Consider the following 72089-nt stretch of genomic DNA (forward strand, 5'->3'; position numbering starts at 1 on the left):
GTTCTTTGTTCTCTCTTCTAGTTGGTGTGCCTGAGTCAAAATTTTAGAATATTGAAAATTTAATATTTCAAACCCAAACCACATTTAAAGATAATAATAACAACCAGCCAAAACAATATCGGTCCAGAGGTTTGCATGGTCCGGGGAACAGTTCTCTGAGTGGGCCACTTGGAGTGGGATTTGCCCACCCCCCTCCACTCCTTCTGCCTCATATACTGAAGATAGAGACAAAGAAACCAACTCAAATCTTTCCAAAGTGTATTTATAAATAGAGAATTTGTAATCAGAAAAACAATAACAATATATAATAGAAGTAACATGATTTTTCAGAACCAGTATCTTGTTCTAAAGCAATATATAAAAAAGAAGGTTAGCTATAAACCCTGGACCTCTTTTTCATTGATCTCCTATTTTAATTTGTTAAAATAAAATCCATGGCCTTTTGAGTCAAACTGTCTCTTTAATTTCAGATTTAAAGATAACAAATCTCTTTTTAAATGGAATATTGGCACACAGACACCACACAGTCTGGCTTATTGCAACTGTTCTCTGTTGGTGAAGTGGCACATTTGTAATCCCCACCATAGCAATCTTCACTATTTCACAGAACATCATTCAATTGTACATCCCTAGGTGGCAACAAGAATGGGCACTTGAGCTCAGCAGCAAAGCGTTTGTGGGGAAATCCTAGGTCAGAACCCCTAAAAGGGGAGACTAACTTGAGGATGCCCAAATAACCTGAGGTTTACCTTGGCCACCTCCCCTGGCTTTCTGACTGCCTGTGGGAAAAGCCTCTCTGGAAACTCTTTTGAGGTTATTGGGGGAATCCTAGGACAAACACACTGCTTGCTTTTGCAGGAGGACTTGCCCCATACCCTACCCAGCTAGGTGTCTCACAACCTAGCTGGACTAAAAAAGCTTCAAGAAAAACGGGACAGACTGACATTTGCATTTCTACTTCCACCTATTCTTATGCACGTGGAGCAAAATATGTAGGTATAGCCCTCTTTCTCACACCCCAACAGATCCTGCTGTCCTCGAAACCCATCTGGTAGCTGCAGTGACTACAATGAAGGGAGTTATCTGAAACCATGTTGGTACTGAGTTTAAAGGATTTTTCATGCCATGCATTTTGGGGAAGGACACAGATAATAGTCCAAACATGGTATAAGGCAATGCCCTTTCTGGGTCCTTGAAAAATCAGTCACGGAACAGAGGTGGTGGACAGGAGCTGACAAGAGCTGGCTTGTTAATGAGCACAGCATCCCCGGGGTGGGGGGTGGGGGAATCCATGAAATGATTGACAAGAGAAGATGGTAAATGAAGGGAGAAGTGGGGACAAGTGCTGCTCAACCCAAGCTGAACTCCAGGAGGTAAGTTTCTCCTCTAATTGGAGATTCTTTCTAAAGGTTCAGTATTGAAGTGGGTGTTTGACGTTGAAATGTGCAGACCCATTCTAATAACTGGAAGGGGAGAAGACTGAGGAAGGCAAAAGAAGAGGGAAGATTTCCGATTACTTCTCCAGGCTGCTGACAAGAACCTGCTGCTCGCAAACCAAAAATAACCAAGCGAAGGTTGAAGGTAGCAACGTAAAAGTGCAACTCAAATTATTTTACATTCTGAATCCTCTTCAATATCGAAGCGAGTGTGGCACAGCAATGGTTGATTATCTTAAGATTACAGAGGCTGACCGCCTTCTTTGTTTGCCCACTAACACCGCTCCTCCAATAATCTCAAGCACTTGGCTGATTAATAATTCAATTCCAGTTGCTGCTCCTTTTCCCATTGCAGAAGGCGGCAGGGATATTCCCCTTCTTCCCTCTGTATTACAAACCCCATTAGTGTGGCCGAGGCTAATAATAGCCGGGCTGCTTACCTTCTCCGGAGGGATCGAATCAGCGCATGTCCCCGCGCCGGCTGCCCCGGGGCCGCAGTGCCGCCGCGCCGGGTCTGTGCTTGGTCAGTTCGGCCGGCCCCCACCCCACCTGCCAGCTGCAGCAGCTGCTCCCGCCGCTCCCGCCGCCGAGCTCCGGCCGCAGGAAGTCATCCCCCGCGCCGGGCCGGATCGCCACATTCCGCGCCAGCCGCGGGGGGAGAGGGGCCTCTTCCTGCTGCGGGGACCGGCTCCTGGAAACTGCGCTCAAAGATCGCTACCCTTCCCGGTTGTAGGGTTATTTTCTAGGAATGCTTTTACAGAAGAAGCGTCGCCGGCTGGTGGACCGAGAGAGAAGAGCCAGAGTGACTTTCTCTGCAGAGCGCCTTACCTCTGAGCGCTCCCCTGTCACTCCCGCGGCATGTACAGCTCCATTCCGCTGTGTGGGTTTTCCACCCTCTTCATCTTCCTTATCTGTATTGTTCATTTCGCTGAATTTGAGAGTGGGATTAGCTTTGAAGATATCATTCAAACACTCCGAAAATATTTTAAATTGGCGACTAGTTTTTCCAAGCCCCTGTAGCAAGCTCCACTTTCCCTCAACACACACACACACACACATACACACACACACACACAGTTACTCGCACGTACACACCCAGCCAAACCACTCACAATTAGGAAAGCTGGGACCTCTCGCCCTCTTGCCTACGTAATGGAACAGGAAACTCCCAAAGGAGTGGGGAAGTAGGACCGGCTAGCGAAAGCACTCGAGGAAAGAGAGAGGGGTCGCCCCAAGATTTTGTTGCTGTTCAGTAGTGTCCTTAGTGGACAGATGTTCCCCCTCTAACCCCCTGGCCCCGCCCCAAGTGGAATGGCTGGTCTGGTGACCGCTGTAACATTTGGAAACAAAGAAGCTGAAGCCACATTAACAGGTGGCTGCATCTCTTTCTTTCCCGAAGGATTTATCAGAATTGGCTTTAGGAATAATATTAGCATATACGTATATAATAAACCCTTTCCTTCTCTCTTTAAATTGGCACCAGCTATTAACAGGTTTCTCTCTCTCTCTCATTTTCCTCCCTCCCTCCTTCCCTTCCTCCCTCTCCTAAGCTGACCAGATCATCAGTTTCCGGACTTAAGGGGGAAAAAAAGGCCAAGGATGTGCTCTCTTTACAGCTGAACCAGGGCTTATTTTCCCGGTGTTCAGCCATTCCCAAGTAGAGAGGCTTTTTGACCCTAGGGTTCTCTGTGAGTGAACTTCTCACATTCAGCTTGCTTTTGGAATTGCCCATCACTAGGTCCAGGCCAGTTTTATCCTTGGATTTGTCCAGCAACCTAAACAGTATAATTGCACAAGGCCAAGGCAGTACTTTTAATCTAGGAAGAGTTCCCAACTCTCTGTTTAGCAGTTCCAAAATTAGGAGGTAGTGTAGCAAACAGTTTCAACAAGGCTCAGTAAGAATTCTTGACCCTAGAATGCGGGCTTTTAAAAAGCTGGAACAACCTAATTCATCTCTCTGAGTTTCACTTTCATAAAATTAGACCTCACCAAAGAGCAGGGGATTCTTAATATGTATCAAAGTGTATGTGGAATCTGGATGGGAATATTACATCTTTAATTTCACTAACCTCTAGCTGCAATTTAGTATTTAGCATGTCCTTTAAATCTAAATGCAGACAACAAACCACAATAATATTAGGAGTACCTGTGACTATATCCCCAGCAGATACCACAGACAATTTCCTAAGGCAGTTTTTATAGATATCTCAAAGTATCACTACTCTGATGTTACAATCAAATCATCATTACCTTTTTTTGTTTTATCTAATAGACTATATCTATTTTAGAATGGTTTTAGATATACAGAAAAATTAAGGGGATAATACAGAGTTCTTATATATCTCATTCCCAATTTCCTCGATTATTGACACCGTACACCAGTGTGGTACCTTTTTTACAATTAATGAGCCAATATTAATACAATAATATTAACCAGAGTCTGTACTTTATTCAGATTTCCTTGGCTTTTGCCTAGTGTCCTTAATTCCATTTCAGGCTTCCATCCAGGACACCACATTACATTTAGTTATCAAGCCCCCTTAGGCTCCTCTGGGCTGTGGTAGTTTCTCAGGCTTTTCTTGTTTTTGATAACCTTGACAGTTTCTTTTTTAAATGTATTTATTTAATTTATTTATTTTTGGCTGTGTTGGGTGTTTGTTGCTACGCGCGGGCTTTCTCTAGTTGCGGAGAGCGGGGGTTACTCTTCGTTGCAGCGCGCCGGCCTCTCATTGCAGTGGCCTCTCTCATTGTGGAGCACGGGCTGTAGGCGCGTGGGCCTCCGTAGTTGCAGCATATGGACTCAGTATTTGTGGTTCACGGGCTTAGTTGCTCCCTGGCATGTGGGATCTTCCCAGGCCAGGGCTCGAACCCGTGTCCCCTGCATTGGCAGGCGGACTCTCAACCACTGCGCCACCAGGGAAGCCCCAACCTTGACGGTTTTGAGGAGCAGTGATCAAGTGTTTTGTAGCATACCTCACTAATGTAAACTGTCCAATGCTTTTCTCACGGTAAGACTGGGATTATGGTTTATTGGGAGGACAACCAGATAAAGTGCCTTTTTAATAACATCTTATCAAGGGTACATGCTATCAATGTGATTTGCCTGTTGATGTTGACCTTGATAACCTGGCTGAGGTCGTGTCTCAGATTTCTCCACTGTAAAGTTACTCCTCCACCCCTTCCACACTACACTTGTTGGAAGGAAGTCACTATGTGAAGCACAAACCCAAAAAGTGGAGAGTTATGATCCACCTCCTTGAGGACAGAGTATGTACATAAAGTATTTGGAATTCTTCCACACAGATTTGTCTATTTTCCCCTAAACATTAATTTATTCAATTATTGATATTTATTTATATCAGTATAGACTCATGGATATCTATTTTATCCTTTGGGTTATAATCCAATACTACTTTATTTTGTTGTTTGAATTGTTCCAGCTTTGGCCATTGGGAGCTTTTGCTTTTGGCACCTGTGCTCCTTTGACATACTCCCTTTGGGGTGTGTGAGTTTGTGTGTGTGTGTGTATCTGTGTGTATCTGTGTTTAGCATGCATGTTTGTGTGTGTGTTTAATACTTCCTGACTTTCTGGTACCACAAGATGCTCCAGGCTCATTTTGTGTATTTCCTGCCCCAGTCCTAGAATCAGTCATTTCTCTGAGGAGCCCTGATTCCTTTTATTGGAGAGTAGTAATAGAAACCAAGATCTGGGCTCTAGATGTGCTGTTGCTAATGGGCTATTATTTGATTAGGCTCTCTTAACTGAGAGAACAAAGAAATATATATGTATACTAACCCATGTATATACACATATCAGTAAATACTTCTATATATAACTATCTATATCTATATTGAGCTGAGTGTATACTGATGTCTGCAACTATAATGCATTAACGCTGAGATTAGTTTAGCCTTCTCCTCTTGTTTATCTGTAAATTCATACTTCAATATTGAGAAATGTGGCTACCACCATCCACCATCTATTTATTTAATTGTTCCAATTTCAGTACACATGTATCAGAGTTGTGAACCCATCTCCCCAACATCACTATTTTTAAGTATAGTAGTTAATAGAGTCTCTGTTATATCTTGTTATTTGATGAGTTTAAATACCCATTCGTTTCTATATCACAAATTTGGTTTTTAAAATATTCTAATGACTACATTTAAAACATAGTAACTAGTTTCTTTTGAGATTCTATGTATTATATTTTATGAATTTAAAAGTGTTATTTTAAGACTATTTAAATGGGCTACTCCATATTGTCAAAGGGATTCACAGTAAAAAGAAGGTTAGGACCCCAACCTCACAAAGATTATTGTCAGTTTATAATGAGATGATGTGAAATTGTCTGGTGCAAATGTTGGGAGCTCATGCTTGATAAGTGTTAGCTTTGTCCACTTGGGCAGGCTTCTTTCTCCTTTAAAGTTCTAAACACCTTGGAAGAGAGAACATGCTAAACCTTATGGTTAATAATTTATAATGTAGTGGAAGGATTTGCTAGGCATCAGTGTTGGAGGTAAAGGTCCATATAAGGTTGACGGAGGATGAGTGATTCCACTGCAGAAGTTTGTACTTGATATAAATTAATATAAGTGCAAGCAATGTATTTTAAGTTCATTCTAGAGGAGTAGTTCAGAATAGCTTCATAGAGGAGAAGACCTGAGCTATCTTGGGAGATGTTTAAACAGATGAGGAGTGGAGCCGGAGTTGAGAAGGCAAAGGCAGTGTAGCCTTAGAATGCAAATGTTCACAGACATGATCTTGTGGTTTATTCACCATCCTTACCAACCTAATAAGGACACCTGCTGGTAGCTGCATCATCATCATCATCACCATCAACATCATCACCATCATGTTAATAAAGAATGGATATATTTGCCAGGTAGTCAAACAAGCTCTTTGCATGTAGCACCTAGATGTTTTCTACGATCCACCTTATGAGTTCAATCATTGTAATTATTCTCATTTTTCACATACAAAAATGAAGACTTAGAGAGATTAAGTAATTTGTTCAAATCTTGGTGTGTGCCCTCTCAACTCCATGCTCTTTACCTCTGTGCTTAACAGGCTAGGATGATTTGCCCATATTAAGGGCTCAAATATTGGTTGATAAGTATAATAATCTCATAAAAGGAAAAGTGAAGTAATCTACTTTGATGTTTATGGTGCAGTTTGGTGAATGCACTGAAGTGCCAATAGATGAATAATAAAAGTTAGAAACACACAAAAATAGAGAAGAAAAATTCATATGTGTATGTCTGCTGGGAACAAAAAATCCTCCTGAATATCTAACTTCTTAGTAAATATCAGGATATCACATACGCATCATTAGGCAGCATCAATGGAGGATCCTCTGTACCCTGCAAGAGGGCACTGTTATAGATGCACAGAAAGAAAATTCATATTTCCTGTACATTATAAATAAGGACATACTATGATCACTCTTTAAGAATGAAGTAATTTGAGTTTTTAAATTTTCCTTATCAATTGGTGTATATGAATCATGTTAGGTGAAGAATTATTGGTTGATTGGACATTTTATGTTTTAATTCTTTACAGAAAACAGTAAACAAATCCTTTTAGGCTTAAAATATCACATTCAGCAAATGAGTTATTATACTGAAGAAAGTGATGAATTCAGTAAAGTGTCTGGAATCTAAAATAAGAAGTAATTGAAGGAACTGGGAATAGATGACATGAAGCAAGACCAGGAGAGAAGTAGGTGGTCGCTCTAAACTATTTTAGGAGTTGTCCTATGAAAAAGGGTTTAGACTGTCCCACACTGAAGATTTTAGACCAAGTAGACAGGTTTAGGTTGATAAAAGGATGAACATTTTGACAAGTAGAACCTTTCAACTATAAAATGGACCGACTGCATTTTAAACTCAAGAACTCCCTGTTACTGAAGTGCTTTAACAGAGGTTGAAGTTAAGCAGTTGGAAAAGTAAGAGCCTTTACAGTGAGAAAATTCTATGATTCTATGGTTTTCAACTCATAAATTTGTGTAGTTCATCCATTTTACTCATTGTATACACTTAAGTATATTGTTCCTTGAAATGGCCATTCAAAGTTGTTTCCTGTGCCACACACTATGAATGTTAGGGTTAGTCCTGTGTAAATCTTACCCCCATTGAATTAGTATTAACCCTAAGCAAGCAGCTTTCTTACATAAGGAAACAAAAAAAGAGGTTCAGAAATGTCCAAACTAAGTTTTTATAAAACTGTGTTATCAAATCTAATTTATCAAAAAACTTCAAACAGGGGCTTCCCTGGTGGCGCAGTGGTTGAGAGTCCACCTGCCGATGCAGGGGACACGGGTTCGTGACCTGGTCTGGGAAGATCCCACATGCCGTGGAGCGGCTGGGCCCGTGAGCCACGGCCGCTGAGCCTGCACCTCCAGAGCCTGTGCTCCACAACGGGAGAGGCCACAATGGTGAGAGGCCCATGTACCGCAAAAAAATAAAAATAAAAGGAAGATGCAGACCTGTATGCTTCAGGATTTTCTCACCAAAACCCCACACAATTTCTTTACTATTCCAGCCAAGTATGGCCTAGCCCTACCCTCATCCCTGTTTTTCTTGGTTTAGTAATAAAGAAAGAGATGGAAATAAAGAAGAGATATCAGGTAGAAAGATATAAAATAGTGGGGAAAATAATATAAGTGAAGTCAAGTACCACCATCATTTACTAGAAGTGAACTTTCAGCACCAGCATTAATATTTTTTCCTGTTATATCTGTAAATGATAATAACTAATATGTACATAACAATTTTCAATTTAAACAAATCTCATTTTTATAACTAACTACTTCGCAACAAGCAACATGCTAAGGCAACACCAATAGATGAAAAACGGTAGTCCCTGGCCCCAAGGAACGTTGTCCAGGAGAACACAGATATATGTAAACAACACAATCACAATACAGTGTAGCGAGTGCAACAATCAGGCATGCAGAAGTGCAAGGGTAGCAAAAAGGAGCATGTGATCACAACACTAAAAAGAAGACTGCACAAAAGACATAATATGTAAACTGAGGTTTGAAAAATGAAGTGGGTTTCCCAGGTGCCCCATAGGGAGAAAGGAATTCTTGGAGGAGGGAAAAGCATAAATGAAGACAGTGAATTGTTCATATAATCCAGAAGTGAAGTAGGCAATGGCAAGAGAAATGATTGGACACAGGCGTCATGAATACTTGCATGTCTGCATTTTAGCAAGTCCATTCTAAAGGAAACTTTGAGGATCAACTCGGGGGTGGGGGGCCGCAGGGGGCACAGAACTAGTCATTGCTGCCAGAAACACGGGAACCACTTTCTACCAACCCACCAAAATAACGACTTCAAAGGCAACATGGTATCACAGAAAAGGTTTGTTTTTTTGTTTGTTTGTTTTTAGTTCATTAGGTCTCACTTAAAATTCTGATTCCACAATGCACTTGCTTTGGGATCTTGAACAACACTCATAACCTCTGCAAGTTTCAGTGTAGTAAGTTTATGTGATTACCTTCATCTGTAATATCCCTGCGTTGCAATCTTAATGGAAACTCAAGTTCAGGTCAAAGACAAGTTTCTCTGTGACCTCTCCTCTGAATTGATTCAAAAGCTGTCTCTCCCGTCCTCATTTGGCTTCTCTTATGGAATCTCATAAAAACTTCTATGACCTCTTTTGTGTTTTTTTGTTGTTGTTGTTGTCTGTTTGTTTGTTTTTTAATTTAAGTATAGTTGATTTACAATGTTGTGTTACTTTCAGGTGTACAGCACAGTGATTCCTTTTTCACATTCTTTTCCCTTATAAGTTATTACAAAATATTGAGTAGAGTTCCCTGTGCCAATAAGGAGATCCTTGTTGTATCTATTCTATGCCTTATTTGAATGACCGTAGCACTCGTTGTCTGTATCATTTTTATGTCTCTGGTTGCTTTGTGACTGAAAATGAAAAATTTCTATTTGTTCATTTCCTGGCCCTTCCTTAAAAATGTGTTCATTTATGTATTTCATATTTATTGACTACATCTTAGACACCGTGTTAACTGCTGGTTCTAGATGTTAGTAAAATATAGACCTTCCTGCTCAAAAGGTCACAGTATTTGTGGGAAAACAAAAAAAATGAACTACCTATATCTCAAAGAGCTTTGTACTTCCCAAAGAGAACACACCTAGTAGGTACAATAAATACATGTATCATACATAAATGTATAAATAGTTAATGGGATTAAAAACTAGAGATAATTGCTTTTCGATTCTGAGGAAATGATGATTATATTTCACCAGGAGCTCAATACCACTCTGAGAATGAGGGCTTAACCCCCGTCCTGACTCACTGCATTGCTTTTCTGTATAAAAAATACACAAGTCTGTATATACGCTCTAGAAAAAGGCTTATCTGGCATGAATTTCAGAGAGCAAGAAGAAAACTTCAAGAAGTTCAGAGAAGCATCCAGCAGCTCAGATGATTGGCACTAATACAACTTGCTTGACAGGAAAATTGAGCTGTAAATCTCACAAAATTAGATGATCTTTGAAGAATTTCAAAACCTCCTGCTATTAATTGGAAATCCTAGAAGAACCGCTTCTTTTAAAGCATACTGATAATATGCTTTACAGCTTAATATTCAGAAGCCTATGTTTTGGCTAAGTGAGCTTCAGGAAAGAAGGAAACTTGTGGTTCCGTTCCATCTACTCTGCAAACTCTGGTCAAGACATCTACTTCTGTGCTCAGCCATCTTATCATCTGTAAAATGGAGGCAACTCTAAGAAAACATAGTTACAGAGATGTTGCACAGTTTCATGTGTCATTGTCTTCATTTGTTTCAGAAAACCAATAACATCTAAGCTACTACTGCAAAGAGTGCAATGTTACTTGGGGTCATCTGGTGCAGCTCTGTCAAAGTAAAGAAAAGGAAAGCGGCCTAGAATAACGATAATTTTCCCAAGAGGACACTATTATTTTATGGTAAATCTGGGACAAGAACCCTGATCTCTTTGATGCCATTCCATTGTTCTTTCGTTGGGTTCTGAACAACCCAGAGAAAGAAAGAGAAATAAAACTCCTATGTGCTGTGTCACTGGTACAGGTCGTGGCAAGATTGGAATTGGAGCACTACATATTAACAGGTATTTGGGGAATTCTTCAAACTAATTAAGATATATACCAGGTCCATAAAAAACAGTATGTTTTCTGAAGATGATTCTGTGGCATGAACAGAACTGGTAACTGAAGGTGTCTGTGTGCTGCAGTTCCAAACAGCATGGATGAATGGTTGTTTTCTGGCACCTTGAAGACTCCATCCCAACATACACATTAAAATAAAATTAACATTTCAACTGGGTCATAGTTAATTCTGCATGCTCTTGTAAGTCAGCAAAATATTCCATATATCATTTAAGTTGTCACTCCCTTTCTTTTTTTTTTTTTTTTTTGCCGTACGCGGGCCTCTCACTGTTGTGTCCTCTCCCGTTGCGGAGCAGAGGCTCTGGACGCGCAGGCTCAGCGGCCATGGCTCACGGGCCCAGCCACTCTGCGGCATGTGGGATCTTCCCGGTCCGCAGCACGAACCTGTGTCCCCTGCATCGGCAGGCGGACTCTCAACCACTGCGCCACCAGGGAAGCCCCGTATCTGATTTTCGTATTAGGACTCTTCTAATTTTTTATATACATTGGAAAATAACTGATGTCTTTCTAAGGTGTATATCTTTGATTATGTTTTCTATTTTCATAAAGCTTCTTGTATTCTCTACTCAAAACAGGAGTAAATAATGGCTGCATATAACTAATCATAATCAGCCATTTTGTCCAGATTTTTAGATGTGTTGGTATAAAGCTACCATAGTATTCTTTTGTAATTAAAAAAAATTCTCTCTGTTTTATAGGTAGTCCCATCTCTATCATATTTGCCAAATATTGCTTATTTTATTGGTGTTTGTAAAGAGCAAGCTTTTGGTTTTCTTTGTCACGTTTACTGCTTTTCTTCTCTATTTTTGACTTTTCTCTTGATTAATTTTGTCCTTCCACTCTTTGGGATTTACCTTGTTCTTTTTCTATGTCTACGGTCCATTTCCTGTAGCTTCAAGAGCCATTTTCCACAACTCAATGAGCTCTGCTGGCTGTGTCATGGCCACTTCATCATATGCCATTAAAACTTAATCTCATACACTGTGTGAAGACTCGGCGGTCTTATTTTGCTTTCAAAATTGTTCTATAGCCTTGGATCCTTCTTCTTCTCCTAAATTAGCACTATCATCAGGGAAAATTCTAGTGGGCCTAGAATTCTAGGCTTGCCTTTCCTGCAGTTTCATAATCAAAGAAAAAACATTTCCACCCTTTTTTTGATGTTGATCGAAAATTTAGCAACACTTCTTTGCACTGTATTCAAATCCCAAAATATGAGCAAGCCTTCATGCACACAGGCTCACTGAAATGTCATAACTTTAAACTATGTATGACCTTGAACAATGACCTTTCCAAATACTCCACACTCTTTCTAGGTGTTCAGACTTTTTCATTCCTACAACATCTTTTACATAGGGTCGATTTGTGTCCTAAGTTCTTCCTCACGCCCACTTCTGAGTATATATCCAGAGGAAATATCATCATAATTTGAAGAGATATCTGTACTCCCATGTTTATTGTAGCATTATGCACAAGAGCCAAGGTATGGAAACCACCTAAGTGTCCATAGTAGATTAATGGATAAAGGAAATATGGTATATATATAGAATAGAATATTATTCAACCTTAAAAAAGAAGAAAATCCTATCATTTAAGTCAACATGGATAAAACTGGAGGCCACGATGCTAAGTGAAATAAGACAAAAACAAATAGTGCATGATGTCACTTATATGTGGACTCTAGAAAAATAATGAAATAAATCAACTCTTCCCTCCCTGGACATTTTCCTCAGCAGAATCTAGCAGCCTCTACTATGAGTATTATCTTTTTTCTTTTTATTGTTTGTACCAGATCACAACCCCAGGGAACCTATGTATTTACCGATGTATATCTACATTATAGTTTACCATTGTTCTTTTCCTTTGTAATTCATTCCTTCCACTTCTGGCCTCAGAACCTCATTTTTACTTTGGAGAAGTCCTTGTGATTCAGGTAGGCTGTGTGTCTCCTTCCTAGGCTGTGTGACTTGGGGCTGGCTAGACACAGTGTTTCACATATACTCTATATGTCTTAAGTACTTATTTCTCTGTTTTCCATCATTTTCCCTCCAAATTTTTGTGTAGTTATTTTTTAATTGACATTTGTATTCCTTTCTTTTGTTTGACTAAGGTACTGTTCAACCAATCTTCTGAGTGCTTAATTTCAACTTTTTTAATTCTAGAAGTTTCTTTTGGTTGCATTTCACAGATAATTTTTGCTTAAATTGTACATGTTGCCCTTCTTTTAATACATTAATCATAATTTTAAATAATAGTTTCATTGAGATATATTTTACTTTCCATATTATTTAAAGTGTACAATTTAATGTGTTATGCATCTACCACCACAATCAATTTTAGAACTTTCATCCACCCCCCAAAAGAAAAAGAATCTATTATAGGTCACTCACTCCCCCATTTCTCCAAACCCTAGGCAGCCACTAATATACTTTGTCTTTACAGATTTGTCTAGTCTGGACATTGCATACAAATGGAATCATACAATTACTTAGCATGTTTTCAAGGTTCATCCATGTTGTAGCATGCATCAGTACTTGATGTCTTTTTATGGCTGAATAATAGTCCATGGTGTGGATATTACTATGTTTCATTTATCCATTCACAATAAATGGTCATTTGGTTATTTCCACTTTGGGGCTCTTATGAATAATGCTGCTGTGGTTGGATTTACGTGCAAGTTATGTATGCAGGTCTAGATTTGTTTTTTAAATTAACAGACTATTTCGGAGCAGTTTCTGGTTTACAGAAAAATTAAACAGAAAGGACAGAGTTCTCATAACTCCTTAGCTCTCTACCCAGTTTCCCCTATTATTAACATCTTACATTAGCGTAAGATGTTTGTTATAGTTAATGAACCCATATTGATACATTATTACTAACTAATATCCATGGTTTACATTAGACCTCACTCTTTGTTTTGTACATTATATGATTTTTGACAAATGTGCAATAACCTGTATCCACCATTACAGAACCATACACAGGAAGTCTCTTTGCCTTTAAAATTCCGCACTTCACCCATCCTTTTCTCCCTCCCCGCAACCTCTGGCAACCACTGATCTTTTGACTGTCTCCACACTTTTGCCTTTTCCTAAATTTCATATAGCTGCAATCATATAATATGCATGTAGCCTTTGCAGATTGGCTTTTTTTCACATAGCAATATACATTTAAGCTTCTTCCATGTCTTTTCATGGCTTCATAGCATTTTCTCTTTATTGCTCAATGTTGTTCCTTTGTACCAACATATACCATAGTTTGTTTATCCATTCACCTATTGAAAAACATCTTGGTTGATTTCAAGTTTTGGCAATTATGAAAGAAACTGTTATAAACATCCATGTGCAGGTTTTTATGTGGACATAACTTTTCAGTTCCTATGGGTAAATACCAAAGAGCATGATTACTAGATCACTGTATGGTAAAAGTATGTTTAGTTTTGTAAGAAACTGCCAAGTACCCTGCTAGCAGCAAATGAGAATTTCAGTTGTTCTGCATCATCAACAACTTTGGTATTTCATTATTTGGATTTTAGCTATTTGAATAGGTGTGTAGTGGTATCTCGTTATTCTAATTTAAAATTCCCTGATGACATGGAATGTGTAGCATCTTTTCATATGCTTATTTGCCATGTGTCTATTTTCTTTGTTTAATCATAGTTGTTTTGTTTTGTTTTTTAGCCAATGCCTACTAACTCTTGTCCTCCTGTGTCTATTTATATTGTCTTTTTTCTTTCTTTTTTTTTTTTGAGCTTTTGATCATTGAGTCTTTTTCCTGGTATGTCCAATTATTTTTTATATTAAAATTGGGCTTAACTTATTTTAGGAAACTATAAAGATACCTCCATATTCTGGATGTTGTTATCGTTCTCTTGAAAAGATTTCCTTTTGCCCATGGCAGACAGTTACCATAGGGACTGGAAACCTTAGTCCATTCTCAGTTTGAGCTCATTCAAAGCCTTTTTTTCCGTCTGTGTGAAGGGTGCTCTATTTCTGTCTTGTCCTTCCTCTACGGGTGTTGCCGTTTGGGATTACCATGTGAACGTTTGGATTCTCCCTATTCCCAACTACCCTTGTATTTGTTAGGCTTTAAATGTAATGGTTCCCCCAGCCCTGTGAGACTAAGGATACGTGTAACTTGTCATTCCATTAGTTGTTGCTTTTAGCCTCAGCTCTTGCCGTTTGGCTTCTGTGGTTACAGTCTTTTGAACTCCTTGGCTTTTCAGCTCCTAGGCTATAACATTTGAATCAGCAAATGCCCCAAGGAGAAAAGCTGCACCAAATGTCAAGCTTGCATCTGTGTTTCCCTTCTCTCCAGAACTTGGCCCACATGTCTTGGTGTCTCTCTAACATTCGGATGCTGGCGAACACATGTTTTCTTACTGTATCCAGGTTTTCTAAAATTTCTTTAGACTTCACCTGATCTTATGTTATTATTGAAGTATCATCTCAATTAGCCCTAGGAAGAAAATTTACAATTTTATGTTTTTTTTAATTTTCTATATTACCTCAGTTTCTGTAGAGACCTTTTACCTGATTGTTCAGTCTAGTTCCTGTGTTACCAGTAAGATGGAGATAGGTGGAGTCTAAGAATATTGGGGGGAAAATCACTGATGAATGATATGGCTCGTTCTTTTTGTTTTTCCTCTCCTTATTTACTCTGGCAGCCTACATTTGCCCTTCTTGATTTGACCCAGTTGCCCAGATAACCAACCCACTCTGGCAAAGACATGACTTTACTCTCATAAATGTCTGCATGTTAGGATAAGTTAGATGATGAACACCATGCCAAAGTTCTTTCTGTGACCAGTCAGAATGGCCATCATCAAAAAATCTACAAACAATAAATGCTGGAGAGGGTGTGGAGAAAAGGGAACCCTCTTGCACTGTTGGTGGGAATGTACATTGATACAGCCACTATTGAGTACAGTATGGAGGTTCCCTAAAAAACTAAAAATAGAACTACCGTACGACCCAGCAATCCCACTACTGGGCATATACCCTAATAAAACCATAATTCGAAAAGAGACATGTACCACCATGTTCATTGTGGCAGTATTTACAATCGCCAGGACATGGAAACAACCTAAGTGTCCATCGACAGATGAATGATAAAGAAGATGTGGCACATATATACAGTAGAATATTACTCAGCCATAAAAATAAATGAAATTGAGTTATTTGCAGTGAGGTGGATGGACCTAGAGACTGTCATACAGAATGAAGTAAGTCAGAAAGAGCAAAACAAATACCATATGCTAACACAGATATATGGAATCTGAAAAAAAATTCTTCTGAAGAACCTAGGGGCAGGACAGGAATAAAGACGCAGACGTAGAGAATGGACTTGAGGACACGGGGAGGGGGAAGGGTAAGGTGGGATGAAGTGACAGAGTGGCTTGGACATATATACACTCCCAAATGTAAAACACAAACTAGTGGGAGGCAGCCACATAGCACAGGGAGATCAGCTTGGTGCTTTGTGACCACCTAGAGGGGTGGGGTAGGGTGGGAGGGAGACACAAGAGGGAGGAGATATGGGGATATATGTACATGTATAGCTGATTCACTTTGTTATAAAGCAGAAACTAACACAGCATTGTAAAGCAATTCTACTCCAATAAAGATGTTAAAAAAACAAAAAGTTAGAGAGTAAAAAAATTCAAAAGAATTGGCCACACTCCTCCAATAGATTCTCTAACATTTAGCAGAACAGAATTCACACTGAATCTGGTTTATGAGTAAAAGACAAGTCAACTTTAAAGTGGATCAGAGATGACAACATTTCTTTTTCATGTGGCTGCTTTGGAGCCATATTTCTGCTGACCACTCAAAACCTTCCTCTTGAGTATTCTGTGATATATTAGAACCAGGAATAAGGGGTGTTAGTGCTGGTAGGGTCAGACAGTGGTCTGCGATTTAATTCACATATCCTTTCTGCACCAGACTCTTTAAGATCATTGAGTTATCCTAAGAATTTTGAAGCTGTAGAATTCACGACAGTACATTACAATATGCCAATATTACTATTCTCCTGCTCTGACATTCTCCACTGATGGACAGATGAAGGAGAAGGAAGGGCAGTCAGCAGTAACTGAGAGTAAATGAAACTGGAATATTATAATTCAGTATCATTTGAGTGACTGAATTGGCTGGCCCAGTGTTCTCCAGTTAAGGGTGAGGGAAGATTAATCCTGCACATGACACCACTACTGTATTTATACAAGTCTACTGGGACAGTTGTTTGCCTTGATTTGTTTTCTTCATTCATTTCAGTCAGACAGTTGTGTTGACTGATTTTCCTTTTTGATGTATGAAATGACTGTTTGACTGAATTTACCATTTACTTTACACTAGTGCACTGGAAAAATGATACATTCGTCAAATTGGATTGGCAGGTATGAAAATGTTTACCCCAGAACTAGACAGAAATATAATATTGCCTTCTACAGAAATGTAAGTCATATGCCCTGGATTTTGGGGAAATGTTCCAACTTTAACTATTTTGCCAAATTTCAAAAATGTAGGGTAACTGATCCCATAGTAAAAATAAGAAGATCTGTGAAGTCCAGATAAAAATAGTTTTGTGTGACTCTGACAATCACATAACACAAAAGAAAAAAGTATTATGAGATAAATTTTAGTGATTTTCATACTTATTAAGAGGTGTTTCTATGTTAAACTTTTGAGTCTTATTCTAGAAGTTCTTTAGGAACAAACACTTCAAATATATTCATAGAAAACCCTCTTTATTTATAATTCCATTCTTCCAATATTTATAGTTACTATGACAGGCCATTTCTCCACATCCCATCCCATGATTCTCTGCTCCTATTGAACATTTGGAAATTGGTGGCATGAGCAGGAAAGTGAAGCAGTTTTTGAGATTACTGAATAATGCTGATTTTATAAAGACTGCTTTCTTCCATTGTTGACAAACTTATTATGGTACCGATGGTTGGATACTACTCTTAGAGATGAAAAAGGTCTTAAGGAATCTTCCATATTCCATTCACCAATCTGTGTTCTTGTTCAAAGCAAAATTAATTCCTTTCAAAATTAACATATTAGCTTAATAATAATTTTTAGTCTAAAATAATCTATCTGGGAGAATGGGAATTTTTGGTGGGAAAAAGCGACAGAAGATGGGACGAAAAGAGAATTCATAGAAAGACAAAACAGCATTTTTTAAATGGTGGGTATGAACTTCTGTTTCCAACTATATCAGTTTACCTTAGGAAAACACACTAGAAAGGCCAGATAAATCATAAGCAACATTGGACTGTGAGCGTTAGAAAGCTACTGAGGTAGCCATGACCTAGAAAAGTAAAATAGAGAAAGAAACTCACTGAACTGAGAACAATATTCTGCACATGCTTTTCTAGCCCAGTCATTTAGAAACTACTGATGAAGAGCAAAAGGCTGAGAAACCAAATGCGGCTCCTAAGAGGTAGAAAAGCCAGTAGATCTTAGGACAATGTCATAGGACTAAGGAAACCAGAATTGGAATTGAGAAATAACAAGGCAGCTAGAATTTTAAGGACCAAAATCACAGAGAGAGTAAAGATTCAGAGAACAGAGCTGGATTCAGCAACAGTGTTCCCTTGCAGTATTTTCCATGTATAATAGGTAGACAAGGCAAGATGCTAAGAAGTCAAACAAAAGCTAACTGAAGTCAAAACAAAGACTTAGTTGGTTCATAATGCTGAAGAGACAAAATTGGGGTTCAGAACCTATGAAAGATTTGTGGCCCAATGGTAAACTAATGATATGAATTAGGACATTGAAATCTCTACATATGTGTGTGTGTGTGTCTGTGTTTGTGTGTGTGTGTGTGTGTGTGTGTGTGTTAGGAAGGTTGAGGCAACATCTACATTGAACCTTATAAAGAAGGAAAATGAGTATGAAGTTGGTCCAGTGACTGAGGTGATCTTCCCCTCTGCTCCCTACCTAAGAATAGGAAATTCTCTCCTCAAGAAAATACAGTTGACCCTTGAACAATGTAGGGGTTAGAGACACTGACTCCCTGTGCAGTCAAAAATCCACATATAACTTTATGGTCGGCCCTTCTTATCTGTGGTTCTGAATCTGAGGATTCAACCAACCACACATCATGTAGTACTGTATTACTTATTGAAAAAAAATCCATGTATAAGTGCATCTGTGCAGTTCAAACCCAGGTTGTTCAAAGGGCAACTGTAATGTCATTCAGATTCTATACAACTTGTCATATCCCAAGTCTGGTATTCACTGAAGAGCCACCAAGACAACCAAGAAAAGGAGAATTAGAATAAAAAACAAAACAGAATCAGAATCATAGATGACCTAAACATTAAAGTTCATACATATTTCGGTAAATATTATCAAGTTCAAGAAAATAGATGACAAGGTGGAGAACTTAACTTGACGAGTAGAAACTACAAACTGATTGAAGTTGAACTGATAGAATTAAAAACTATACGAAATTTAAAACTCGGTACTGGATTGGACACAGGTAAAGAGAGGTAAGTGAACTGGAAGATAGAGTAGTAACAATATTAAGACTAAAGCATGGGAAACGAAAAGAATAAAAAGTAGACAAAAGCGCATTTGGGACATATGGGCCACAGTAAATATTTTTTATCATATGTGTAAACCAGAGTCCAAAGAAAAAAGGAGAGAGAGATTGGGATGAAAACAATATTTCAGAAATATTAACAGCTGAGAGTTCTCTAAAACTAAAAAGAATATATGGAGCCATAAATTCAATAAGCACTAAAAAATGCAACAAGAACAAATCCAAAGAAAACCACACATGAGATCACCACAGTACAATTCATGAATAGCAATGAAAAGCATAACATCTTAAAAGCTGCCCGACGAAAAAGAGAGAGATTACTTTCAAAGGAACAATAGGATTAAGATTACAGCTTTCTTCTCAACGAAACTGACTGGATACTAGAAAATAATGGAATAATATTTTTAAGTGCTAAAGAAAAGAACTGCCCATTGGGAATTCTAGAGGCAGAGAAAATGTTGTTTGGAAGGAAAGATGAAATAAGGAAATTTGCAGACAAACAAAATTTAGAAAATATGTTCTTATCAGAACTGCCTGAATTAAATTATAAAGGGAGACCCGCAGGCTGAAGGAAGATTATCATAGACGAAAATAAGGACTTTATAAAGAATTATGTATAACAGAAGGAATAAATAAGTGGATAAACCTAAATAAAATCTAACAGCACAAAAAAGTAATAATAAAATATATCAAAAATTAAAATGCATTAAAAAAATGGAAGAGAAAAAGTAGTAAAAGATATTTAAGATCTCAGCATTGCTTGAGAAGCAGTAAAAGAGCTAATAAGTCATGGTACATGTGTAACTGCTACTTATGTACAAATAACAAGCTAATACAAGGGAAAATGGAATTTGAAGAAATCTAAAAGGAAGAAAGAAGAGCAAAAGGAACATAACAAGGTGGGACAGATAGTAAACGAGGAGTAAACGGTCTACAAGAAAATACCTTAACTGTAAATACTCAAATTAAAGGACAAGGATTATTCAAACAAAAAACGTAATTCTATGCCACCTACAAGAGACAAGAGTCAGATTGAAAATTAAAGGATTCAAAAATTATGTCCTAACAACAATAAGTAAAATTGAAGAAGATTTTTTAATATTAACATAAATTTGAAAGCAAAAAGTATCACTGGCGATAAGGCAGGATAATAAAACCCACTGTTACTTTACAAGGAATATATTATAAATCTAAACTTCAATGCAATAGATGAAGGGAAATTCCAAAAAACTAAGTAGAAATAGAAAAATCTAAATTACCTAGATCAGTAACATAGAACCACAACAACAAATCAGCAGGTTAGAGAAGATCTGAATACCGTCATTAAAAACTTTGGCCTACATTTACATAAAACACTGCAACAACAATGATGGAATATATATATTATGCAGAAAATTTTAGGTGCACATGGCACATTTATAAAATTGACTATATTCCGGTTATAAAACAAGACTCCGAATAAGCAAGAATTTAAAAAATATATAACCAATATTTTGCCAAATAGTTGGATATTAAAAACATACTTCTGATCATTATGTAAGTCAAAGATAAAGTCGCAATGGGAATTAGAATTTTGTTAATTGAATGATAATGAAAATATGCCATAACAAAACCTGTGGGTTGCAAATAAAGCTGTGGCCACAGAGAAGTTTATGTATTCAAATTATATTTTCTAAATGTAAAAGGGAAAGGAATAAAGCAACTAGAAGATAACCTATCACCCTGAGGTAGGCAGCTCCTGAAGTGTACCTGGTGGGGAAGGCAGGGCAGAACTTCAGGAGGCCAGCTGAGAGCACGGTGAACGCCACGTCAGGAGCAGTCTCCAAGAAAGAGCATTTAATGTACAAAGGGATGACTAAAATATATTTAAGAGCTAGCACCCTGACTCCTCTTAAGGATGACTTAACTTTGCTGGGGAAAAAATAAGAAGTGCTCGATGTAGAAGGTGAATAGCTTTATAATTCCCAGGAGAATCTTGGTACCAGGACCACACAATGAAGAACTTGGAGTCCCCGTGGCTAATCCAGCAGAGAGAAAAGGAGAAACAGAGATGCGAGAGAAAATAAAGGGAACTCTTGGTGGAATTTGGTGCTGCTGCAGGCCCAAGTCCAGGTATGTGCTCTCTAGCTCCCCATCTTAAATAAAAGCCACCATGTTCCTCAGTCTTTCAGGTACTTAGAATTTCTCTTTAGAACCTGAAAATGGGGTCAGGTTTCCTGTCTGCATTGCTACAGTCCAAAATAGAGGCAGGATGGTTGAAATAGTTCTCTATCTGGCAGAGGAGGCCTTGAAGCTGTGAGCCACTCACTGCAAACCAGCAGGACATGAAGGATTCTTGAGCAGACCTGAAGCTACTGGGAGGCCTTTCAGGTGTTAAATCCCATAGTAAATACTGTACCTTCATTGGCCCCTTCTCCCTCTCTGTCCAGTCTTCCTCCACACCCATGGGGGCCCAAAGGGGTTAAATGAGCACTCTTTGACTTGTACTTGGTGGTCCCAGAACTTGACTTGGGCTTGGAGACTTCCATGAAAAGTCTGCCTTCCACCTACTGGCTTGGGTTTCTTGGTCTCTCTGCTCCAGGCTAATCCCTTCAACCTGCTTTTTCCATTTCTGCCAATAAGCCCCCTCTCCAGACCTTCCTAATGCTCTTCTGGGGTGGGAGGAGACTTACTGAGGGCAATGTTTATTTCTAGAGGGAGAGGTGACCACATGACCTCACAGTGGTCATCCCCTTGATTACTCAGTTTCTGTCTAGATTAGTCGTGGGTGTCTGTGCACCCCAGCCTCACCCCCAGGAGTCTTTAGATCACTGTCCTTATCTCAGCCCTGAGCCTCTCTCTATCCTCCTTCCCTCTCTCTCCTTACCCATCTTTACCCACAGACTCGCAGACTTTCTGGACCTCTGAGGACGACAAGCACTTCACAGAACCTCTGCTACAGAACCAAACATACTGAAATGACTCTTTACAAAGCTATTGAAACAACAGAAAAAGAATACATGAGGATTGTTTCTCCTGAGGGTTCAATTACCTAGGGGGCCTTTAGCAAACTTTGATTGATAAATCTAACCTTTCCTTCCTTGGCAATAGTTGATCACACTGTGAGGAAAACAAGTTAGAGAAAGGAAAAATAATATTTGGATTTCAATGAAATAATAAAGATGCAGGGACTATCTTTGACTTTTGCAAGCTGAGAAGAGGTTTACATTTTGATTATTTGATGGCAGGAATCCCTTTTAAAACAGGGCCAGTATGCATGATGCATTTAAAAATCAACGTTTTCAAATAGAGCCATAACCCCCACAAGATTTCCTGATTTCTCTGGGGTCAGATAAACCATCACATTTCACAGTGGTGCCCTGTATAAGAAAGTGATAAACATAATCTGGAAGCACGGCAGTGGCTAAAAATATGGAGCTGGAAGGCATTCGTTGAAATGATTTTTTGCTTTTAATTCATTGCATAAAATGCTAATGTCCAAATTCAGGCAGGTAGATCTTACCAACCATCAAGAGCTTCAACCCTGCTAACAGCTAAGTGTGCACTTTTAAACCCTACTTTGACTGCTCCAGAAACTTACTAGGTTTCTTTAATGCCTCTGTTACTATTTCCTTTGTGTCATTTTGCTTTTCTTTAAAAACATAGCTGTGTGACCTTGGGGAAGTTATATTATTTCCTTGAGACTTGGTTGCCTTCTCTGTGAATATCTGGGTATAATTTTAGTATTGCTCAATAGAATTTTTGGTGATAATGAAAATATTCTATATCTGTACTATGCAAAGCAGTATTCAATAGCTACATGGAGCTAATAAACATCTATGAAATATGGCAAATGCAACTGAGGAACTGAATTTTTAACCTTATTTTAAAATTTGTTTCCACATAAATAATGCCACGTGGCTAGCATCTGTTGACAGATGCTAGACAGATCTACATAATATTTTAAGAACACTCTCCACTCAAAAACTCTACTATTCATTAAGTCAACCTAAATAATTTTGCCCTCTGACAAACAGAAAATAATTTATGCTTCCCTTGAAATTATCTGTCAAGACCTTTAGCAGTTAGGGGACATTATATTCTTAAAATTGACTTTGCTTTATGAAACTTTAATAATGTTGGAGTTCTCTGCCCTTGGTACCACTTTTGTGATGATGGGAAATACTGTGGATGATCAAGGACTATTTCAAGAGAACATGGAGAGAAACCGTCTGGATTTAATTTCATTATGAGGATGTCAAAATGTTAAATTACTTAAAATAAAACCCATATTGTTTTTATGCTAAGTTATAGTCTACATGTAGCTGGAAAAATGTTAAAAATATTTTTAAAGAACTACACATCTGGGCTTCCCTGGTGATGCAGTGGTTGAGAGTCTGCCTGCTGATGCAGGGGACACTGGTTCGTGCCCCGGTCCGGGAAGATCCCACATGCCGTGGAGTGGCTGGGCCCATGAGCCATGGATGCTGGGCCTGCGTGTCCGAGCCTGTGCTCCGCAACGGGAGAGACCACAACGGTGAGAGGCCTGCGTACCGCAAACAAACAAACAAAAAAATTAGAAGTATCTGAAATAAGCCTAAATTCAGAGTTAATCAGATTGGCCTGCTTTCTCAGGGGGACTGGAATTCACTGCTCTTTCCCCTCAACTCCCTGATGTCAGTGGCACTTTCCACAGATGAGGTGGCCTTCTCTGCCTACTGCAGAAGCTCAGTTCCCCCAGGCCCACTCCCTGTTTGAATCCCACCCTTGAGGCCAGGTGCCACCCTTCCCAGAACATTCGTGGTCTCATTTCAGTTTTTGACCTGCTCAGATTGAGTCCCTGTAGACTCTTTCTCAGCTTGAAACCTGATCTTCAACCCCTTTCCCTGACCTCGATGGTTACCTTCCTACTTTAGGTCTCAGGTGCTTTAGCTATAAAATGATATAGTTGCTCTTAATTCTAAAGTCTTCTTTCTAAAGCTCTACAATGTGGTGGCTCCTTGAAAATGTTTCTCTTTGCTGGTTTTAATTTTGTAGAGAATTAAAACCACAGCTACTCTAAAAGACAGTATGTTACATTGGATAAGGAAAGTGTGTTTTTGTAGTTAGATTAACAGGGATGGAAGACGACTTAGTATGTTTTAAGATACTCATGATCCATTCTAGTGAGAGTCAGGGGAAGAAGGGGAAGAGAGTTAATAAAATACCAAACCATTGTGACAAATTAAGTTAACCAAGATGTAGCTGATTAGTTACTACTTGAATAAGCCACACATATCCAATTCAAGTTTTCCTTTATTTTTCTAAGAAGGGATCCCAGTGAACTGAGTCCCACGTTCAGGAACTCCACGTTCAATGGCTTAGTCTTTAAAAACTGTTATGTTGCTGGAAGAAGAAATATTTCCCATCAAGTCCTACCCCCTTGATGTTTAGCTATCACGCACATTTGAAATAAATTTATTACTTTGCCTGATCTCAGTGTAATACATTCCAAAGGGGCAAAGAGCACACGAAAATTTATGGAGTCTCCATCTTCTACACTAAAGTGTGCAATAAATTACATAATATTGGGCCGTGAAATTCACAAGCCATAGAAACCACACCATTAGCAATGTATACAGTGGTAAACAGCAGGTAATGATAATCATATAAAACAAAATAGACTGTGTGTGTTGGCACTGCTGCCAATAAAGCAATCATTAAATGCATTCATAGGCATCTACGCTAGGTAAGCTCTTTGAGGGTAATTGCTATGAATTCTACATACCTGTCAGGATATTATATATAGTCCAGTTTCTACGGCCTTTATTCAGAGACGCTGAGAAACGGTTACTGTGGGTAAATTCAGACCTTTTCTCAATATAGAATTTGGTCAACATGCATTCTGAACAGCAAAATTTCACACTGCTTTCAATTTCCTACAGTAATTGCCACCTCAACAAATGCAGGATTAAGTAGAATGGATTATAAGAAGTTAGAAAGGAAAGATGGAAGAAAAGAAGGAAGGTAGAAAAAAGTTGCGTATGGAGTACATCAACATTTACATAAAGAGTGGACCTAAAACTAACCTGAGGTTACCCTAAACTATTAGCGTATGATATAGAAGCATAAATGAAAAAAAAAAAACCAGCAAGGAAAACTCAAAGATTCTTTTTTTGTTTACTTTACTGCATATACACGTCCGTCTTAAACAATCTATATGCTTATATCCAATAAGAGCATTGTTTTGCAAGGCTATTTGGGTTCTATCAGCAGGTAAAGGTCGGACAACTCAACTTTAGCAGAGTTAGCCTTCAGGTGAATAATTGCTTCTTTCAGGTTGTGAGCATTTCAATTTTCCAGAAATGTTTCCCCAAAAATGAAAACTAAAAGAGTCCTAGGACAGCGTCCTTTAGAAGTTTTATAGTATCAAGGTTTTTGGAGGAAGAGTATCCTTGTCGATTATCAACACAATGATTCCAAGCAGGTCAATTTATGCTGAGAATATTATATAACAGACCCCACTTCACCTCCATTATACTGACAATGATCTTCCTTACTTCAACCTTGTGCTTCTTAGTAAAGTTGAAAATACTGAGCCAAGAACAGACAGTGACAATGCCAGAGACTCAGATGTACCTATAGGTGCCTTCAGACAACATCAGTCACCCAGGCTAAAGTCCTGGTTTAAAACAGCCCAACATGAATGAATCTCAAAAACCATATGCTGAGCAAGTGAAGCCAGATCAAAAGGGCACCTACCATATTATTCAACTTACATGAAATTCTAAACTGGGCAAAATTCATCTCTAAAGATAAAAATCAGATCCGTGGTTGCCTTGGGGTGGGAGATGGGGATACTTTTGCAAAAGCCTAGGAGGAAATTTTCTAGGGTTTTAGAATTGTTATCGATCTTATGGGGGTGGTAGTTATACAAATGTGTACATTAATTAAAAGTCATTGAACCGTTGACTAAACATGTCTGCATTTTATTGTGTGTAAATGATACCTTAATAAAGTTGATTACAAAATGAACCAAAAACAAAACAAAGAAGAAGAAAAACCTCTCAAGACCTCAAAGGAAATACACTGTTTTCTTCCAGGGTACCAGATTGGAAATGAGGCACTGGTCTGTTCTACCCTCAGATTATCCCGAGGATTATCTAGTCTATTTGAAAGCACTAGAGTCCCCTATCAGAAAAACTCACCCCATGTTTAATTACTTTGATTTCTTCTCTGCCTCTTCTCCCACACGGTGAAGTCATTTACGGAAGAAAAACCAGCTTTTTCCAACTTTGCATCATCACATATTCTTTCCAAAGCTACTATTTATGGAACAAAATTTGGCTACACTTTGTAAAAATCTAGTTTTTTGAGCCTTACAAATCTTAAAAGTTAACCTATTGCCTCCTTTGGAATTTGGAAAAAAAATTATTTTGAAAATGAATAGCTGAGATTTGACATTTTTGTGTTTTGTGATTTTCTCTTCCCCTAAGAGAGAAGTGAGTAGGAATGAGAAACACATACATAAAGAAAAAACAAATTATCTTGCTGCCTTTGCATGGTTATAATTTATAGGAGGCCCTTTTCAACAATAATCTATTATCAGAATCAATAAAAATAATCTCCATGAAGGCCAGGCCAGGATATTTGTCTCTTTTTCAGCAGATTGCAATACAAACCACATTCATGGATATGCTTCTTCATGATCTTTGTAATACTGTAACAGCTGACCATTTCCTCATGCCTCTTCACCTTAACTTAAACCTGGTTTTTCATTAATGACCTCACATTTCCTTCTCTATCACTTGGTTGTCGGCCTCTTTTCCAACTCCAACTCCAACTCGCATTTCACTCTGGAACCAAAGGAAGACACACACCTTCCTGCTTTTTAGTGGTACCTCAAGGTCATTAACATATTGTGATCAACCTGAAGAACAGCCAGTCAATTGTTATTGCAGAGCCATCTGAGAGTTTGTAGCTCTAAAAATTAACTAAGGACCACATTTGTCAAAAATACCCTAGTTTAAGATTTTGGTAATATAGCAACAATAATTCCAAAGTCATCAGTGTGGGAAGCACCCTCCTTCGGGAAGATCCTTTGCCATACAATACACTTTCCCTGTCAGGTAATAAGGAAGCACGGCCGTGGAAATTAAACTTTTGCGGAAAGAAATACTTGGCTTCGAGAAGGCTTGAAGTTCATACATTTTTCTTGAATTAGATTCCCCATTAATTACATTATCCACAGAGAGGTAATTATCAGAATTATGTAAGCAATTAAGGAGATGCTACTCCACATTCTTTCAGCTTGTTGACCTTTCTCACTTTATTTCATGTGGCTATCTGAAACATCAGTGATTTACATGTCTTTCTTTTTTTTTTAACAGATTTCTGTGTGTGTGTGTGTGTGTGTGTGTCCCCATGATGAAAACATCATTAAAATAAAATATCATGAATAGACTCTTAAGAAGCAGAGTCTACTTAAAGTCCTGGAAAATGTGAAAGCACTAATATTCATGGACAACTCTACACTCTGAACGCTACTCCAAATTTTATTGATCTCTATTTTGTCTAGGAGTTTTTCAAATTTTCTACCATGATCATTTGTTAGTTTTATAATTACATAATAAAGGCATTACATCATACAATCTTTTGTTATCCATTGCAGTTTTAAAACTATTCCTTTCCTTGTCCTCAGCAGATATGTCATAGATTATTAGTACACAAGCAAAGACTTTCAACGTAACAGTACTTTATAGTGAGAAGAACTATACTGAGCTATCTCTATCCTAAGACAATGCACTAGGAAAGCACTAGGAATTCTTAAGCACTAGGAATACAGAGACAATCAAGGGGCAAGTCCCTTGCCTTCGAGTATACATAATCATTATAGCAAATGCTTAAATAGCACTTAGTATATAATTCACCACAGCAGTCTTATTATACTCCTTTTAAATAGGTGAGCAGAGGAAGCCACAGGGAAGTCATAGGGTCAAGCCAGAATTTGAACCTAGGTAGACTAGTACACTGTCCACGGCTTTAACTACTATGATAATATATATATAAATATAAATAAATATATATATATATATATATATATATATATATATATATATATATGTCATATATATATCTATATAACTCCAAGTATTCCGAAGTTACAAAGCACTTATCTACCAAAACTCAAAAAGGAGCACACAAAATTGCATAGAAAATAAACATGTAAAAGGTCATAAATAAACCACAATATAACCTGCTCCACATAATATACTGACTGCAGTGTCCTGGGCCTCTCCCATCCTTAGGTAGCTGGAAATTACAATAAAATAATACTTTTCACTTTTGGAAGCCACACTATCTCTCATATCAACCAACCAATTACTTCCTTATAGAGAATAGGAAATTAACCTGAATATCAGAAAAAATATATATATATATAGCATTACTGATGTAGAATCTTTATTTAAAGACAATAACTTCAATAGCAGAGGGAACTTTACCATTGCAGGCTTCAGATAACCTCTATATTTCTCAGATTTTATGCTAAATCATAAAATGCCATATTGTGTCTGAAGCTATTTTTTCAATAGTCCATTTTCTTAAATGGACTAGCAAAGCAGTAAATACTGAGGAACATTTTGGCTCCCAAATCCTAAAGCCATTCTGATTATGCCTGGGTCATCATGGGGACATCATCGGAACTACCAGAGGACTGGCAGAAATACCAGTGGTCTAGCCAGCTTATAAATTAGAAATTATACAGAATCCAATTTTATTTTTTTGTTAAGTAATTCCTATGAGGTTTTTGGGATGTGAATGTAAAGTCCTTTGATGTGTAATCTTTATCCATTACATAGGGAACAATGCCAATCCCCATCATAAATACGTTCACAATCTGACACTGAAAATCCACTGTAGGGCATAGGACCTGCAAATAGGATATGAATCACACACATTCATCCACTCATTCAGACAATCCACAAATATTCATTTTTAAGTCTACTATATGCCAATAATGTACCGGGCTCTAAGATGCTACACCATGCTAAATGCTGAAACAGACATACTCAGTTCTGGCCCTCCTGGAACTTATGACCTACAGAAGTGCCTTCATTGTAAATGGTCAGGACTCAGCCAATGCTATTATCATCAGCAGGTGACCAAATGATAGAGCTTGCTTTCTAAACAAGCTCCACACTCTTTGCTTTCAACATTTTTGCTTTCCTTCAAGCCACATAATCCAGTGGTCAGTTTCTCCCAGTTAGTGAGGTTTGGGGAAAATGTACCCAGTGAACAATTCCTTGTGGCCTCACTCTTTCCTCACACTCTCCTCTGTGCTCTTGAGCTAAAGAGACCTGGATTCAAGTCACTTGCTCTAACCTTATTATTTTAAAATAGGGCTGCTCCTGCTTTGAGGATTTCCACGGGATCAACACAGTAGCAAAGCAGCACTGAATCAGAAGCAGGTAAATTTCAAAATGACAGCTCTAAAAATATCCACTCTCCTTTTGTTCTCCTCCTATCCCTTTGCTCTGAACACCTCTGCTCTGAGGCTTTGCCTTTACCCTTCTCTGATTACTGCTCCAAAAGGGTTTCCAAGAACCGGGAGTATTTATGGTTTCACTTGCTCCCAAGTCCTTGGTGGGAAAGGATGCTTGCTTTCTGATTCTTACTAATTCCACACTCACATTGTTAACACAAAAATCATCATTTAAAAAAAAATTTCCTCAGCTTCATATTTCATCTGGGCCAACACTGAAAGAATATTTTCAAAGAAACAATATCCTCTCTCCTTTGCTCTTCTGAGTTTCACGTTTTTACCTCCAGTCTCATTTTCAACCCTTATTACGGGATGCATCACCAAAATAGAAGAAAGTTCTTTCTGCTTTCCCTGTACCAGCCAATTATTCTACTTTGTTCTGTCTCTAACGAACAGAATGCGAAATCAACACAAAGCCTGATTATGTGACCTCTTCCAAGGGAAAGGTCTGAGAGTTGTCTATTTACTAATGAAGCTCAGTGTGTATTAAGGGTTGACTGAAGCAATCATCAGGAATTTTCATCCCTTAAATTAGTGTTTTCCACCAGATGCACATCGTTCATTTCAGATAATATAACTTTTAAGTTCAGGATACAACTGGACAAAAGAAAAGAAAAAGAAGTAACCAACACAACACTTGCAGTAATAACACAGTAACAGCTATCATCCTTCCCTGAGGAATTCAGCCTACTTTATGGACACAATTTAGTACAAACTCATAAGAAAGCTAACAAAGCCCAAAACCACTTCACAATAGCGTAGATAGGTAAAGGTCAAAACTTATAACTGCCAGGCCTAGCAGACAATGGCACCTACCGAAAAGAGCACAGGACAGGAAAACCTGGAAGCCTGTGTTCCAGCTTCGGTTATTCCTGTAAGCATTGGTATGATCTGAGTGAACTCAGCCTGCCCTGCTTTTTCCGTTTATAAAAACCTACATCATCCTCTCATTAGAATGAAATGCCGCATCTGAAAAGTTGCAGATCTCTTTAGGAAAGAAACAAAACTCATGTTTCTAACCAAAATGGAATAATTCAGTCAATGGAGACATAATAAAAAGCTGCCATAAAGCAACTGTTTACTTGAAATCTATCTTTTGTGGTGTATTTATATGGGTAAGGAGTGTAAGGATATCATAAGTAGAGTTACCAATTCTTCCAGAAATCAAGGTCATTGAGTTCAGATTCCAACTTTGACCTTGACCCAGGCTTACAGAGATGTAACATGTGCCAATACCTCATATCCACCATACATGGGAGAAACAAGGTATGCAGACAGATCTTCTTCTAAGTATCCCATATGTAGTGGTTTTAATACAGGGTCTCAGATTCGTTGCCATTCTTCACATCCAGATGTGGGCATTTTCCCTTGAATTTGGGCAGGCTTTCCATGGCTTCAAACAATAGAGCAGGGGTCAGTAAATTATGGCTGGTGGGCCAAATCTAGGCCTCTACCGGCTTTTATAAATGAAGCTTTATTGGAACACAGCCATGTTCCTTAGTATATGTATTGTTTGTGTCTGTTTTCACATCACAGCAGCGGAGCTAAGTAGTTGCAAAAGAGACTGTATGGCGTGTAAAGCCTAAAATATTGACCGTCTGACACTTTATGGAAAAAGGTCTCCAACGCCTGTATAAAGTGATACTATGTAACATCTAAGACTAGGTCATAAAAGGTCATGCAGCTTTTGCATGATTCTCCTGGAATGCTTCAACCCTGAACGCTCATTCTTGGGATACACTATCTTGAATCCTAACTACCACGTTATGAGAAGTCCAAGCCACATGGGCAGCCATCTATAGGCACTCCAGGCAACAGTCTTTGTTGGGCACAGTGTTCAAGTCATCCCATCTCAAGGGCCAGACATGTGAATTAAAATTATCTAGATGATTGCAGCCCCAGCCATTTGAATCCTCATGAGCTGAGGTTTCAGACATCAGTCACAGAGTAGAGACAAGCCATCTCCTCTGCGTACTGTTTGAATCGCTGACCCACAGAATCTGGGCACATATTACAATTTTTGTTTATTTCACCACTAAGTTTGGACTTCTTTATTATGTAGCAATAGATAACTACAGCACTGTGTCTGTACACAGGAGATCTACATTTCACAGAGCACATACTTTTAGATGTGAATGTTGACTGCTCAATTTCTAAGAAGAACGTATACACACATATAGGTACAAAATAGTTATGTATATGTAAATATTAGACCTATATAAACTAATCTATATTATCCATAAAATGAGGGGCCCTTGATAATGGCTAACATTTCTTTTCAGTATTTATTGTGTTCCAAGAACTGATAAATTCTTGCATTGTATGAATTTTTTTAACCCTCATAGCAACTCGCTGAGAGAAGTAATGTTATCTCTATATTATAGATGAGAAAACTGAGGCAAAAACAGATAACATGCTCAAGAGTACTCAACAAGTAAATTTTAGAGTCAAGATTGGAACCCAAGTTCTCAAGGTTTAGATCCCTTACTCTTAGTCACCAAGCTATATACTGAGTAAGGAGATGAAAGCTGAAGCCATTACCTCATGCTCAAGAAGGTAGACAGAAACTTAGCAGGCATGGTTGAAAGAAAACAGGACTTGGAGTCGTAAGTCCAGAGCCTGAGTTATGAAATGAATTCTCCTCTCATCTAGATATAGGTTTGTTTTTAGAAAATGAAAAAGATCACTGCATATTTTGATGGTTAATTTCTGTACTTAATGATTACAAAAGAATGGAATTTTACCAGGGAGCTATTTTGCAATGACATAACTTATTGATTCAAATTCAAACCTTTATTATAAATTCTTGATTCAAAAGCAAATCTTTATTAAGTCTCCGTTGCATCAGAAGTCTTTCCCATTCTTCATTTCTTTTAAAACCCTTTCCTGTCTACTCTTGGCCAAAGCTTGAAGCCTAATTTAACATTGGAAATAAAATAATGAAATAGTCATAACACAGCAATTCCAATGCCTACTGAAATGGAAGCTCTAAATAATTTTCCAGATAATTTAGGAAATCAAAAATATTTACATCATAGATGCAAAGAGAGAAGTTACTTGTGTAATAAAATAAATGGTGAGACAAAAAGTTTCTGGTCAAGTAGATTTGTTTAAATATGAACACTAATTTCAGCTCTATCCCGGTGCTAAAACCCAGTGACAGGTTGCATACAGTTTCTAAAGGGATAGTTCAGTGCATTGGGTCAAATTCATGCCATAAAATGTGGTATTATTAGTAGTACTAGAAGACAGAGTGTGACTGTCTTCTTTGGGACATAGATAAAGACCCCAAGTTAGACAATATCAAGCACAAGTTATGTAGAATAAGATATTATCTCAGTCTTTGGAACATGTCATCCAGGATTGAACAAGAGGCAGATTTATTATGAAGTACATGAAGCCAGAGACAGTAAGCAATGAGTGGTAGTTGGTTAAAATAGACAGGTTTTAGAAGTAGAGGCAGGGATGTAGAAAACAAACTTAGGGTTACCAGGGGATTGTGGTGGGGAGGCTAAATTGGGAGATTGGGGCTGAAATATACACACTGCTATACATAAAATAGATAACTAATAAGAACCTGCTCTTCTTATTAGCACAGGGAACTCCACTCAATACTCTGTAATGGGCTATTTGGAAATGACTCTAAAAAAACCTAAAAGTGGATATATGTATATGTATAACGGATTCACTTTGCTGTACACGTGAAATTAACACAACACTGTAAATCAACTATATTCCAATAAAAATTTTTTTTAAAATAGGTTTTAAGAACCATAGTCAGGGAGCAGTGTGGATTGGAGAGACCTGGCAAGAAATGTTTCTGCATCCTCAGACAATGCTCCCCAAGCTGGCTATTGCAAGGGTGAGCATTTAAGAGATCTTTGACCTAAGGAGGACAGGAGATTAACAATCAACCCCAATGTGCATGAATTATTCTCCTCTGTGTTATCAGAAATCAGATGGCATCCTAGAGCAAGGGTCAGCAGATCTTTTCTGTAAAGGGTCAGATACTAAATATTTTGGATTTTGTGTACCATACCTCTCCGTTGCAACTGCCTATCTGCTGCTGTAGCACAGAAACAGCCATGCACCATACATTAATGAATGGGTGTGGCTGTGTTCAAGCAAAATGTTATGTACAAAACCAGGAGTCAAGCGAGATCTGATCAGTGGGCCAGAGTTTGAGGACCCCAGTTCTGGGTCAGTGTTCACAGCTGAATGAGTCATGAGGCCTTAAGTTCCAGTTCTCATTGTACTAATTTCTACCTGGGTGAACTTGGGTTCATCCTTTTATTTATATGGGCCACTATATTAGTCAAGCTTCTCCAGAAAAACAGAACCAACAGCATGTGTATACAATGTGCCCATATATATTGATAGATATAGATCTAGATATCAATAATGATACCTAGATCTATATCCATATCTATATAAAGATAGAGAAAGAGAGAGAGAGATTTTAAACAATTGGTTCACACAATAATAGAGGCTTGGTCAATTCAAAATCTGCAGGTTAGGCTGTCTAGAGACTCTAGGAAGAGTTGCAGTTCAATTTCTGTAAGTCTTCTGGCAGAATTCCTTTTTGCGACAGGGAGGTCAGTCTTTGTTTTATTAAGAGCTTCAACTGATTGGATGAGGCGCACCCATACTATGGAGGATAATCTGCTTTACTCAAAGTCCAACACCAATTTAAATATGAATTTCATCCAAAACACCATCACGGAGACTACCCTGGTGGCGCAGTGGTTAAGAATCCGCTTGCAAATGCAGGGGACACAGGTTTGAGCCCTGGTCTGGGAAGATCCCATGTGCCGTGGAGCAAATAAGCCCGTGCACCACAGCTACTGAGCCCGTGTACCTAGAGCCCATGCTCTGCAACAAGAGAAGCCACCACAATGAGAAGCCTGCACACCACAACAAAGAGTAGCCCTTGCTTGCTGCAAATAGAGAAAGCCCACGTGTGACAACAAAGACCCAACACAGCCAAAAATATAAATAAATAAATAAATAAAAATTGTAAAAAACACGAAAACACCATCACAGAAATATCCAGAATAATATCTGACCAAATAACTGGGCATGGTGGCCCAGACAAATTGACATAGAAAATTAACCACCTAAGCCATAGTTTTGTCATCTTTTACTGAGAAATTTGACTTATCTGAACTATTTTGATAACTAGAAGATACCGTCTAGAGGTAACACCCTCAGGTTTTTACATGGTAGGCAGCAGAGGGAAAGAGCCCATTTGTCCAGTCAGATGACACCTAAAGATAAAATTCTGTCTTCTCTTTCCAACCCACAAGGATGAATGCCAAAAATACATCACTTATATCTGCTTTAGCTAACATAGGATAGGTCTGAAACAGACCTATGCTCCCAGTAAGCCTCATGAAATGCTATTTCATTAAGGGGAGACTTTACTTGCTAAGATTAGAAGCAAAAGAGGGTGGTGGATGAAACACTGCCCAAGGATATAAGTTCATGCAAGGAAGCAGGAGAGAGAATGGGTATCCGAAGATGTGCGCTCTAAGCCAACACTAATTCCACAGCATCAGGTTATAATTCAGGGAGCACAACTGCTGGGGGGTTTTTCCCCCTCTTTTTTTCCCCCAAAGAGGGACAAATCAAGCATACTGACAAAGGAAGAGCATTAGTCACCACAGATAAATTCCTTTTTAGAGGTGATCTCACAAATAATTTGGCTCAGTGTAGACTATGATTTGGTTCCAAAAACCATAAGCTAGAGCATTTCATTCCAGGTCCCTCCTCAAATATCCATGATAGGTAGAAATTTGGCATCGGTAGTTCTTGAAATCTCCCCAGGTGATTATAATATGCAACCAGGGCTGAGAATCTGGAGATGTAGAGAGAATTTAAATTGAACTTTAGTTAAACAGTAAAACAAGCTCTGACTCTACTGGCTGGAGCTAGAAAAGGGATATGCATTTACTGGGATGAGAAGATAAAGAAAACCAGGGAGTAAATCAAATGCTTTACACCTGTGCTTAGCTAATTGTTACTCAGATAATTCAGACAATCTTACAGCACCTGAACCCTGAAATTCCTTAGTTCTGTTTAAAAAAAAAGTAACTCTTCAAGTAACCGAACTCTGAGAATCATGTAAATCATAAAGAAAAAGAAGAAATCTTATTTTTTGAATTAGTTGATTTCATATATACTGTTTCACTTTCATGATATTAACTAGTTAGCTTTCTTTCCATTTTATGTTTGAGGAAAGTAAGGCTTTAAAAATCTTAGTAATTTTCTCAAGGTCACTTGTTAAGGGTGTGGTAGGCAGCATAATGGCTCCTAAAAATGCCCTCACCCTAATCCCTAGAACCTATTAATATGTTACCTTACATGGTGAAGAGGACTTTGCAGATATGACTGAAGTTACAGACCTTGAGATAGAAAGATTATCCTGGATTACCTCATGGAACAAATCTAATTGCATGAGTCCTTAAAAGTAGAAAACCATTCCCAACTGTAGAAAGAGAAAGAGAGAGATGTCCTAATAGAAGCAGAATCAGAGAGATTCAACATTTTGGGTTTTGTAGGTGGAGAAAGGGGACTCTGAGTCAAGGACTACAAGTGACCGCTGGAAGCGGATAAAGTCCAGGGAACAGAAACACCCCTAAGAGCCTCCAGAAAAGAATGTAGCTCTGCCAACACTTTTTTTTCTTTTTTAACCATCTATATTGGAGTATAACTGATTTACAATGGTGTGTTAGTTTCTGCTTCATAACAAAGTGAATCAGCTATACGTATACATATATCCCCATATCTCCTCCCTCTTGCATCTCCCTACCACCCTCCATTCCCGATCGCACCCTTGTAGGTGGACACAAAGCACAGAGCTGATCTCCCTGTGCTTTGCGGCTGCTTCCCACTAGCTATCTATTTTACATTTGGTAGTGTATATAAGTCCATGCCACTCTCTCACTTCATCCCAGATTACCCTTCCCCCTTCCTGTATCCACAAGTCCACTCTCTACGGCTGCGTCTTTATTCCTGCCCTGCCCCCTAGGTTCTTCATAACCATTTTTTCTTTTTTTTAGATTCCATATATATGTGTTAGCATACGGTATTTGTTTTTCTCTTTCTGACTTACTTCACTCTGTAGGACAGTCTCTAGGTCAATCCACCTCACTACAAATAACTCAATTTCATTTCTTTTTATGGCTAAGTAATATTCCATTGTATATATGTGCCACATCTTTATCCATTCATCTGTCGATCCTGCCAACACTTTTACTTTACTCAATTGAGACCAATGTCAGACTTGTAAGGTAATAAATTTAAATTGTTTTGAGTCACTATATTTGTGGTAATTTGTATGAAAGCAATAAAAAACTATTACAGGGGTCCTACAGGAGCCAGGCTATATATTTATACTTAAGTATTTCTGAAATGAATTTAACCTTGTGATTGACAGCAGCAGCAGCTTCCAAGGGATCCCACCACACACCTGAGGCAAAAGCAGCCTAATACAAAGCAGTGACAGCAGCAGGTCACTGCCCCACACTTGGGGTAGAGGGGGACTTGATCTACTGTAGCAGCAGCATAGCCTGAATGGGAACCCATCCTCCTGTGGCACTAGTCCCATCAACATTAGTCTAATCTGCTAGCACCTGCTGCGCCAACAGGCCCAACATATACAAACCCTCCAACTCAGCAGCATTAAGTGAGCCAGACTCAGTGTTTCCTGAAACTCATATCCAATGGCACTGGAAAGCCCAGATATCACCTAATGTTATGAAAACATAAAAAAAAACAATAACAGAAGACTGGGAACTTCAGAAAGAAAAGGGGAACAATGGAATGGGTGAAAACAAATGGGGTAAATATAAGAGACTATCATTAGCCTCATGAGTTTCTTAAATACTATCTGATGGTCAAAGCAAATATTATGACACAATCTGATGTGGTTCTCAATGTAGAGAAAGGAAATACTACAGAAAATCATACTTTAAAACTGGGGAATATTAAGAGACTAAATGGAAGTAAAATTTTGGAACTTCACTTGAAGTAATAAAACACTGATTCCAGTAGGCTATGGTAAGTTACATATGTATACTGTGATGCCAAAAGTAACCACTAAGAAAACTATACAAACAGTATACACAAATGATTATAAATAAATTAAATTAAAATGGACTTATTAAAAAATGTTTAAGTAACCCACCAGGCAAAATAAGAGAAACACAGGATTGAGAAACTAAGGTAAAAGACAAAACAAAAAATAAAATGGTAGACCTAATCTTTAACATAGCAATAATTACATTAACTGTAAATGATCTAAATAACCAAGTCAAAGACAGAGATTGGAAGAGTAGATTAAAAATTCACAAGCATGATCCAACTATATACTGTCTATAAGAAGTTTACTTTAAACATCATGATATAGGGAGTTCAAAGTAAAAGGAAGATAATGATATATCATGTGAACGTTAATCAGAAAAAGTAGGAATGGCTATATTAATATCAGATAAAGTAGACTTCAGAGCAAAGGAAATTATTAGGGGCAAACAGGGTCATTACATAAAGATAACAGGAATAATCCACCTAGATGACCTAATGATACTAAATGTGTGTGCACCAAACAACAGAACTTCAAAATACATGAAGCAAACACTGAAAAAAGTAGTAAAAGGAGAAAATTTTAAATCCACAATTATTATTTGAGACTTCAGCACAGCAATTTATAGAACTACCAGAGAGAAAAATCAGCAAGAATATGGAAGAAATGAAAACATCATCAATCAATAGGATATAACTGACATTTAAAGAACACACTCAGTAACAGCAGAATACATATTCAAGTGTCCATGGAATATTCACTCATATACTATATACTGGGCAATAAAAAGAACCTTAGCAGATTTAAATTGTAATGTGCCTAAGTGTTGGATGCTAAGACTCAGAGGTTTTCTTATTTCTTTCATTTATATATTCATAAAAAAGTTAGCAGATTTAAAAGAATTAAAATCATAGAGTATGTTCTCTAGCCATAATGGAATCAGACTAGAAATCAATAACAGAAAGACAACAGGAAAATCTTCAATCACGTGAAAACTAAACATCACAATTCCAAATAACTCATGGGTAAAAAAGACAGCATCAAGGAAATATTTTTTAATGCATAGAATAAAAGGAAATGGAGATATAACAGATCAAAGTTTGCAGAATGAAGTGAAAGCAATGCTGAAAGAGAAGTCTATAGCACTAAATTGGGAAAGAAAGTGTTTCAAAGCAATAATCTAATTTTCTATATTACAACAGTAAAAAAGGAAGAGGAAAAAACACTAAACAAGCAGAAAGAAGGAAATAGTAAAGATGAAATAGAAATCCATGAAACTGAAAACAGGAAAATAGGGGGGAAAATCAATGAAACAAAAGGCTGGTCCTTGGAAATAAACAATCTAATCAATAAAGATCTAGCAAGACTGATAAAGATAAAAAGATGGATGGCACAAATCACAGATATCAGAAATGCAACCAGGGATACCATGGCATATCCTGCAGGTTAATGAGGAACAAGTTGTTATGAGCAAGTCTACACTATAAATTCAAAAATGTAGATGAAATGGGCCAATGCTTCTACACTCAAAACTACCAAAACTCAGCCAAGATGAAATAGATAATCTCAGTTTTCCTGTAACCATTAGAAACACTGTTTTTTCATTTAAAAACTCCCAAAAGGAATATTCAGGCTTAGATGTTTCACTTTTACCCAAGACATAAAGAATTAACACCAATTTTACATGATTTGATAAGAAATAGAAGTAGAAGGAACAGTTCCTAATTAAATTTATGAAGCCAGTATTACCTTGATACCAAAACCGGACAGGGATATGATAGAAAGAAGAAAACTACAGACCAATATTTTTTATGAAATTGGCTGTAAAAATCCTCTGCCAAATATTAGCAAATTAAATCCAGAAATATATAAAAAGAATAATATACCATGACCAAGTGGCATTTATTCTAGTTATGCAAAGTTGGTTAAATATTTTAAAATCAAACAATGTTATCCACCATATCCAATAGATTAAAGGGAAAAGTCATGTGATCCTATCCAATAAGGCAGAGAAAGCACTTGACAAAATCCAATCCCATTCATGATTTTAAAAAAAGAAGAAAAAAGAACTCCAAGCAAACTAGGAATAGAAAAGGAACATACTGAAACTCATAAAGATGATCTACAAACAACCTATACCGAGATTATATTTAACCGTGAAAGACTGAATGCTTTCTCTGTAAGATCAGAAACAAGGCACAGATATCTGCTCTCACCACTTTTATTAAATGTATTACTGGAGGTTCTAGTAAGAAAATAAAGCAAAAATAAATAAATACATACATTTAAAAGTTAAATTTTTAAAAAGTTCATTTAAAAGATAAAAGGACTATTCCTACTATGTTGAATAGGAAGGAATATATCCTACTGAATGTTGAAGAGTAATATATCCTATTATATTGCCTAAGGAAAAGTAAAACTGTCTGTGTCTGAAGAGGACATGATAATCTAAATGGAGAAAATACCAAGGAATCCACAAAAAGCTTGAGAAATAATATTAGTTTGTAAATGTTTTAGAGTACAAGATCAACACAATTTTATCACATTATATATTAATAACAAATGTGTAGAAGCTTAAATTAAAATATGTGATGCCATTTACAACTGACCTAAGTAAATACTTAAATACAAGCCCAATAGGACATTTATAGGACCTCTATACTGAAAATTACAAAATGCTGATGAAGAAAAATTTTAAAGTCCCAAACAAATAGGGAGACATACCTTGTTCATGGATTAGAAAACACAACATAATAAAGATGTCAATTCTCCCCAAGTTAAGAGGCTTAACACAATTACTCTTAAAATGCCCTCAAGGTTTTTGCGGATATAGACAAGCTTTTTCTAAGATTTGTATGGTAAGAAGAGGCTGAAGAATAGCTAAAACAATTTGTAAAGGAAGATTAAAATGGGAGGAATTAATCCACCCAATTTCAAGACTTTGCAGTAATTTTGGAGGGTAGATACATAGATCAATGGAATGGAATAGAGAACCCAGAAATAGACTGACATAAATACATTTAACCTGTTTTTGACAGCAGTGCAAAAGCTATCAAGGAAGAATAGACATTTCAAAAAATGGTACTGAAACAGTTGGACATCCCTTGACAAAAACAAACAAAAAATGAACCTTAACCTAAACCTCCACACCTTACACAAAAATTAAATCAAAGTGGATCATAATCTTAAATGTAAAAGCAGGACATTTTTAGAAAAAAAAATAGAAAATCTTTGGCATCTAGAACTAGGTGAATAATTCTTAGACTTGACACCGAAAGTATGATCAATAAAAGCAAAAACTGATAAATTGTATCTCATCAAAATGAGTTAAAAATGCTTCATAGAAGATCCTTTTAAGTGGATGAAAACTCAGATTACACAGTGGGAAAACATATTTGAAAATCCCATATGAGACAGATGACTTGTATCTATAATATACAAAGAACTCTCCAAACAACTTAAAAAAATCCAACTAGAAAATAGGCAGAGGACAGGAACAGACATTTCATGGAAGAGAATATACACATGGCAAAGAAGCACATGAAAAGATGCTCAACATCATTAGCATTAGGGAAATGCAAATTAAGACCATAATGAGATATCAGAGAATAACTAAAATTATAGTGACAACATCAAATGCTGGCAAGTACGTAGAAAAGTTATATCACGTCACTGGTGGGAAAATAAAATGGTTTAGCCACTCTGAGAAACAGCTTGACAGTCTCTTTTAATCCTAAAAGTAGATTCACCCTACAACGCAGTACTTGTACTCTTGAGCATTTATCCAAAAGAAACAAAAACTTAATTAAGTTCCCACAGAAACTTACACATAAATGTTCATAGCAGTTTTATTTATCATAGCCAATAACTGGCAACTACCCAAATGTCTTTCAATGGATGAATGTTGAAACAAATTGTGATAAAATCTTATGATAGAATACTACGGAGCAACGAAAAGGAACAAATTATTAATATATGCAAAAATTAAAATGAACTTCAAGGGAATGATGCTGAAGAAAAAATTTTTAAAAGCCAATCTCCGAAGATTAAGTAATTCATGATTATGTTTACATATTATTCTTAAAATAACAAAACTGTGGAGATAGAGAACAGATTAGAAGTTGCCAAGGGTTAGAGATGGGGGTAGAAGGTACAGTGGGGAAACTTCGTGAGGTTTTTGTGGTCCCAGTACAAATAATACAGCACTCTTGGTTTTAATCCCTAAAGATTTTTAAAAACAATTCCTAATAAGAGTTGTCCAGATATTTAGCAATGGCAGCAGATTACAGGTATAGCTCCCCAACATGACAACTTCAAAAGAGATTGTACTAATTCAATGCATATGTTAATTTTAAAAAGGCCAGTCACAGTACTTAAATGGTATATATCTTAACGATATTATTCTAAGTATCTAGCTGTACCAGATGGACTAGCAGGATTTTCTGTACATTCAATCTTATTTAAGACAGTAAATCTTATAATAAGAGAGTTAAAAAAAGAAAAAGAAAAACAAACAAACCTCAACTACAGTTGGATATTCTCATAGGAAGATGAGGTGAAAATATGTAGCAGTGGTTCAAAAGCTTAAGCAGTGGCACCTAAATTTGGCTGCATATTAGAATCATCTGAAGCACTTTTTAAAAACCCTCACACTGACTGTTGGTCATCCTAGACCAATAAAATAACTTTAAATCTCCTCAGACGATGCCAGTGTCTAGCCAGAACTGAGAACCAGCAGACTAAGCAGAAGGGGATGTTTCTACAAAGATTTCTTAACAATAAGTCCTTTCACCCAATCAGATTTACCTTCCCACAAAGGGGTAAAGAAGGCTAGATGCTGACCATACTTGCTTAGCTTTAATTAGCACTTGTGACTCGCCCAAATCCTAGATCATGTTTCCCCTAAATTTCATGTTATTCCCTAAGTTTTTCAAATCCAGGGCTAAGGGGTTTGCCAGGATGAGGTTTTAAGTGTTCACACAGGGGAAGTCCCTGGCAAACCAGGACAGCGGTCACTACATTGAATTGTAAAGCATCCTAAATAACCCTGCCACTGCTCCCAGATACTAGTCTGTGCCAACCAGTGGAGAAAAGGCATTCTCCATTACTACCACGGCAAATGCTGCTGTACTTGCCTTGGCTACTCCCTATCTTTTCCAGGCATCACTCCCCTTCACCTGCTGGTGGACACTTTGGCCAGCTGACAATGCAGATATTTTCAAACTTTAAGGTGAATAAAAATCATATGGAGGGCCTGTTATAACAGAGATCACTGAGCCCCACTAGAGTTGCTGATTCCATAGGGCTGGGATAGGGCCCTAAAACTTGAATATCTGACACATTATCAGGGGACGCTGGTAAAGCTGGTCAAGTTGTTACCGAATGCAGGTTCATGTGTCTGAAGCACAGTGAGGCCAAACAAACCTAAAGGTTGGAGTCTGGAGAAGAGAAAGGTTTATTGCAGGATCGAGCAAGGAGAGGGGTGGTCCGTGTTCCAAAACCCCTGAAATCTCCAAAGGATTTCAGCAAAGCATTTTTAAAGGCCAGGTGAGGGAGGGACATCCCAGGGCATGTGATCAGCTCGTGCACAATCCTCTGATTGGCTGATGTTGAGGCCACAAGGCAGGTAACATTATCCATCCTTAGGTGCCAGGAGGTCTGAGGGCTACGTGCTCATGATCATCAAGGAGTTCATTTCTTCCATTGGGTGGTGGTTTTTAGCATCTGAAAACTCAAGAAATATGCCTGAGATACTATTATCTGAGTACTTCAGAGAGAAACTACAATAGAGGATATGGTGGATGGGTCTGTCCTAGGAAGGCCCCATAGGGTACTGCTTGGTTACAAGGTGACCATACTTTGAGAACCACTGCTCCAGTGGCTTGGAATGTTAAGAAAGTAATGGAAGAATCCCTTCCCAGATCTAGATTCTAGTATCACCAGCTATTTTGGTGGGAGGAAGGGTAAGTTTTGTCCTTGCTTGGACTTCTTGTTCATTTATATCAAAGCCTATTTGAGGCAGTGCGTTCGGCAGTCCTGCAGATCTGTCTTTTGCTTCAACAGTGTTTGGAATGAACAGACCCAGGGACGCTCCTTGCTCCAGCCCCCGACCACCTTCCAACCTTTCTTCCTTTCGCAACCTTTGGAATCAGACACTCAGCTATCCTCAGCCTCCAGGACAGGCCAACACCAGTTTTTGAGCTTAGCTCCTTATCACTGATCAACCACGAGTTCACAGGTTCGTCAGAATTATTCCACCGAGGTGGAGGCCGCCGTCCACCGCCTGTTCAACATGCATCTGTGGACACTTACCTCTCTCTGAGCATCTATTTCGACAGCAACAATGGGACTCTGGACAGTATGGGCCACATTTTTCGCCAACTGGCTGAGGAGAAGTGTGAGGGCGCCCAGCGCCTCTTGAAAATGCAAAACCAGTGCTGCGGCCGCGCCCTCTTCCAGGATGCGCAGAAGCCTTCTCAGGATGAGTGGGGTAAAACCCAGGATGCTGTGGAAGCCGCCATTCTTAGGGAGAAGAATCTGAACCAGGCACTAACGGATCTGCGCGCCCTGGGTCCTGCCCGTGCAGACTCCCAGTTCTGTGATTTCCTGGAGAGCCGCTTCCTGGAGGAGCAGGTAAAACTCATCCAGAAGATGGGAGACCACCTGACCAACCTCCGCAGGCTGGCTGGTCCGCAGGCTGTGCTGGGCGAGTATCTCTTTGAAAGGCTCACCCTCGAGCCAAACAGGAGTCTCTGAAGTCCAGCCGCGTCTGAGGAGACCCTCTGGCGTCAGAGCTTCTGCCTGAAGCCCCGCTCTGCAGCCACTAGGCAGCTTTGTAACCGCCCTGGAGCCCTCTCCCAAGCCTTGGACCAAATGGAAACAATAATGCTTTTTGCAGAAGGAAAAAAAAAAGCCTATTTGAAATACAAACAGAATAAAGTGAAAAAAAGAAATATATACATATATTCACGTTCTTTTAACATATGAATTGCCCCACTTTATCTGTGTGAAATAAGTTTGTTCCCATTATTGGGCTGGTTCTCAAGCTTTGCTGCTCGTTTGAATTACCTAAAGAGCTTTGAAGAAAAACATTGGTGTCTGGGTCCCAGCCCCAGAGATTTTGATTCAGTAGGTCTAGGGAGGAGCCTGGGCACGGGAAGGTCTCAGAGTTCCCCAGGTGATTCTAATGTGCAGCAACTTTGTGAACCACCTCTTGGCTTCAATGCAGCTAGTCATCAGATATTAAATCTAAGACACATGGACTACTAGTGCGTGAGCTCTGTCGCTAGGTGTATTCCATTTTCTTTCTCCTGGAAGATTCGTGCCAGGGAAAATGATTGATAGTTGTGTTACTTCTCTGAAATGGATGGAAATTTCCAATTAGCGTGAACAGGGGAGGGTGAATGGGTGAATGCAATAAGGTGTATCATTTACGTATTGCCCTATGTGTATGGCTAGAAGCTTTTGCAACTGAGGTCTGCCCTACTTTTCATGCTAATGGTAATGCTTGTCCTCCTAATGCAGCCGTAAACTTTATAAGCCCATAGGTAGACAGCATCACAAAATATTTACCCCTCCCCACTGGCCCACTCTCAAGCTTCACTCCCCTTCCCCAATACACAAATGTACATCAGTGCGCTTGAGACCAATATCAACATACTGACCTTCAATTCTTCTACTCTGCAGCTTCCCTCTTATCAGGAGATGTCAGCATTTAGTGCAAGGACAAATGCTTGCCTCTTGAGGAGTAATGTAGACAAAGCCTCCAAGAGACAAATAGCCCTTAGGGAGGGGGAAAAAGTCTTTCAAAAAGGTTGATGCCCAGAGGAGGCATTTTCAGTCATCTCAGCTTAGAGGTCAAATATCCAAAATTAAAAAGGTTAAAAAAAAGAAGAAGAAAGCAAGGAAGAAAAGAAGGAAACAATTTTCTTATCTCATAGTAATAAGGCAGTTTTCCTTAAAAAAAAAGACTTAAATTCTCTTTCCTAATCAAAATGTGCTTTTCCATCTTTAGACTATTCCTCTTATATCCTGTATTATTCATGATGTTTAATTCTTGAAATAGCACATGGCTGAAAACAGAAGCTAACCTCTTGTTCACTATGAATTAAATCTTCTTTTCCTAGGACCCGTCTACAATGTACAATTTGGGGTTGGCCAACATAATTATTTTCTCTGAAATACGTTACAGCATTTTGCCTTTTCAATATATAGTTATACAATACATTGATAACACAACATATTTAATATAGTCAATATAGTAAATACAGCTATAACACACATGATATGATGCCACTTTGGTGATTTTCTTCATCCATGTAATTCTGAAATTTGACAGTATAGTTTTCATATTCTAATGAGCTGAGTATTACCTTTGCAAGGATAGAAAAATAAAATAAATTCATAATATTCTTGTGTGGTTTGCCCCTGGGGTGGATTACCATAATGGGGGGATATTTGAGCCTTTCCCCAAGTCATTAAAAATCCTCCAGCGAGCAGCCCCTTGTCCTCTGCAGGGAGTGGGGGGAAAGGATCTTTAATCATAATAATCCTGGGGGGAGAAATCTCGGAAATAAGACATCTGCTTCTGTGCCTTGTTGTTTTGCAGAATAGCAATCATTGCCTTAGCAGCTTCTATTGCCATATGTATACAATAAGTAAATGAACAGAAAATTGAATGAACGCATAAAAGAAGGATAAACCCACCCAGCTTAACAAACCCACTCTCTCACCTGCTGTGCCCCGAAACATGAAAGAAAGAATCATGGGATCATAAGGATTAATAAAATAACAGTCTCTGTTAACAATATTGACAGGAGGTATAAGGATAATTTGTCTGATGTGGGACCAACAGCTTAACTAACTGCTTAATTCTTTTTTTTTTAAGGGCAATTCATTCATTTATTGTTTAAAGATTGTAAGACATCTGAATTTTTGTAGCACAATTTAAATGTTTTACTTTTTTGATAAAGCAGAGTATAATAGCAAAAACAATTAGTTTCCAGTAATATCTATATCTCTATTCAGAATTAAGTCTTCCACAGACATGTAACCTGGAAACAAAAGCCTGTTACAATAAGCAAAGCTTCAACGGAGTGGCTACTTTTCGGGCCAGGGAAAGGTTCATCCCTATAGGAGGATGATGTGCTATGTAAAATGGCTGCAAGGTCACAGCCTTGAGGGCGTTGGAAGTCTACTATCCTATTCCACATTACGTAGTTCAGGGAACTTCAAATGTCTGTTCATCTGCAACCAAGCTGGCAACCTTTAACTGCTATTTCAAGCAGGTAAGAAATAAATGAAAAGAAATCCCTACATTGATGTTCCTTGATTTACACTGTTAAATGGTTCATTAACATGTAATTCTGGCTAAGAATTACATTTGAGACTCCTTGCCCAGATTTTGGTTAACAGTACAAATCTTTCAGAAATTCATGTTTTTATTAATCAATAATTTGTCAGCTAGGATACGTTCAGGCATCAGCTGCAACATCAAAATAGGTGCACTGCCTCAGCGCTTTGGAAAGACATAATCTAAAACACTAATAGCAGACAAAATATCTGTTACTAGACAGCATATGTGCAGTACAGCAAGACAAAAACATATTCATATGTGCCACGGACCAGCCTCAGAAAGAGGATTTCACCGCCCAGGGTCAGAAGGGACGGGGTAAGGAACTGAAGTAGCACCGACGAATGGGGTCAGAAGGACCAAGACAACTGACGGTTGCAAGGCAAGTTTTATTATGCTACAGTTGCAGATTATATAGACTAGAAAAGGGAAGGTTGCCAGACGGTGGTTTACATTATCTAATGACTGTCTCGGCTCAAGGTTAACTTCCCTGGCAGAAAACCCATAAACCCAGAATCATCCAAAATAACCTGCACGTGCAGGGTGGAGACAGATTGGCTTGTCTCATTTTACATACTTTCTGATTTCTGGGCCCTGGTGATTTATCTCCCGTGGAATGGAACAAGGAGGGGAACAAGTAGGGACAGTCCCTTCGAGCAGCGGCGGCATGCCTGGCATGTCTGTAGCCTGCTCTCAAGGCTGATTGCTTCCCACAGGTCCCCCTTCTTTATTTTTTAATTTTTGCTGCAAAATAATTCCATGAAGCTTAGTGCCGAGAGTAGTATACTGAAGCATGAGGATACGAAACAGACATGAGAAGATTATTATCAATAATAGGCAAATTATGGCCAGGGTAATAACTCCTGACAACCCTCTAGTAATCCACGACTAAGGGTTTAACCACTTTAAATGATCCAGTAAAGTTTGAATTACATCTTCTGGTGAAATATCATCAAGATGTGCATGTTGTATATCCTGAATTTCAGCATTTAATTTCTTAAGATCAAGACTAATATTATTATCTGACCAAACACTCAGCAGATGCATTTTTACTTTTTCCCATTCCCAAATACAGTCATTGTACTTGTAAGGAATAACACAAATCCACGTATACTTTGCATGACAAGCTAAACGCATCCTCAATTTTAATTTTAATCTGATCTCCAATCCTCAAAATTGCGTTTTTAAATTCATCTAACTTGTTATTAATCTGTAAATCTATGTGACTTTGTAAAGATTAAGCAAGACTGGTATTTTGAGATAATTGATTAGCAAAGTGAGCATGATTAATACTCTGTGAAAGAGCAAGACGGGCAGTAGCCGCGGTAGCAGACAGAGCAGCCAAGGCAAGTAAACTTACTATTAGCCACCCAATAAAGCGTCTCCTTCTCTGCAAGGCTTTAGAGAGTTCCACCCATGCCTGTACTCCAGTATCTTCATACCAAGGTTCTCTCAGATGTACAGGCACCATAACATATATGGGTTGCCTTAGTATAAGCACAGATTGTGTTCCTGCAGAAGGGAACATACAACTGCTAAAAATACAATGAACACAGCTAATATTATATCCTCCTTTGGAAGAATTACCAATGTTAATAGAACCAATCAAAAGTGTATATGGAGGAGCAACACAAGTTATAACAGGTGTATTGGAATAAGTTAGAGCTAGTTTCCATATATCCCAGTTCTTTTGAAATGTGATAAACCTATCTATGATGGGAATAGAAGAGAGAAGAATTGACCCCTTGGTATGATCTGTAGTACACCATATTTGGTTATTATTCCAAGATGCATTGCAACATTCAAAATTGGATCCAGCAAAGTTAATGGTCATAAAAGGAGGAAATTGAGGTTTTGATTTTCTGTTAAGAATAGTAACCTTATGTCCAACTATAAGTATCCCTTGTCCTCCAAGTAAATGCTTCATACAGAAATAATTTCCTGAATCTTCACCTGGAACCTTGGCCATAGTAATAGCGGAATCCCAAAGTGGCGAGGCATATGAGATTCGACCTCTAATATTAATAGCTTGCCCATTTTTATACCAAATGATGGTATCCTTAAGATCCTCTCGTCGGCTGGTAGCCGGGCCTGTAAGAGTAATGTTGGTTCCTGTAAAATGAAGGTTCACAAAAGCAAAACAGTGTAATAAATGAGTGATAACATGTTTAGTAGCTTCTCGGGTCTGTGCTGTAGCACAGAGGAAACCAGAATAAGTATCAATAGTGACATGAACAAATTGTAATTTCCCAAAAGACGGGATATGAGTAACATCCATTTGCCATAAATAACTAGGTAATAATCCACGAGGATTAACACCATAATGTGGAACAGGAAGGTGAGGTAAGCACTGTGGGCATTGCTTAACAATTTGTCGGGTGGCTTCACGAGTAAGGGAAAATTCTTTGCGTAACGTAGCCGCCGACTGATGGTGTAAAGCATGCGACTGCTGTGCTGCTTGTGAAGCAGTTTGATCATAACTTACCATAATATGAGGGTGTCCAGGACATGGACCATGAGTATCAACAGTATGAAGATAATGAATGCAATACCTTAGCCATTCTTGACAGCATGACGAACGGAAAGGAGGAGGACGGTAATTTGGGATATGTCCTGCTTTAGGGAAAAGAGATTGAGGAGGAAGAGTAACTTTAACTTTATTTTTGGGAGGAAAACGCACAGGATAAAGATCACGTTTAGATCGAGTTAAAACATCTGCAGTCACATTAAGTTTAGACAATGGACCAGGCAAGTTAGAATGAGCACGGATATGCAGAGCTGCAACACGGCCATCGTGGGAACGAATAAGCTGTTGAAGCAAACGAAAAGAGGATGATAATTCAGGGTCATTAGTATGTCCTCTGGTCGCAGTCTCCAGAAGAAATAATAAGCTGATAAGATATTTACTATCAGAAAACAAATTAAAAGATACAGAAGGCAAATGTTTAAAAGCCATCATGACAGCATACAGTTCAACATGTTGAGCTGAAGTCAAGGAAGTTTGTTTAATGAGTTTTGTTCCGTCGTCAGTGATTACAGTAGCCCCTCCTGAAGAAGAACCGTCTGTAAAAACCAAAGGTACATGAGGAATAGGCTGTTGCCTAATTATAGAAGGAAAGATATAACAGTTAACTTTGTCGAATTGGATCAATTTATCAGCAGGGTAATGGCATTCCAAGGCACCTGAAAATCCTGCAAGAGCAAGACCCCATTCATTACTATGTTGAAAAAGCCAATTTTGTTGATTAACTGAATAAGGGATAATAATTTGAGAAGGTTCTATACCCAGAAGTTGTAAGCATCTAGTTCTACCTTGCATTATTAGCTTACTACTAAGTTCAAAATAAGGGTTAATAACCTTAGAGGATGTAGTTTTCATATGAATCCATTCAATAATGCCAACAGTTTGCCATAAGATGGCAGTAGGCACATGAGGTGTTGGACAAGCAATTAAAGAAATTGGCAGGTGAGTATGCATTCGAGTTAACTGTGCAGAGCTGATAGCTCTATTAACTACTTGTAAAGCTTGAAGTGCTTCTGGAGTCATAGAGCGTGAAGTAGAAGGAGCTGAGTCACCTTTAAGAATATCAAACAAAGGCTCTAATTGAGCAGTAGTAAGTTTTAAGGAAGGCCTTGGCCAATTAATGTCTCCAAGTAATTTTTGAAAATCCTTTAATGTTTTTAAATTATCAACTCGAATTTGCAGTTTCTGAGGCCTAATGGTAGTGTTATCAATATATTTTCCCAAATAGAAAAATGGAGATTGTCTTTGAATTTTTTCTGAGGCAATGACCAAGCCAAATGATTGTAAGGATTGTTGTAAAAATTGAAAAGCAGTCTCTAATAAAGAAATATTATCAGTGGCTAAAAGTATATCATCCATATAATGTATGAGATATAACGTTGGAAACCTTTTTCTCACAGGAGTTAAGGCCTGAGCCACATAGTTTTGGCATAATGTAGGACTATTTGCCATGCCCTGAGGCAATACTTCCCATTGAAAGCTCCTCGTGGGCTCCTTAAAATTTAAGGAAGGCAAGCTAAAAGCAAAATGTTTTCTATCTTCAGGAAACAAAGGAATAGTGAAAAAAACAATCTTTTAAATCTATAACTAAAAGATGATAATCGTGTGGTATGGCTGTTGGAGAGGGTAGGCCTGCTTGAAGAGCTCCCATTATTAGCATAGTTTTATTAACAGCTCTTAGATCCGGTAATAACCTATATTTTCCAGATTTTTTCTTGGTAATAAAAATAGGAGTATTCCAAGGACTACTGGAAATTTCTAAATGCCCTAATTGTTCCAGTACTAATTGTTCTGCAGCTTCTAATTTCTCCTTTGTGAGGGGCCATTGGCCCACCCATACAGGGTCATCACTCAGCCAAGTAATTGGATCAGCAGTGAGTGGAGGAGAATCCAAGGCCCCTAAGAAAAACACAAAACTTGCCTATCATTTTTTATTTTCACATCAATAGGATAGACAGTTCCTTGTTGATTTGTTCCCAGCCCTTTTGTGGGAAGAAATCCTTGATCCAACATCATATTAGAGACTTGAGAATTTGGACTATAAAGTAATACTCCCATTTCTTTTAATATATCTCGGCCCTAGAGGTTTAAAGGCAGCCTAGGCAAAACATAAGGCTGGAAGTATCCTGAATGGCCCTCACTATCTTGCCATAATAATAACTGACTACTTTGCATAGGAGAAGAACTCTGTCCTATTCCTTGAAGTTCTGTAATAGTAGGACTAACGGGCCACTGTTTATGCCAGTGAATCTGTGTCATAACAGAGACATCAGCTCCAGTGTCTAACAAACCTGAAAAAACCTTTCCATTAATGGTTCATTTCCTTTCTGGACGTTCTTTCCCTGTCTTCTGAATCCAGTAGGCAGCATTAGATGATCCAAAAGCCTTTGTGTCTCTCTTTTGATGTTGTAAAATTTGTCCATGAGGTACAAAGGGCAAAAGTAGCAATTGTGCAATTTTATCCCCAGGAGAAATCATTATTATATTTTTAATAGTTTGTGCCATGATTTTTATTTCTCCTTCGTAGTCACAATCTATAACTCCTGGCATAATAGTTAAACCCTTCATGGTGACACTACTTCTTCCCAATAATAGTCCCATCAAACCCTTGGGTAAAGGTCCACAGATGCCCTTAGAGAAGGCCTGAGGACCCATTTCAGGAGTTAATACATATCGGGCGGAGGTACTGTGGTCCAGTCCTGCGCTTCCTGCTGTTTCTCTGGAGAGCAAAGATATTGTATGTTTTTGTTTTTGGTTAATGTCTGATTGATAGTTTGAGGAGGATACACAGACATTGCCCCTATTATCTGTTGGGGCCGGGGAAGGCCCCGGGAGGAGTTTCCCGACAGTGGTGTTCCATCCTTGTGGGCCACTGAGCGACAACCTCGTGCCCAACGTTTTCCCCTATTGCATTTAGGGCATAAACCAGGGATTTTCTGACCATCTGGAGGGTTTTGAGTCGGGAAGGAAGGACCAGGGTTACAGTGAAAAGATCTACATTCTCCAGCAAAATGACCTGCCTTTCCGCATTTAAAACTAGTCTTTGTTCTCTTTGGATTGTTTTTAAACCCCACTTTAGTTGATGCTGCAGCCATAGCAGCACCCTGTATATAAGCAGGCCCAATGTCTGCACAAAGGCGAATATAATCCTTCAATGTTCCCCGTTTTCTCCAAGGTCGAATCGCAGCCTGACATGCATTATTAGCATTTTCAAAAGCAAGTTGCTTAACTACACTTGTACCAGTGAGTCCATCCACAATGAGTCTCCCCACCGGCTGTAACAATCTATCTACAAAATCAGCATATGGTTCATCAGGTCCCTGTCTAATTTTTGAAAGATCCTCAGTTTTGTGTGTAGAAGATAATTTCCTCCAGGCTTGTAATGCCAAATGATTTATTTGAGGATAAGCAACAAAGGGATAAGTTAATCGATCTTGTAAAGAAATATATGGTCCTTCCCCAATCAGCATATGATAATCAACTGGAATATCATGGGTAGCATTCTTTTCTGCTTGTTCAGCAGCCCGTTCATAAAAATCAAACTTCCATATTAAATAATCTCCACCATTTAAACAAGCTCGTGCAATAGACTGCCAATCAGCAGGGGGAAGAGCTTCTCCTGTAATAGTGTCAACCATAGCAGTAGTAAAAGGAGCAGTGGGCCCATATTGAGCACAAGCAGATTTTAAATCTTTCAAAACTTTAAAAGGAAGAGCCTGATGCTCCCTAATAGCCTGTTGAGGATTATTAGGATCAGGTCTTTCCGTGACAGGACAACAGAAAATAGGATCTTCTCCTCGTTTTATTGCTGCTTGTACAGCACGTTGCAAGGGACTGAGCAGTTTTACAGATGGAGAATTTTGAGGAAGACAGTCCTTACTAATTTGCAGCTTTTTCACTGACTTATCTATTATAGCCATTAGAAAATCATCTTCAGGATACTTCTCTCTTTTATGTTTAAAAGCCTCATCTGTTAAGTCAAAATGTTCCTCTTCATCTGAAATATTTAAATTTATTAGCTCTTTTGGTTTAGGAAGTGGCGACACAGTAGCTGATAATACAGTCGTTTCTTCTGTCAGAGGCTTATGTTTTTCTGACTTTACATTCAAATCAACACTATCATGAGAAGAACCTAAACATATTTTTATCAGATTCCACAAACTAAATGTAACAACGGCAGTATGAGTAGGCCCTCGAGACTCATAATAATTTTTAAAATCTTCTCCAACTTTCTGCCAGATTTCTATGTCACAGAGCCGCCATCAGGAAACCAGGGAGATACATCATGGATATGCTGAAAAAATTCAGTCAACTGTGAGGTAGAAACTTTATTACCCCGAGCTTTAAGCATCAAAAGTAAAACCGGAGCAAATAATTCACGCTCCTTTGAGCCCTTTGAGCCCATCTTATTTTACTTCTGACTGTTGCCTTATGCCTCTATTAGTTTCACTTATACTCGTGTCCACACATATTTTGCATAAGGGTTCTCTTACCTGCACTTTCTTTTTCTTTTCATTGGCTTCACGCTTCAGGTCCCTGTTCGGGCGCCACTTGCCACGGACCAGTCTCAGAAAGTGGATTTCACCGCCCAGGGTCAGAAGGGACGGGGTAAGGAACTGAAGTAGCACCGACGAATGGGGTCAGAAGGACCAAGACAACTGATGGTTGCAAGGCAAGTTTTATTATGCTACAGTTGCAGATTATATAGACTAGAAAAGGGAAGGTTGCCAGACGGTGGTTTACATTATCTAATGACTGTCTCGGCTCAAGGTTAACTTCCCTGGCAGAAAACCCATAAACCCAGAATCATCCAAAATAACCTGCACGTGCAGGGTGGAGACAGATTGGCTTGTCTCATTTTACATTCTTTATGATTTCTGGGCCCTGGTGATTTATCTCCCGTGGAATGGAACAAGGAGAGGAACAAGTAGGGACAGTCCCTTCGATCAGCGGCGGCATGCCTGGCATGTCCGTAGCCTGCTCTCAAGGCTGACTGCTTCCCACACATATGTTGGCTTGTTTAAGCCTCAAGCCCTCGATCCTTTGTTGAAATACAATAATTTCATTCCTATGGTTTTCAATACCAAAAACTCAACCTCCAGGAGGGCTAAAGTCTAAATTGTACTCCAAACCAAGTAGCAGTGCAGTTCGCTACTACTGAGGCTGAATCCATAAAGACTTCAAGACCACGACCAGAAGACAAGTTATTATATATAATACCCTAGAAGGCCTGAAACATAATTATCATATACATAGCTGGTCCTTCAGAGCTTTTTACCTATAACATGTTTTTTGATGAAAGTTATTTAATGTACTGGAGATAACTGTGACTTACTGATCAAATATTTGAATACTTATACTTACCTGGGATTTCATTTCTGCTGAAAGAAAAAGGAAGAACAGGACTCACCTAAAAAACAAACTTTAGAAATGAAAGTAAAAACCTTATCACACACTATCACTTTTGGAAGCAGCATAGAGGGGCAGTCAACGGTAAAACACTGGTGAAATAGGTCAAAACTCTAGGCCAAAAATCCATTATTATTATCGTCAGTGACAGTACCACAACTGTGCCCTTCATAATTAATAAGCACTCCTAAGAATCTTCATTTGGCACCACATGATGTGTTGAAGAGAAACACTCTGGGAGGTTTTGAATCACACTTGGTATTTTGTTAGCCAAGTTACAGGAGAATTTTTAAAGTGGGGGGAAGGGAAGAAGGAAACGGACCAGAAAAAGAATTGAAGCCATCATCTACAGACCAACAAAGCACTGAGAGTTCCAAACGTTATGTCAGACACTAAAGTGACTGATAGAGGCTCAAGTGGTTTATAAAACCTATAAAAAGACTACACCAGCAAAGTCCCCATTTATCGGTAGAGATCAGAAACTAAAACAAGGAATATTTTAGCTTAAAACCTTATCTCAAGAGAATCATATACACTTCACATGAATAAAAATACCTGAAACCAAACATTTTTAAAAGCTCCAATACCCAAAATAGAAAGAAAAAAATTAATTCAGAAGACTCAATCAATCCGTGATAATCACAAAACGGCTGGGCAATCTCTATCTCCCTTCCACATTAACCATCCATCCCCTGGAAGACCAAGGGAGATCAGACCTTCCAGACTTACCTTCCAGACCTTCCAGACACCTGGCTGCTGCAAAATTCGATGGAGACTCCTTGTGGAACAGCAGTTTCGCATCTCTTGGGTCTCTCCCTATCGTGATCATGCAGGAAGCAAGTCTGGCTGTGCTATTTCTTATCATTGTCTGTCACCCATCTGCACCATGCTATTGAAAAAGTAGTTCCCTTTCCCCCAGAAGGTTGAGGCTCAGCTACAGGGGTAATTCTCCTGGGCACACAGTCATTATTTAGGCCGACTCAGTGACTTCAACAGGCTTAATCATGTGATCAGGTTTGTTGCCAGCTGCATAATGCTCCCACATCTGTAGGTAGAGCCGCTCTAGTTCCATTGTGTATTGTTTGGTGTTGAACAGAGGGCTAGATGTTCTCTGCTTCCAGACTTTGCCACGAATTTTCTTCAGGTATTCGAGATCAGTTCCCAGTTTCACAGCTATCTCTTCATATTCTTGCCGATTTTTAGCAATCAGCTCAAGACAGCCTAAACAAGTGAGCTGGGAACCTGCAACTCGGGAAGCAAGAGTCTCTCCTGGCATAGTCACCATGGGGGTCCCTGCCCAAAGGACATCCATCCCTGTGGTGTGGCCATTACAGAGTGGAGTGTCCAAGCAGACATCAGCCAGCTGGCCTCTCCGAACATGTTCCTCTTTAGGAGCAACAGGTGAAAAAATGATACGGTTTGGGGGAAGGCCCATATTTTGTGCGTACTGTTGAATATTAGCTTCTCCTGCTGCTGGAAAACGCAACAGCCACAGTACACTATTGGGAACACGCTTCAGAATATTTGCCCACATCTGCAAAGTAGATGGGTCAATTTTGTATAACTGATTAAAGTTACAGTACACAATGGCATCTTCCGGTAACCTGTACTGAGAACGTGTGGTTACAATAATGGTACGGGGAACCTCCTCTCCAGTGGCAGCCTTATTGTTGATCAGGGTAGTTGCCAGGCCATTGCTAATACTGAATCCATTCATTGTAATCTGAATTTGTCCTCTGTTAATCATTTCAATAACTGCTTCTGCAACAGTATTCATAGGAATGACAGGCATATTAAGAGCTGTATTACTGCTGTCTGCGTTGTCTTCTCCATCAGGACATTTCATCTTGACTATTTGCACATCTGATAGACTATCAAGAAATCCTTGGAGGTCGATGCCATTCAGCACAATCCGATTGTCATAAATGTGCCCATTGGACTTAAAATCGATGACGGCTTTTTTCTTCAGGTGCGGGAACATATTAGTATGATCACCAATAAAGAACGTATGGGGCATATAAGCCAGTTTCTCAGAATACTGCTCAGCAACTTCAGCAGGTGACGTTTCCTGATCAGTGATGATATAATCCATGAAAAGCACGCCACTAGTCCCAGGGTACCCCAGCCACATTGCCTGAATAGGAGCTGGCCTGAGAGCAAAGAGTTCATTTCGAGCACCCCTGGTATAACCATTCATATTTACAAGGATGTGTATACCATCTTGATGGATGCGATCAGCTGCTTTCCCATTGCATGGAATCTGAGAAAGATCAGTGAAATGATTGGCTTCTGCCATCACCTTCGCTCGGAAGTTTGTGCCATCATGTGGGCTCAGGGCATAACAGAATATCTCAAATTTATCAGAATTGTGCATGCCTGGAATAGACTGCATAAGGTGAGAAGTAGGATGGTTCCCAAAGTCAGAACTCACGTATCCTACACGCAGTCGACCATCACTGAGCTTCAAGTCTGTTATATGTTCATACGGTGGTTTATGAAGGGCACTTATATTAGCCAAGCAGAGGTTCCCATGCCTCTCAGCAATAGCCTTCCTGAAGCCATGAGGAAGAGGATAGAGCATACTATGATGAGGCTGCACAGAAGGCAACCTATTCTTCTCCAACTGGTCAGCCACAATGCTGACCAACTTCTTCATTCGCTCATCATAGTCTGTCCAATCACAGACAACCTGCAGGCAATGAGCCAAATTACAATAAGCGTCAGGAAAATCAGGTTGAAGCTTCAGAACAGTGCGATAAGAAGCAATTGCTTCTGGAATATTCCCTGAATCCTGGTGAATGGAAGCCAGATTGCTGTGGGCATCCGCAAATGCAGGGTTGATCTGCACGGCACGAGTATAACACTCCAAGGCTCCCTGAACATCCTGCATCTCCCATAGAGTGTTTCCCATATTACAGTACGCATCAGCAAAGGTAGGACTGATTCGAATAGCCTCCTTATAATGCATCAGAGCTTCGTGCAGTTTTCCCTGCTGCTTCAATACACTTGCTAAATTTGAATGGGCATCAGCAAAGTCTGGGCAGAGCTCTAATGCTTTACGATACAAGTGAACTGCGTCTTCACTGTTTCCCTGTTCTCCTTTGATATTGGCTAGGTTATTCAGAGAGTCTGCATGGCTGGGACACAGCCGGAGAGCTGTACGATAACAATCTTCTGCTTCAGCAACACTGCCCTTCTCTTTGAGAGCGTTGGCTAAGTTGCAGTAAGCATCAGGGAAATGTGGTTGCAATTCAATAGCTCGCCTGTAGGTGTCTATTGCCAGATCCATCAGGCCTTGCTCATAGTATACACAAGCCAGGTTGCCATGTACCACTGCATGATTTGGACTCAAGCTTAGGGCACGAAGGTAAGCTGCCACAGCTCTGTCAAAAATCCGTGCCTCATTGAAGACATTTCCTAAATTGATATAAGCATCCAGAAAATTGGGGTCAAGGGTGACAGCCTTTTCAAAGTGATGAATTGCAAGCCAAATCTCCCCTTGTGCATTGAAAACACAGCCAAGATTACTCCAAGCTACTGCAAAGTTCGGTTGCATCTCAATTGCTTTCAAATAACATGCCTTGGCTTCTTCTAAGCCACCCAGGGCTTTGAGCAGGTTCCCCAGGTCACTGCGAACACAGTACAAAGAAGGATTGTACTGAAGAGCAGAGACGTAAGCTTGTACTGCCCCTTCCATGTCGCCTGCTGCTACCAAAGCGGCTGCCAGGTTAATATAACCATCGATGAAATCTGGTTTGAGACGCAATGCATGCCGGTAATGCTCAGTTGCTTCCTGCAACTGCCCTCTTTCCTTGTACACATTCCCCAAATTCGAATAGGCTTCTGCCAGAAGAGGGTTCTGTTTAATTGCCAGAGTACTAAAGTGGGCAGATCTGTCCAGCCTTCGACACTGGAAGTGTATAGATGAAAGTAATAAAAGTACACCAGTATTGCCTGGCTCTTGTCTCCAGAGCTGCATGCAGTGTCTCTCAGCTGTCTCAAAATCTCCTGCCTGATATTCTCGATGTGCCAGCTCAGCTAACCCTTGGAAGGAAAGCATACGTTTCGTTGGTTTTGTGCTGTCGGCCACGTTGCCCACGGAAGACGCCATCTGGAGCTTCTGGAGAGAGTGAAAAAAGGGAGTAATTGAGTCCCGCTGCCGCCACTACTGGCAAGAATGTTTCTAGTGGTAGCAAACACGAGCGCAGCAGCCGTACCACTGCTTTGGCATGCTTAAGCGGCGGCAACAGTTACCGGCACCGAACCTTAGGAACTATGGTTGGCCATCTACCTCTCATGCTCTTGAAATCTTAATTCTTAACCCTGCCCTCTTCCCCCATTTTTCTCCTAATCAGGGAATAAAAATTACCTATCCATTTGCCTTAGAAGAAATCAAAAGTCAGTAGGCCAAACACTTTTCAAAATATTGTTTTCTGTCCAGTTGGAAATGAAATACATGATTGACTTTTCTTCATCATTCATATAGTCAACGTGGAGAACATTAGGGCCGTGAATTTCAATACAGTAAGATGAGAAAATTTTAAATTGGCCTTCCCAAACCACTAATAAGTAACCGATGTTGTATAGAATGCTAAAATCTTAGAGACTGAGTTTGATATTTTAAAAGTTCTGCAAACATGAGCTAATTTCTCCTCATCAAATTTCTCATGCCTCAAACCTGAGTATCACTTTTTAAAAGATAAATTTATTTTTATTTATTTATTTATTTTTATCTTGGCTGCGTTGGGTCTTCAGTGCTGCGTGCAGGCTTTCTCTAGTTGCGGCGAGTGGGGGCTACTCTTTGTTGCGGTGTCCGGGCTTCTCATCACAGTAGCTTCTATTGTTGTTCCACAACTCTATGGGTTCCTTTTTAGGTCCTACGAAGAACCCTAGAAATTAGTTCATGTCATTATAGGTTTTTGCAAAATTGTCAAAAGTGAGATATTTTTATTTCCATCAGGTAAGTCCAGCGTCTATTTCTTTGTCAATTTTCCTTCTATCATATTCTGCTATGTTGGATCATATTGGATTGGTCACAGGCTTTCTTGAAATCTGGCTAAGGAGATGTTTTAAGTGAGGCTATTATGTGATTTTCAGACACCACCATATGTAACTGACTATATAATATCCCATTACAGGAATAACTTCCAGTACTCTTACTGACTACTCTACTGACTTAACTAGGACAAGACACAGAAGCGTAAGGACAAAAACCACCCTACAATATAGCCATGTCTTGCACTTCACAGCTCTCAAAGCATGTGCGTTTGAAGAAGAAAAAAAGAACTGAAAAGTATAAAACCAGAAGTTATTCTGTGGAAAATTATTTCAATCATCAGGCATGTGAAGGATAAGTCAAAGATTCAGTTTTCTTCAATGCTTAGTCAAAACGGAAATTTCCTTCTGTCAAGAATATACCCCAGGGCTTCCCTGGTGGTGCAGTGGTTGAGAGTCTGCCTGCCGATGCAGGGGACACGGGTTCGTGCCCCAGTCCGGGAAGATCCCATATACCACGTAGCAGCTAGGCCCGTGAGCCATGGCCACTGAGCCTCCATGTCCGGAGCCTGTGCCCCACAACGGGGAGAGGCCACAACAGTGAGAGGCCAGCATACCGCAAAAAAAAAAAAAAAAAAACCAATATACTCCAGGGGCTTCCCTGATGGCACAGTGGTTAGGAAGTCACCTGCCAATGCAGGGGACACGGGTTCGAGCCCTGGTCCGGGAAGATCCCACATGCTGCGGAGCAACTAAGACCGTGTGCCACGACTATGGAGCCTTCGCTCTAGAGCCCGTGAGCCACAACTACTGAGCCTGCGAGCCACAACTACTGAAGCTTGTGTGCCTAGAGCCTGTGCTTTGCAACAAGAGAAGCCACCACAATAAGAAGCCTGCACACCGCAACAAAGAGTATACCCCAGTCGCTGCAACTAGAGAAAGCCTGCGCACAGCAACGAAGACACAACACAGTCAAAAATAAATAAAGAAAGAAATAAAAGAATATACCCCATCAATAATGTGTGTAATGGAATGGTGTGAATGAGTATTTTATCAGAATTCCTGTAATGCACAAACCTATAGCAGTACTGAAATCAGTAATGCATTTATAATAGTAAATATTTATGAGGAAGTAATCCATAGAGGTTTTCTCAAAGTTAACAATGAACATTAATGTGACATTATCAATAATAAATTGTGATGCTGAAATAAACTTTTCTAAACTATTAATAACTAAAAGAAAACTCTAATCAACCATGTGAAAAGAAATCTAAGTCTATAAACTACAAAGTTTATTTCTTAAAATTTTATTTCTAAAACACATAAACTGTCATATGAGGAGGCAGTTAAAGAATATATAGCTACAAGAGTGGGGAAAAAGTTTTATAGAGACACATCTGGCAGTAGTTAATTTTCAAATGTCATTTTTCTAGATTTTGTGACACCTATAGTATTGATAATTGAAAGCATTTAAAAAATTGTAATTTGAAGGTTTGCTACTTCCAGGTAGAGTAAAATATTTAGAAGCAAAACAACATTTCCACTGAGAAAAATTTTAAAAGCCAAATAAAATAGTCAGCATTCAATCAAAAAGTTCTAGACATACCAAGAGATAGAATCATATGACTAAAATTCTAAGAAAAGAACAGATAATACACAAATATTTATATAAGATATTGTGTATATTTATCAGGAAAAGTCTTTATCAAGAAAAGACTTTTAAATCATCAAAATTAATATTACATTTTATTTATTTGTATATTTTATTTATATATAGATATTTAGATATTTATATAAAGAACTTAAAGTTAAAGCTCTAGTTAAGGCAGTGACAAAAGCAGTAGCAGTGGCAGTGAAAAGAAATGGTTATATTCAAGGATATTTTGTCAGTAAAAGTCCAAGATCAAATGTCTGACTGCATACATGGGATGGATAGACGGAGTGGGAAAAATCAAAGTTAACTATAGAGGTTCTAGTGAAGATGGGGTTGCCATCACCCGACCCAAGGGGTTGCTATCATCCCCAAGGTCTAGGAGACTCAAAAGGAAGGTCATGGTCGAGGAAAAGTTAATTGCTGGGAAAATAAGACTCCCAGTCTCTCCAGCTCCTTACACTAGTTTTTTTTTAAACATCTTCATTGGAGTATAATTGCTTTACAATGGTGTGTTAGTTTCCACTTTCTAACAAAGTAAATCAGTTATACATATACATATGTCCCCATATCTCTTCCCTCTTGCATCTCCCTCCCTCCCACCCTCCCTATGTCACCCCTCTAGGTGGTCACAAAGCACAGAGCTGATCTTCCTGGGCTATGCGGCTGCTTCCCACTAGCTATCTATTCCTTATACCAGTTTTGTTTTTCTGCTCATATACGTAGCAGTATTTCATTCAAGGGGAAAGTCATTGATCTGACTGGTCAAATTAAACACCATAGTTCAAGGCACATTTACAGTGGTTAGTTCCTCCACAATTTAGAAAGTAACGTTCACAATTTCCCTCTTCCTACACTGTGGAACACATTGGCCATTCCTCCAAAGTTTCCACTCCATAGAGTGGACCAGAGATGACATTAGCCCAGAACTGAGAGCTTGGCATGAGATGGTGTCAACCCCACCTAGAGCTCTGGCATAAGTTATGACCCAACCCAGCTGTACAGAGAGTTCTGCATGGAATCTTGTCTCAGCCATAATAATGTGATTCTGTTTTTCATTTGGTTTTCTTCTTTGCTTAACTTTCCCTGGCCACTCTGACAAACAAAATTTCAGGCAATCCTGGGCCACTCACTAACTTTATTCCATCTAATGTTATCCAGATTCCCAAGAAAATTACTAACTATAAAGGGGGAAATTTGGAACATGGTGAGTTTTAGGTGCCTGAAATATACAGGTAACTGAATCCAGTTAAGTAGCAAATTATTTGGATCTCAAATATGCCAGTAGAAGAGCAGACTAAGCTCAATTTAATGTACTCTTACTGGAGACACATGTAAATTCTGGGTCAGTTTTGAAAATGTTAACAGCACATAGCTGAGATTAAAAGAAAGAAAGGAGCACCTGCATGTTTCAGAAAGTAACAGAGAAATTAAATCCAGAGAAATAAGAGCAGACTGATGTGTATGCGTTCTGTTCCTTAGTAGAGGCCTTATGTACATAGGGGCTGGAGCTAGAAATCTAACATTACCTTGAGGCCAGGAATTTAGACTCAGGATGGAACAATATGGAGAAGTTAGTACAGATATCCTACAGAATTTTCATGAGGAACTGCTTAGTCCATTAAGAGGGCCAAGGGAGGTGGTGAGGAAGATTGATATCTCTTGAAAACCTTCAGGTACAGAAAACATCAGCACCTCTGAAAAGTAGGCCTGTCCTTCCCAGAGTTGTGATGGCCAGGTTGTCACTAACCTGTAAGGCCCTGTATGAATCAGAAACTGCAAGGAGAGGAATTCAAAGAAAACCAGATGCAGGATGGGTGTGGCAATAAATCCTAGGACCCTATCAGAAACAAAATTAAAACCACTCTAGAGGGAAATTTTAACAAACCAGGGCAGAGAGTATCCTAACCAGAATAAAATAATAATTCTGAGGAAGTTCCTTTACTTATTTAAGTAAGATTCAATACATTTCCATGGCCAGGCCCTTTAGAAGAATTCTAAAACATATACAAACAATTCATTTACATCTTGTATATCCCACCATCCAGAGCAAAATTCACTTAAGAACTGTACTGGTGGAAATTGGGCAGCACTATGGAGAAAATAAAATGTGTTTACCATCAAAAAACATGAAGGTAAGAAAGATAATGTCTAATTTTTTAATTATCCTGTGGTTTCTTGAAATCTTTTGGAAACCCAAACTAGAGAAACCTAGGAGGAAATGAAGATTTAAATGTTTAGAGATTTATCAACTCATCTATAAAAGCTTTATTAATCTCTTCTTTTAATAACATTCCTGAGAGGTATAAATGTGTCCAGTGATAGGGTTGAATAAGCCTGAGAGAATTTCAATTGTTTACTATTCTTGGTCAGCTCTTAAGACCTTTCAGGAGCATCTTGATTTTCATGGCCTCATCCAACAAAAGCAGGATATTTTACAGAAAGTCCTGGGCCACTTTTCGGCTTGCTTTTGTGTTTATGCTTTTGGTTTTTTCACATCGGGCGGTACATTAGGCTACCTATTGCATACTCCCTCATTCATGCATGCATTCACTCAAACAATATTGACTGAGTTGAGACATTTAATTAACACTCAATAAATGATGTTTAGATGAATGAATGCGCTTTCTATCAAAGTAAGTGTAAGTACTGAGAAAAATTACAGAATGTATGATCCCAGCCCCACAAAAGCTTATAACTGTGTTGAGGATATAACATATGCGGATGAAATAACTAATATATCATATTGGACAGTGTCTAAGTTCAAAAATGAGTTTTTATAAATAATCAGAGCCTAAGGAGCACAAAGAAGGGACAGTTCATTATGGCTTGAATCTATCAATAAATGTACATTTCAGATGAGATTTGAGATTGACCTCAAAGAAGAGGATTTAGATATATGAACAGAGAACAAAAAAGGCATGGTGATAGCATGTGCATAGATAGTGTGGCCAATATTTATGTTCTTCATTAAAGATAGTCAGAGATAACCCAAATGTAACTGTTTCCATGGGTCCATTCTCAGTATCCAAACAAAACGGCAAATCCTATCTTAGTAAAACTAATGAAAAACACAGTCTTTAACAAAGAGATTGTGAAGGAAAGGGGGAGAGAAAGGCTTGCATCCCACACCACACAACAAAACTTATTGAACTATTTGTTTAATTGTCTCCCTCTGAAAATTTCCTCTCCCTCTCTCGGTACGCGTCTCTTCTCCCACATCTGACCACACTCTACCAGCCATCTTTCCAGATCTTTCCAGAACTCTCCATCCTAGTTTCATTAGGCCACAATTTAAACATCTCACAGGTCTCCAGGATGCATCCCCATCACTTATTCCACAAAGACAAACAAAGGACACTTCTCAGGATCACGTTTCTTTGAAGGAAGAGGTCATGAGGAGTGATTATAAATAATATAAGGTGGAGAGCAGTGACTTAAAATACCATTTTTCACCTTAGAATGTGAATACAGGGAACTTTGTGAAACTAGAAAATCTAGAAAGGATTCACTGATAATTATTTATGTTCAATGAATAAAATAAAATGTAATAATACGGCTGAACTCTGACAGATTCACTTTTTCAAAAGTTGCTTTCACACACTTTCACTATTGGGATGTTTGATAAACACACCTTTCCTTCTTTACTTTCTTCTTTCTTTGCAGATACTGGCACCAAACTTTCAAACAATAACAACCTTCCCATAAGTCCCTTGCCAGGCAAGGTTAAGGTATAACAATCCAAACAAAGTTTTGAAGAAGATAACTGCTTGAAAGCACAGGAAAAGAGCTGGGTTTCTCTTATTCAACAGTCACATAATGAGTAATGTGCGAATTGGTTTAAAAAGTCTCTCTGCATGAGGGGCTAAGGTTAAGATTAGAACTTCTGAGGCCAGAAGAGCAAAATGACTACAACAATCCACATATTTTCAAGAGCTGCCCTTTGGATGTGAGGCATTGATTTTTCCCACTATTTTTTCAGCAACCCAACTGGTGTCTTTATTAAACGACATAAGAGAATACAGTGTGGCCAAGAAGGCTTAGATTTCCTTAGCCCCAAGTCAGATATTCTCCAGTGACTGTCCACTCAAATGAAAAAGAGAGATTTACAAGAGGAAACTGGATACAACTGAGTGTACTTTAATTTTACCTGAATTATTTGTTTTGTTTTCAATTCTCCGCTGAAGTGCCTACATTAATATATCTTTAAGAGCATTTCCTTAAGTTGAAGTATTCATTCAGTATATTCATTTACTATAATTTAGAAAAGCCAAATGATTTAGACAAATTCATTTCTATATTGCCACAACAGTGTATTGTGAACTAAATGACACCTGGCAGTTCTTTACTCAGATACTAACTCAATTAGAAGGCAGAACAAGGATACCTACCCATTCAGGGAAGGATAGGTCACTTAGCCTCTGTAGCTCTCTTAGGTCTCTTATCATCACAGTAACAAATTGAAGACTAAAAACCATATGATTATCTCAATAGATGAAAAAAAAGCTTTTGAAAAAAATTCAATATCCATTCATGGTAAAAACTCTCCAGAAAGTGGGCATAGAGGGAACACATACCTCAACATAATAAAGGCCATATACGACAAGCTCATAGCTAACATACTCAATGGTGAAAAGCTGAAAGCATTTCCCCTAAGATCAGGAACAAGACAAGGATGCTCACTCTCACCACTTTTATTGAAGGTACTTTTGGAAGTCCTAGCCACAGCAATCAGACAAGAAAAGTCAATAAATAAAAGGACTCCAAAATGGAAAGGAAAAAGTAAAACTGTCACTGTTTGCAGATGGCATGATCCATAGAAAATCTGAAAGACACCATCCAAAAATTATTAGAGCTCAAAAATGAACTTGGTAAATTTGCAGGATACAGAATTTATATCTAGAAATCTACTGTATTTCTATACACTAACAGTGAACTATCAGAAAGAGAAATTAAGGAAACAATCCCATTTACAATCACGTAAAAAAGAATAAAATACAGAAGAATAAATCTGCCTAAGGAGGTAAAAGACCTGTACCCAGGGAACTATATGACACTGATACAAGAAATTAAAGATGACACAAACAGCTGGAAAGATATACCATGGTCACGGATTGGAAGAATTAATATTGTTAAAGTGACCATCATACCCAAGGAAATCAATGGATTCAATGCAGTCTGTATCAACATATCAAGGGCATTTTCCACAGACCTAGAACAAATAATTTTAAAGTTTGTATGGAAACACAAAAGGTCCTGAATAGCTAAAACAGTCTTGAGAAAGAAGAACACAACTGGAGGAATCATGCTCCCTGGCTTCAGACTATGCTACAAACCTACAGTAATCAAAACAGCATGGTACTGGCACAAAAACATCGATCACTGGAACAGAATAGAGAGCCCAGAAAGAAACCCATGCACTTATGGTCAATGAATCTATGACAAAGGAGGCAAGAATATGCAGTGGAGAAATGTCTGGGCTTCCTTAGGGATGGTTTCATCAATTAATTTGTTTTCTTAAATGGACCATACTTTTCCATGTCTTTGTATACCTTGTGATTTTTTTGGTTGAAAATTTGTCTTTCAAATATTATAATGTGGTATCTATGGAAATCAGATTCTCCCACTTTCCCAGGGTTTCCTGGGCTTTTGATTGTTGGAGGCTGTAGTAGTCTGTTTGTTTAGGGACCTTTCCAAACTATTTTTGCAATGACTGTTTTCCTTATTGTATGTACGCACTGAAGTCTCTGTTCCTTTAGTTCATGTTTAGCTAATGTTTTGACAGAGATTTCCTTGAATTCCTGCACCTAAAACAAACAAAAATAAATACACACAAGCACATCCACATGCACACCCAAAACCACACACCTCTGCCCATTGTGCAGATTGCTGGATCACTCCTTCAACATTTAGCTGACCTGCATTGAGTTCAGGGCTCAGCCCATGGTAAAAGCTTAGAGACTCCTCTGGTGTTTTCAGAACATGCATCTTATCTCGAGTATGCATGTGGCTTTCCTAATTTCTCTGGACACATGTGTACTTTTTGTAGGTTCTAATTCCCCAAAGAATCTCCCCCAACTTTGGCTCCTGCATCTTCTGTGGTCTACTGTATTTCAATGCACAGTCTTCTGCCCCAGCCATCTGTGCTTTGTTAGTTCACCTTGAACTTTTTTGAGCATTGACCGCTGCTTTTCCAGACAGTGTTCCAAGTTAGCTAAGACAGAGATAAGCATCTTGTGTCAGTCCTTCAGGTAGCTCCCAGACAGGTTAGAACAGATACACATAATAATCTGAGAGTACAGTCTCTTCTGCTCCCTCCTGAAGCAGGATTGAGGGTCCCATTCTAGGAATGGTCTGCTGTTACTTTAAGACTATCACTGCATTAAGACTCCACCACTTTAAGACCATCACTACACTAACAGTGGATGGGGCAAGGGCAAGTAAAAATGCCACAAAGCTTTTCTGCCATTTTCAAATTGCCTCTTCCCTGGTTCACTATGTGTTTGGTTGCTATAAATCTTTGGCTGATTTCAGGACTAAGAGAAACTGAAAGAACCCCACAGCAAAAACCAGTATAATCAAACTCTCAGAAGCCAAACGACACAGAAAGAATCTTTTCTCCCAAAGGAGAAAGAAAAAAGAAATTTGTTACAAAGCAGGGATCCTCAAAAAGATTAGAGCTAATTTCCTATATGAAACCACGGAAGCAAGAGGCCAGCCATATTTAAAGTGCTGAAAGAAAAAAAATTGTCCACCAAGAATTCTATATTTGGCCAAACTGGTTTCAAAACGTAGGGAGAAATTAACGCATTCCCAGATGAACAAAGGCTGAGGGCATTTATTTTACAACTTCCTACCACTGCCCTATGAGAAATGTTAAATTGAACCTTCAGGTTGAAATGAAAGGACACTAGACAGCATCTCGAAGCTGTAGAAAGAAATAGAAATCTCCAGTAAAGATAAATACATGGGCAAATACTAAAGCCAGTATTGTGTTATTGGCTTGTAGCTCTACTTTTTATTTCTTACATGATTGAAAAAACAAATGTATAAAATAATCATAAATCCATGTTATTGGGCTCACAAAGTAAAAAGGTGTAATTTGTGACAATAATAATGTAAAGAGGAGGAACAGAACTGTAGAGGAACAGAGTTTCTGTGTGCTACTGAAGTTGGTTTCAATTGAAATTATATTGTTTTAACTTTAGAATGGTAAATGTCATCTTCTTGATAACCACAAAGAAAATATCAATAGACCATATGCAAAAAGAAATGAAAAGGGAATCAAGAGTTCACCACAAGAAAATCGGCTAAGCACAGAAGTCAGTAATGGAGTAAATGAGGGGCAAAAAATGCATAAGACATACAGAAAACAAGCAGGAAATAGACAGAATTAAGTTCTTCCTCATCAGTAATTTTTGAAAAAGTAAGTGGATTAAGCTCTCCAATGAAAAGATAAACATTGGCAGAATGGACTTTAAAAACAACCATAATCCAAGTATATGCTGTCTGCAAAAATCTCACTTGATTTCAAAAGACACAAGTTGCTTGAAAGTTAAAGCATAGAATAAAATATCCCATGCAAATAGTAACAAAAAAGAAGGAAAGAGAGACAGAAAAAGAAAGGAAGGAAGGAAGATAGATCTGGGATGGCTATGTTACTATCACACAAAATAAACTTTAAATCAAAAACTATCACAAGAGGAAAAGGAGGCCACTATATGTTGATAACAAGTTCAATCTATCAAGAACATAGAACACCTATAAACATATATGTACCAAACAACCCCCAAATATGTGAAGCAAACATTGACAGAATTGAAGGAAGAAATAGATAGTTCTAAAATAATAGTTGGAGATCAATACCTTGCTTTCAATAGTGGAAAACACATCTAGACAGAAGATCAGTAGAGAGGTAGGGGGACTGAATAACACATTTAACCAACTAAACCTAACAGCCGTATATAGATCACTCCACTCAACAACAGCAGAATACACCTTTTTCTCAAGTACACATGGAACACTCTCCGGGAAAGACCATATGTTAGGCCACAATACAAGTACCAATACATTTTTAAGAAATTGAAATCATACAAAGTATCTTCTTTAGCCACAGTGAAATGAAGGTAGAAATCAATAACAGAACCATTGATAGCCATTTCCCATCATGCCTGCCACACACGATATAAAGCAATGAAGGGAAAAACATAATTTACCACTTAGAAAAGTGGGAAGGAGGACATACCATTGACACAGAGTGTGTGCTGTTTCCCATTGTCAGGGATAGAAATAAATTAGCATCATTTATTCATTAGTGTGTTAATTTCTTGGTCAATCATTGGGCAGCCAGTGTTTCTGCCTGATGGGAAGATTTCCTATACTCAGTGTTGAGTGGAGCCAACCTTGAAAGGGACATTTTAAAGGATTATACTGTGATGGGCTTCGCAGTACCCTTCCTCCTATGCCAGTATTTAGGCTGGGGTATTTCCATGGATTGTGTACAATCGTAGGCCCCAGTTCACCAGAATTTAGCTTGACTCGTTCTGTTAGTACATTCCCTCAGTACTTTGTCTTTTGTATCCTTTTGCATTTACTTCATTCTTTATTATCACTGCAAAACAACTTTGTTTCCTGTTCAGATGCCAAAAAGTGGATATCAATACCTCCTGAGTTTTACACATCACAGATCAGTTTTGGATATCAGGGACAGAGACAACAGCTATTTCCAATGACTTTGAGACATACTTTGAACATGTGATTAACATGTTGAGTGTTGAAATGTGTGTCGAGCTCATTACACGTGCTCTAAAAGGTTTCAAACTGCAAATATTTAAAAATCTCTATCTTTGAATCGTTTTCCTGTGCTGTCCCTTTGTGTCAGACTGTTAATGTGCAGTCTGGCACCTTCAAATAATGTGGCTTTGTAACCAATTATTTACATGTTGTTTTATCCACAGAGAATCTTTTTTTAAAATAAATTTATTTATTATTTATTTTTGGCCGTGTTGGGTCTTTGTTGTGGCACACAGGCTGTCTCTAGTTGGGGCGAGTGGGGGCTACTCTTCGTTGTGGTGTGCGGGCTCCTCATTGCTGTGGCTTCTCTTGTTGTGGAGCACGGGCTCTAGGCGCTGGGACTTCAGTAGTGTGGCACACGGGCTTCAGTAGTTGTGGCTCATGGGCCCTAGAGCACAGGCTCAGTAGTTGTGGCACACGGGCTTATTTGCTCTGCGGCATGGGGGATCTTCCCTGACCAGGGCTCAAACCCATGTTCCCTGCACTGGCAGGTGGATTCCCAACCACTGTGCCACCAGGGAAGTCCCCGCACAGAGAATCTTAAGGTCAAAACATACAACTCGATTAACTACACTTCCTCCTGTTCACATTTCCCTCATCTTTTCTTCATCTTCTGTCTATGTTTCCTTGGCCCTGTTTATATTAAGTGCTCTTGCCATTATATTTGATTGTTTGTATTATGGTGAGTTACCACAATGCTTTATGAGACACGCTAGGATATAAATGCATTTAAGTAATATATATATATATATATATATATATATATATATATACACACACACACATATATATGTAGCTTGCTTGAGTGCAGTGTTTTTTGTTTTCTGTACTGAATTCATTAGCATGGGTTGGTATAATATTTAGCATAGGTCGATATGTAATTTGTAAACTAATAAAGTCTTAAAAGTGAGGAAATAAGTCTTTCAAATTTAATTATTTATTTTAAAGAGCAGAATAGCATACATAAACAGGTGTCTACTGAAAACTTGTATTCTAATTTGGAACTCTCATGAACACCTATTCTTCTGTTCTTCTAATGGTATGATCGTAGGCCATTTGATTATTTTTATTTTTATGGCTTTAACTTTGGAATAATGAAATATTCGTAAATTTTAAAAAGTATTTTTCTTTATTTGATGGGGGTGGGATACTGGAGAAATGAAAGGTCAAACACCTATTGAGGAATCCATACTTGTCTATATAGTGTGTACTTTTATTTCAATAACTGATTTAAAATTTCTAAAAGGATGCTATAATAAGTTATTATGCCATTTTACAGACTGAATTAAGTGAATTTCAGGGAGGTATGAAACTTGCCTAAGGCTATCCAGCTGCCAAGTGGTAGAAGTGAGAATTAAATCCGGGTATACCTATCGCCAAAGTTGCTGCTCATCTCTTTACATCATCCACTTTGAATAGCCAATGCTTTTCTGCTTACAAATATGACTGAGGTTTCCAGACAGTCAACATTGCTTTTTAATCAGATAGAAAAATTACTGTTGCTTCTCTAAAGACATATTCCTTTTCCATTAAGTGACTTTAGTTGTTCAGATAATACTTCCAGACAGTAGTCATCATACAGTTGGAGACTAAGAACAGAACTCAGGGATGTGTCTAGCA

General features: G+C 38.6%; 1 protein-coding gene and 1 pseudogene across 2 annotated transcripts; one reads left to right on the forward strand and one right to left on the reverse strand.

Moving 5' to 3' along the window:
* Positions 1-2747: 2747 nt before the first annotated feature.
* LOC308610723 (ferritin light chain-like) lies at positions 2748-44667 on the forward strand (annotated as a pseudogene). Its single transcript has 2 exons — positions 2748-2768; positions 43984-44667. The product of its transcript is annotated as a ferritin light chain-like (transcript).
* Positions 44668-55276: 10609 nt separating this feature from the next.
* LOC308610724 (UDP-N-acetylglucosamine--peptide N-acetylglucosaminyltransferase 110 kDa subunit-like) lies at positions 55277-59141 on the reverse strand (the record flags this gene model as incomplete). Its single annotated transcript, XM_081259754.1, has 1 exon — positions 55277-59141. One exon carries the CDS (start codon positions 59139-59141, stop codon positions 56001-56003), a length of 3141 nt encoding a protein of 1046 aa, XP_081115880.1. The 3' UTR covers positions 55277-56000.
* Positions 59142-72089: the final 12948 nt, after the last annotated feature.

Source organism: Mesoplodon bidens (genome assembly GCF_964165515.1).
Source record: "Mesoplodon bidens genome assembly, contig: HAP1_SCAFFOLD_637, whole genome shotgun sequence".
Classification (NCBI taxonomy): domain Eukaryota; kingdom Metazoa; phylum Chordata; class Mammalia; order Artiodactyla; family Ziphiidae; genus Mesoplodon; species Mesoplodon bidens.